The sequence below is a fragment of the Hypanus sabinus genome, unplaced genomic scaffold (assembly GCF_030144855.1).
Source record: "Hypanus sabinus isolate sHypSab1 unplaced genomic scaffold, sHypSab1.hap1 scaffold_192, whole genome shotgun sequence".
NCBI lineage: Eukaryota > Metazoa > Chordata > Chondrichthyes > Myliobatiformes > Dasyatidae > Hypanus > Hypanus sabinus.
This window is the reverse complement of record NW_026780014.1, coordinates 368,679-440,767: the sequence shown is the minus strand read 5'-3', so window position 1 is coordinate 440,767 and position 72,089 is coordinate 368,679. Positions and strand designations below refer to the sequence as shown.

The 72,089-nt window shown below is 45.0% G+C and overlaps 2 protein-coding genes and 1 long non-coding RNA gene across 3 annotated transcripts; all 3 read right to left on the bottom strand.

Moving 5' to 3' along the window:
- Positions 1-5,076: 5,076 nt before the first annotated feature.
- Positions 5,077-6,169, bottom strand: LOC132387500 (uncharacterized). The gene is made up of 3 exons (XR_009509903.1): positions 6,007-6,169; positions 5,363-5,533; positions 5,077-5,207 (listed from the first exon to the last, which is right to left on the bottom strand). It is a non-coding gene; the product is annotated as an uncharacterized LOC132387500 (long non-coding RNA).
- Positions 6,170-39,811: 33,642 nt separating this feature from the next.
- On the bottom strand, positions 39,812-41,772 carry LOC132387498 (zinc finger protein 239-like; the record flags this gene model as incomplete). The annotated part of the gene is made up of 3 exons (XM_059959871.1): positions 41,753-41,772; positions 40,492-40,786; positions 39,812-40,336 (listed from the first exon to the last, which is right to left on the bottom strand). Coding segments are annotated over exons 1-3 (840 nt in total), but the record flags the coding sequence as incomplete, so codon positions are not given.
- An 11,321-nt stretch (positions 41,773-53,093) lies between these two features.
- On the bottom strand, positions 53,094-60,887 carry LOC132387497 (zinc finger protein 420-like). Its single transcript, XM_059959870.1, has 3 exons — positions 60,767-60,887; positions 57,409-57,539; positions 53,094-53,559 (listed from the first exon to the last, which is right to left on the bottom strand). Exons 1-3 carry the CDS (start codon positions 60,885-60,887, stop codon positions 53,161-53,163), a joined length of 651 nt encoding a protein of 216 aa, XP_059815853.1. The 3' UTR covers positions 53,094-53,160.
- Positions 60,888-72,089: the final 11,202 nt, after the last annotated feature.

Below are 72,089 nucleotides of genomic sequence, written 5' to 3'. Positions count from 1 at the left end.
GTGTGGAGGGAGATTCACCCTGTGTCGGACCCCGGGAGTGTGTGATGGGACGGTGCGGAAGGAGATTCACTCTGTGGCTGACCCCGGGAGTGTGAGATGGGACGGTGTGGAGGGAGATTCACACTGTGTCTGACCCCGGGAGTGTGAGATGGGACGGTGTGGAGGGAGATTCACTCTGTGTCTGACCTCGGGAGTGTGAGATGGGACGGTGTGGAGGGAGATTCACTCTGTGTCGGACACAGGGAGTGTGTGATGGGACGGTGTGGAGGGAGATTCACTCTGTGTCTGACCTCGGGAGTGTGAGATGGGACGGTGTGGAGGGAGATTCACTCTGTGTCGGACACAGGGAGTGTGTGATGGGACGGTGCGGAGGGAGATTCACTCTGTGTCTGACCCCGGCAGTGTGAGATGGGACGGTGTGGAGGGAGATTCTCTCTGTGTCTGACCCCGGGAGTGTGTGATGGGACGGTGTGGAGGGAGCTTCACTCTGTGTCTGACCCCGGCAGTGTGAGATGGGACAGTGTGGAGGGAGATTCACTCTGCGTCTGATCCCGGGAATGTGAGATGGGACGGTGTGGAGGGAGATTCACTCTGTGTCTGACCCCGGGAGTGTGTGATGGGACGTTGTGGAGGGAGATTCACTCTGTGTCGGACCCCGGGAGTGTGTGATGGGACGGTGCGGAAGGAGATTCACTCTGTGTCTGACCCCGGGAGCGTGTGATGGGACGGTGTGGAGGGAGATTCACTCTGTGTTTGACCCCGGGAGTGTGAGGTGGGACGGTGCGGAGGGAGATTCTCTTTGTGCCTGACCCCGGGAGTGTGTGATGGGACGGTGTGGAGGGCGATTCACTCTGTGTCTGACCCTGGGAGTGTGTGATGGGAAGGTGTGGAGGGAGCTTCACTCTGTGTCTGACCCTGGGAGTGTGTGATGGGACGGTGTGGAGGGAGATTCACTCTGTGTCTGACCCCGGGATTGTGTGATGGGTAATGTGGACGGAGATTCACGCTGTGTCTGATCCTGGGAGTGTGAGATGGGACGGTGTGGAGGGAGATTCACTATGTGTCTGACCCTTGGAGTGTGTGATGGGACGGTGTGGAGGGAGATACACCCTGTGTCTGACCCTGGGAGTGTGTGATGGTACGGTGTGGAGGGAGATTCACTCTGTGTCTGACCCCGGGAGTGTGAGATGGGACGGTGTGGAGGGAGATTCACTCTGTGTCTGACACCGGGAGTGTGAGATGGGTGATGTGGAGGGAGATTCACTCTGTGTCTGACACCGGGAGTGTGAGATGGGACGGTGTGGAGGGAGATTCACTCTGTGTCTGACCTCGGGAGTGTGAGATGGGACGGTGTGGAGGGAGATTCACTCTGTGTCGGACACCGGGAGTGTGTGATGGGACGGTGGGGAGGACGATTCACTCTGTGTCTGACCCCGGGAGTGTGTGATGGGACGGTGTGAGGGAGATTCTCTCTGTGTCTGACCCCGGGAGTGTGTGATGGGACGGTGTGGAGGGAGCTTCACTCTGTGTCTGACCCCGGCAGTGTGAGATGGGACTGTGTGGAGGGAGATTCACTCTGTGTCTGACCCCGGGAGTGTGTGATGGGACTGTGTGGAGGGAGATTCACTCTGTGTCGGACCCCGGGAGTGTGTGATGGGACGGTGCGGAAGGAGATTCACTCTGTGTCTGACCCCGGGAGCGTGTGATGGGACGGTGTGGAGGGAGATTCACTCTGTGTCTGACCCCGGGAGTGTGAGATGGGACGGTGCGAAGGGAGATTCACTCTGTGTCTGACCCCGGGAGTGTGTGATGGGACGGTGGGGAGGGCGATTCACTCTGTGTCTGACCCTGGAGTGTGTGATGGGACGGTGTGGAGGGAGATTCACTCTGTGTCTGACCCCGGGAGTGTGTGATGGGTAACGTGGACGGAGATTCACGCTGTGTCTGATCCTGGGAGTGTGAGATGGGACGGTGTGGAGGGAGATTCACTCTGTGTCTGACCCTTGGAGTGTGTGATGGGACGGTGTGGAGGGAGATTCACCCTGTGTCTGACCCTGGGAGTGTGTGATGGTACGGTGTGGAGGGAGATTCACTCTGTGTCTGACCCTGGGAGTGTGAGGTGGGACGGTGTGGATAGAGTTTCACGCTGTGTCTGACCGTGAGAGTGTGTGATAGGACGGTGTGGAGGGAGATTCACTCTGTGTCTGACCCTGGGAGTGTGTGATGGGACGGTGTGGAGGGAGATTCACTCTGTGTGTGACCCCGGGAGTGTGTGATGGGACGGTGTGGAGGGAGATTCACGCTGTGTCTGATCCTGGGATTGTGAGATGGGACGGTGTGGTGGGAGATTCACTCTGTGTCTGACCCTGGGAGTGTGAGATGGGACGGTGTGGAGGGAGATTCACTCTGTGTCTGACCACGGGAGTGTGTGATGGGACGGTGTGGAGGGAGATTCACTCTGTGTCTGACCCCGGGAGTGTGTTTGGATGATGTGGAGGGAGATTCACTCTGTGTCTGACCCTGGGAGTGTGAGATGGGACGGTGTGGATGGAGATTCACATTGTGTCTGACCCCGGGAGTGTGTTTGGATGATGTGGAGGGAGATTCACTCTGTGTCTGACCCCAGGAGTGCGTTTGGATGATGTGGAGGGAGATTCACTCTGTGTCTGACCCCAGGAGTGCGTTTGGATGATGTGGAGGGAGATTCACTCTGTGTCTGACCCTGGGAGTGTGAGATGGGACGGTGTGGATGGAGATTCACATTGTGTCTGACCCCGGGAGTGTGTTTGGATGATGTGGAGGGAGATTCACTCTGTGTCTGACCTCAGGAGTGCGTTTGGATGATGTGGAGGGAGATTCACTCTGTGTCTGACCCCAGGAGTGCGTTTGGATGATGTGGAGGGAGATTCACTCTGTGTCTGACCCTGGGAGTGTGAGATGGGACGGTGTGGAGGGAGATTCACTGTGTGTCTGACCCCGGGAGTGTGTGATGGGTGATGTGGAGCGAGCCTCACGCTGTGACTGACCCTTTGAGTGTGTGATGGGTGATCTGTAGGGAGCCTCACTCTGTGTCTGACACAGGAATTTTGCGATGGGACAGTCTGGAGGGAGATTTTCTCAATGTCTGACCTGCGATTGTGTTATTATACAGTGCGGAGGGAATTCTCTCAGTGTCTGACCCCGGTAGTCGGTGATTTCATGGTGTGGACAGAGTTTCTCTCAATGTCTGACCCTGTGAGTGTGTAATGGGACGAGGTGTAGGTAGGTTCACTCTGTGTCTTACACCGGTAGTGTGCGATGCGATGGTGCAGAGAGAACCGCTCTGTCTTAGAACCCTGGAATGTGTGATGGGATGGTGGAGAGGGAGATTTACTGTGTTTCTGACCCCCACGTGTATGTAATGGGACGATATAAAAGGAGCTTCACTCAATGTCTGACCCTGGAGGGTTCTGATGGAACGATGTGGAGTAAACCACACTCTCTGTCTGACACAGAGATTGTGTGATGGTACGATGCGGAGGGAGCTTCACTCTGCGTCTGACCCAGAGACTGTGTGATGCGATATTGAAGAGGGATCTTCACTGTTTATCTGTTCCGTGGAGAGTGTGATGGGGCCCTGCGGAGGGGCATACACTCTGTGTCTGACCCTCCGCTATTTCTGATAGTACTCTGTATATGAGCTTCCTGTCTCTTGTCGATTTTGTCTGCAAAGACAGGAGAGTGCTCAGGAAGGTTGGGGTCCGGAATGTGGGCGTATCTCGGGTGCGAGGAAGCGGTGGTCAGCCTTGATGGGGATGGGGTCTGAAGAGATCCTGGGGACTGGACAACCTCAGCCTGGAACTGAGGCGCAGCTGTACCACTTCATTGTGTGTGTGTGTGTGTGTGTGTGTGTGTGTGTGTGTGTGTGTGTGTGTGTGTGTGTGTGTGTGTGTGTGTGTGTGTGTGTGTGTGTGTGTGTGTGGTTCCCTGTGCTACAGCTCCAAGGTGAACGCAATGAGACTTTCGTTTGTAATCTGTTTCAACTCAAGAACTCTTTTGGTATATCTCACACTGCAGAGACGTGTTTTCTCCCCATGTCTGTCCCCAGGAGTGTGTGATGGACGGTGTGGAAGGAGCTTCACTCTGAGTCTGACCACAGGAGTGTGTGATGGGACAGTGTAGAGGGAGATTCACTTTGTATCTGACCGTGGGAGTGTGTGATGGGACGGTGTGGAGGGAGCTTCACTCTGTGTCTGTCTCCGGCAGTGTGTGATGGGATGATGTTGAGGGAGATTCACTTTGTGTCTGACCACCGGAGTGTGTGATGGGACGATGCGGTTGGAACTTCACCCTGTGCTGAATGCCGGTATTCCATCCCGCATCCTATTCGAACTTGGGACCTCAGTGAAATCACGTCTGACATTACACTAGATGTTAACTGTCTGTGGGCGCCTCGTCTCTGAGACGCTGCTGTACCAGTGTGAGGAGCTCAGAACCATTATTGCAGTTCACCGAGGGCGGGGGCAGCAGTAAACCCAGGTCACTGTTTCTCCTCTAGTGAGATTCAGGTCCGACACCAACGCAGGAAGTTACAGCGGTTTATTGATTTCATCATGACAAATGTAAATTAAGGAATGTTTGAACTAGATAGGACGCGGAATCACGTCACTGCGGCACCGCCTCTGAGATCACAGAGAGCTCGGCTGAAGGCAGGATCTGTTAGAACAGTTAGAAATTAAACGTGTATTGCAGGAAATCGGCCAACATGTCCTCATCCAGCGAGCAGGGATGTTCACACATTCAGATCTTCACAACTCCACTCTCAGTCCTGGTCTGGGTTCCTGCAGGGATCTCAGTTCCCTCTCTCCTGTTGGACTGAACCGATTCCAGTGCAACCTGAAACAGATGGGAGAATAAAGATGAAATAAACTGATTACACAACAGTGTCAGTAATAGGGGACCGGGGTTAATGTTTCAACAACACTCACAGATAAATATCACCAGAAAACCCACGGATCCGCTGATAATTCATCACATTGAACATTAACACAAACACTCACCAGATCCGCTCCAGACCCGGGAGGGTCAGTATGAGGCGGCGGAGAGCGGGGACAGATCGGTCTGTCAGTGAGTTTAATCCCAGGTCCAGCTCCGTCAGTGATGGGTTTGTAATGAGAGCAGAGGCGAGATCCTCGGCGCCAGAATCCCTGAGACCGACATTGTACAGCCTGGAGATGTGAGAGAGTGAGGGTGAAGGACACAGAGAGACAGGAGATGGTACAAATCCCCAGTGTTTATCAGTAACACAATTACTGATCACATTAATGTTCAGTGTCAGACACCCAGTGACTGTAAACACAATCTCCCACAGTCTGGTACTTACAGCAGTTTCTGTATTTTACACTCCGGGTTCCTCAGAGCCGCGGAAACCAGTTTCACTCCTGAATCTCCCAGTTTATGTTCACTCAGATCCAGCTCCGTCAGTGATGGGTTTGTTCTGAGAGCGGAGACGAGATCCTCGACACCAGAATCTGTGAGACTGATATCTCTCAGCCTGCAGATGACAGAGAGTGAGGGTGAAGTACACAGTGAGATACGAGACGGTACAAATCCCCAGTGTTTATCAGTAACACAATTACTGATCACATTAATGTTCAATGTCAGACACTCAGTGACTGTAAACACAATCTCCCACAGTCTGGTACTTACCCCAGTTTCTGTATTTTACACTCTGGGTTCCTCAGAGCCACAGACAGCAGTTTCACTCCTGAATCTCCCAGTTTATTACGATCCATGTTCAGATCCATCAGTGATCGGTTTATTCCGAGAGCGGAGGCAAGATTTCCGGCGCCAGAAACTGTGAGATCGACATTGTCCAACCTGGAGATGAGAGAAGGTGAAGGACACCGAGAGAGGAGGTCGTACAAATTCCCAGAGTTTACCTGTATCTCAATTACTGATCACATTAATGTTCAATGTCAGACACCCAGTGACTGTAAACACAATCTCCCACAGACTGGTACTTACCCCAGTTTCTGTATTTTACACTCCGGGTTCCTCAGAGCCGCAGAAACCAGTTTCACTCCTGAATCTCCCAGTTCATTCCCCGCAAGTCTAAACACAAACAGACAGATTGCTGAACAAATTGATGAATTGATGAGGGTCTGAGGGAATTACTCTCAATCAGGTATTTCAGGAACCACTATACCCTTCAGTAAATCACTGATCGGTGTTCCCATGACTGTCAACGTCCCTCTCTGCCCAGCTCCAGGGTATTCACCGAATATCAGTAATTTAATCTGTTGGTGTAACCCTGTAAACTACACATACTCTGTCTCATTTCTGACAGTCAGAAAAGTGTTATTGGCCTGAAAGCATCAGAAGGGGCAGGGATGAATGATGGAAGAAAGTCCCACAGTGAGGAAAATTTATGATTGGGAGACTGTCGATGGGAATGGTTGAAGAGCCCGCACCTGAGGAAAACTCGATGGGAAGAGAGATCCCACAGGAGGAAGGAGGATGGGAAAATTTAACCCTATAAGACGAGAGGATGCAGAAAAAATACGGCACGGAAGAGGTGGGTTTGAACTGAGACCCACAGTCGGGAGAGGAGATGTGCCCATGTGGTCTGGGTATCTGGTAGTGAGCACAGTCACACAGGTGGACTGATGGTGATAGTCACACAAGGGGACGGGCAGGGGAGGACAATCTCACAATGGCATTTCTTTCCTTCTCACTGGGAGAGTCTGCTGACGGTCTCTTGTCCCTCAACGGGAAGGGGGTGTGAAGCTCTGACCCACCTGATGCAGTCAGTGTCGGTCTGGGTGTCAGTAACAGTGAGAAGGAATATTGTCAATGGACGTGTCACAGGCTGAGAAAAACACGACCATTCCTGTGATTTATTATGATTAAACCAAAGGCCGGTGTTCTCTGATCTGACAAAGTCTCTAACAAGGAATCATAGAAACCTCCTGTACTTGGGGAATTAGTGGCCAATCACCAGGGCGTTTGTCACAATTCTTCAGAACCTCATTTACTATAGTTTTAACTAAATCCCTTTACATTGAAACAACACAATAGAACAGTTTCACAGTTCAGAGTGAGAAATACATCAAGTTACCTCAACTCCTGGCACTTGTGCAGCCCGGGTCCCAGCCGCTGGATTCCTTCAGTCTGAATGAAGCAGTACTCCAGGTCGAGGTGTTTTATTGTATCACGGAGTCCGATGACATGTGACAGGACCACACAGTCAATCGGGGTCAGTGTCATTCCACTGAATGAAAGTGTTTCCATAGATTCCAGTGCGGCCTGAGCCAGTCCACGATTCTGAGACTCAAACAGATAGTGTAATGTGTTCAGGAGGCTCCTTTTACCAGCTTCACTCCCCGTCTTTCCACTCTGACGTTTAACCTCCTCCATCACCCAGTCAATCACCCAGCAGGTTGTTTGATGAGGAAATGGACCCAGAAACTCTTCCAGGCCCCGAGCTGTCATTGGGGAGGAGAGACCAGCAACAAATCGGAGAAATACCTCAAATCGCCCATCTGTCGTGTTGTGGGCTTCATTGAGAATCTCAGGATATCCCCGGGATGTGGATTCAGGAATTAGACAATAGACAATAGGTGCAGAAGTAGACCATTCGGCCCCTCGAGTCTGCACTGCCATTCTGAGATCATGGCTGATTATTCACTATCAATACCCAGTCTCTGCCTTGTCCCCATATCCCTTGATTCCCCTATCCATCAGATATCTATCTGGCTCCTTCTTGAAAGCATCCAGAGAATTGGCCTCCACCGTCTTCCGAGGCAGTGCATTCCACACCTCCACAACTCTCTGGGAGAAGAAGCTCTTCCTCAACTCTGTTTTAAATAACTGACCTCTTATTCTCAATCGATGCCCTCTGGTACTGGACTCTCCCAACATCTGGAACATATTTCCTGCCTCAATCTTATCAAATCCTTTAATTATCTTAAACGTTTCAATCAGATCCCCTCTCAATCTCCTCAATTCCAGCGTGTACAAGCCCAATCTCTCCAATCTCTCTGCGTAAGACAGCCCTGCCATCCCAGGAATCAACCTAGTGAATCTACGCTGCACTTCCTCAATTGCCAGAATGTCCTTCCTTAAACCTGGAGACCAAAACTGTACACAATATTCCAGGTGTGGTCTCACCAGGGCCCTGAACAAATGCAAAAGGACATCTTGCTCTTGTACCCAATTCCTCTTGTAACAAAGGCCAACATTCCATTTGCCCTCTTCACTGCCTGTTGCACTTGCTCATTCACCTTCATTGACTGGTGAACTAGGACTCCCAGGTCTCTTTGCATTTCTCCCTTACCTAACTCTACACCGTTCAGACAATACTCTACCCTCTTGTTCCTGCTTCCAAATTGGATAACTTCACATTTATTCGCATTGAATGACAACTGCCAAGTATCTGCCCACTCACCCAGCCTATCCAAGTCTCCCTGTATTCTCCTAACGTCCTCTTCGCATGTCACATTGCCACCCAGTTTAGTATCGTCAGCAAACTTGCTGATATAGTTTTCAATGCCCTCTTCTAAATCGTTGTCATAAATCGTAAAGAGCTGTGGTCCCAATACAGAGCCTTGTGGTACACCACTAGTCACCTCCAGCCAGTCCGAGAAACACCCATTCACTGCTACTTTTTGCTTTCTATCTGCCATCCAGTTTTCTATCCATGTTGAAACCCTGCCCCCAATGCCATGAGCTCTGATTTTACTCACCAATCTCCTATGTGGCACCTTATCGAATGCCTTCTGAAAATCTAGGTACACAACATCCACTGGCTTACCCTCGTCTAACATCCTTGTTACACCCTCAAAAAACTCCAACAGATTAGTCAAGCATGATTTGCCCTTGGTAAATCCATGCTGGCTCGGCCTGATCCTATTACTGCCATCAAGATGTGCCACTATTTCGTCCTTACTAATGGACTCAAGCATCTTCCCCATGACTGACGTTAGGCTAACAGGGCGATAGTTCTCCGTTTTCTCCTTCCCTCCCTTCTTGAAAAGTGGGATAACATTAGCCACTCTCCAATCTTCAGGAACTGATCCTGAATCTAAGGAACATTGGAAAATGATTACCAATGCATCCGCAATTTCCTGAGCCACCTCTTTTAGAACCCTCGGATGCAGACCATCTGGACCCGGGGATTTATTAGCCTTCAGTGCTACCAGTCTACTCATCACAGTTTCTTCCCTAATGTCAATCTGTCTCAGTTCCTCTGATATCTTATGACCCTGGCCAATCCATACATCTGGGAGATTGCTTGTGTCCTCCCTGGTGAAGACAGATCTAAAGTACGCATTAAATTCTGTTGCAATTTCCCTGTTTCCCATAACAGTTTCTCCCAATTCATTCTTCAAGGGTCCAACATTGTTCTTAACTATCTTCTTTCTCTTCACATAGCTAAAAAAGCTTTTGCTATCCCCTTTCATATTCCTGGCTAGACTGAGCTCATACCTGATTTTTTCTCTCCGTATTGCTTTTTTAGTTAAGATCTGCTGTTCCTTAAAACTTTTCCAATCATCTGTATTCCCACTCATCTTAGCCCTGTCATACTTCTTTTTCTTTAATGCTGTACAATCTCTGACTTACTTTGTCAACCACTGTGGCCCCTTCCCCCTCTTTGAATCCTTCCTTCTCATTGGAATGAACTGCTTTTGCATCTTTTGTATTATCCCCAACAATATCTGCCACTGCTGATCCACTGTCTTTCCTGCCAGTGCATCCGCCCATTTAACTTTGGCCAGCTCTTCCCTCATGGCTCCGTAGTCTGCTTTATTTAATTGCAACACTGACACCTCTGATCTGCCCCTATTCCTCTCAAATTGTAGATAAAAACTTATCATGTTATGATCACTACTTCCTAATGGCTCCTTTACTTCAAGATCACTTATCAATTCCTGTTCATTACACATCACCAAGTCCAAAATAGCCTCGTTCCTGGTTGGCTCAAGCACAAGCTGTTCCAAAAATACATCCCTTAGACACTCCACAAACTCCCTATCCTGGGGTCCAGCACCAACCTGATTCTCCCAGTTCACCTGCATGTTGAAATCTCCCATAACGACTGCATTACCTTTAGCACATGCCAATGTTAACTCCCTAATCAACTTGTACCCAATATCCACGCTACTGTTTGGGGGCCTGTACACAACACCCATTAGGGACTTTTTACCCTTACTGTTCCTCAGCTCAATCCACACAGACTCTACTTCCCCTGTTCCCAGGTCACCTCTTGCTAAGGACCTCTCATTCCTCGCCAACAGGGCCACCCCACCCCCTCTTCCCATATTTCTGTCTCTACGATAGCACGTATACCCTGGTACACTCAATTCCCAGGTCTGATCCCCTTGCAGCCATGTCTCCGTTATCCCAACAGTGTCGTAGTTCCCCATTTTCATCTGAGCTTCAAGCTCATCTGTCTTATTTCTGACACTACGCGCATTCAAGTATAGAATTCCTAGCCCATTCCTCCTCTCTTTGCTTAAAACACGACTGTACCTAACCCAGCTCCTTGAACTTCCATCGGGCTAATTGCACCTTGGATTTTGATGACCTTCTCAAGATCACCCAAACCTTCTACACATTTAACCCCATGCTCCTTCTGACCAACCCTCTGGATCTGGATCCCTGCCCCCTGCACATCTAGTTTAAACCCCCCCGAGCAGCACTGGCAAACACTCCTGCAAGAATGTTGGTACACCTCCGGTTCAGATGTAGACCGTCCCTTCGAAACAGATCCCAATGTCCCTGGAACAAAGACCATTTATCCAAAACCCTGAACCCTTCCTTCCTGCACCATGCTCTCAGCCTCGTATTAATGTGCATAATCATTCTATTCTTCGCCTCACTCGCACGTGGCACATGTAGCAATCCCGAGATTGTCACCCTGGAGGTCCTGCCTTTCAGCTTCACCCTGAACTCCCTAAGCAGGATCCCCTCACTCACCTTACCTACATCGTTGGTCCCTACATGGACCACTACATCTGGGTTCATGCCCTCGTTCTCAAGAATAGCCTGCACCCGATCTGAGATGTCCTGGACCCTGGCACCAGGGAGGCAACATACCATCCGAGACTCCCGATCTGCCCCACAAAATCTCCTATCTGCCCCCCTGACTATGGAATCCCCTAAAACTATCGCTCTCTTCTCTTCCCTCCTCCCCTTTCTAGTTGAGGGTTCAACCTCTGTGCCAGAGGCAGGACCACTACAACTCATTCCTGGTAGGTCATCCCCATCAACAGTATCCAGTACGGTATACTTATTGTTAATGGGAATGGCCGCAGGGGTGCTCTGCTCTCTCTGCATGCTTCCCCTGCCTCTCTGGACCGTCACCCATCTGCCTACTTCTTGGTTTTTTGGTGTGACTACCTCCTGATAACTATTATCTATCTCTGCCTCTGCCTCCCGAATGATCCGTAGTTCATCCAGCTCCAGCTCCAACTCACTAACTCGGGCTGATAGGAGCTGCAGCTGGACGCACCTCTTGCAGGTGTGGTCATCAGGGACAACTGTGTTGACCCTGACTTCCCACATCCTGCATACGGAGTACAGCACTGCTCTGACTGTCTCCCCCATTCCTGAAATGAATTAATAGAATAAGTCTAAAAAGCACCTAGCGACCTTACCTTCTTCCCCTCAGCGAGCAATCACACAGGCTTACCGAAGTCCCCTTACGCCGAAGCCCACTTAGCCAAAGCCCAGGACTCTGCTTCCACGGACTCCGCTGCCCGCTCTGAAAAGAAGTCCTGCCTTTTAAAGTGCGGGCTCGAAGCTGACGTCACTCGCGCCTGCGCAGTTCCCCCTCCTCCACAGGTATTGACCAGGTCGGCTTAAATCCTACCTGCACGGTCGAATTCTTTGAGCTCCCAGCTGAATCACAAGCTGTAACTTGCTCCCGATTCAAAAAATTGTGTGACTGCAGCTACAAACTCTTGGATGGTGAGGTGTGGGAATGTTGTACACCACGCTCCGGGCAGAATCCTTTCTCTCCAAGAGCTCCATCAGGAACCCGGACAGGAACTGGGAAGGCTGCAGATTGTACTTGATCAAATCTCCATCTGTAAACACAATCTTCTTCTCGGACACTCCTCTGAAGGCCATCTGACCAACCCTGTGTAACACATCACGGGGGTTCTCAATCTCACGGCCGTGGTTTTTCAGGGTTTTGTAAATATAGTAGGAGTACAGTTGGGTGATGGTCTTGGGAACTCGCTGCGGGTCCCTGACTCTTTGTGTGAAGAAGGGGGCCAGTGCCAGAGCGAGGATCCAGCAGTAGGAGGGGTTGTAGCTCATGGTGTACAGGATCGCGTTCTGCTTCACGTGTTTGAAAACAGCTCCCGCCACCGTCTGATCTTCAAAATGCCTGATGAAATATTCCTTCCTTTCCTCACCAACCAATCCCAGGATTTCAGCCCAGACACTGATCTCTGCCTTTTCCAATAAATGTAACGCAGTGGGGCGGGTGGTCACCAGCACTGAACACCCTGGGAGCAGCTTTCCCTGGATTAAACTGTACACAATGTCAGACACTTCACACCACCACTGGGCACTGGTGCTTGGGTTCTGTGTCTCTCCGACTGTCAGCAAAATCGATTCTGTACTTGAATTCATTCAAACCATCGAATGTAAACAGCAATCCCTTTGGGTTCTTCCAGACCTATCTCAGGATATTCCCGAAGTAAGGATACTGATCCAGAATCAGTTCCCTCAGGTTTATTCGACAGTTAATACTGTTTAAATCCCGGAATTTGAAACTGAAGACAAACTGGAATTGTTGGTATATTTCCCCCGTGGCCTAGTCATAAACAATCTCTTGTACCATTGTAGTTTTCCCGATCCCCGGGACCCCGGCCACTGCTGCCGAACTCACAGTTTTGGATTTACTCCGGGAAAAGCTGCTCTGGAGTAACTGATCAGTCCGGATTTTTTCCAGCTCTCTGCGGAGATGTTTCTGTCTCCACTCCTCGTGGTCTCAGCCTCTTGCCAGCAGCTCATGTTCCACCAGTCTCCGATCTCGAACAGTAGAAATGACCGTGAGCTCAGCGCATCGATCAACCAGCTGGAAAACCTTCACCTTCTCCCTCATCAGTATCGTGTTCACTCTCAGTGTTTCAGTTTGTGCCCGCAGAGTCTCCTGGTGTTTCTGTTGAACATCTTCCATGGGAACAGAGAACACAGTCAAAATGTTAAATAGCTCAACTGACAAAGAAGATTATAACTGCATATCAACATTCAGTGTTTGAGATTACATGAATTAATTCAGTGCTTCCATGGATATTAGGACATAAAATAAAATTCTGTTCACAGACACTGGAATTGACAGCGATGGATGTCCCAGAAAATGTCCAATACTCATATTCAGGTACTAGTTATTTGTGAAAGTGAACATTCCCCTGATATCCTATTCCAATCCTGAGTGCAGTCCCATTACAACAACATTTCACTATATTTAAAGCACTGTTTACTTCATTAACAGACGATGTTTATGTTGATCTGATGTTGAACTATGGAGAGCAGGACACTGTGCATTTTGGCAAAGCTGCACACTGGGGAGTCCATTGCTCTTACATCACAACGGGAGCAGAATATGCGGGAAATACTCAAGTCGGGCAGCGGCTGGGGGAGAAACACAGTGAAATTGCGGATAGATAACCCATCAGAATGACAAGAAAGAAAATGGGTAGTTTTCAATCGCGGTGATGGAGGATTGGTGGAAAGATTAAATCTCTGTTATTGGAAGAAGCCAGAAGCGTCTGTCTCAGTGATGTACATTCTTTATGTGGGAGAGGGTGGTGAAGTCTTGGCAACTGCTACTCATCAGTCTTGCTGTGGCGGTGTGGGGCGCTGTCTTATGAGACATCCGTCTGTAAAGTCGACCATGGATGTCCTGACCCTTTCATTTCCATTCAGCAATGTCTACCCATTATCATATTTGCATATGCTTGTATGGAGTGCTGAATCCTCCTTGTGTTGATGAAAAAATATCCTTAGAGATAATTGTGCATTAAAGAAAAGGCAAGATGAAGGTACACAACACAGCAATCCTCATAGAGGGATCAGAAGTGGAAAGAGTGAGCAATTTCAAATTGCTGGCTGTCAATATCTCTGAGGATCAAACCTGGAGCCAATATATCAATACAGCTACAAAGAAGACACAACAGTGGCTGTCAGGAATTTCCAAAATCACTCGAATATTTCTACAGGTGTAACTTGCAGAGCATTGGAACTGGCTGCATCACCGTCTGGTTCATGGGGACCACTGCACAGGATCGAAGTAAGTCACACACTCAACGATTCAGGAACAACTTCACTTCTGCCAGCCAGTTTCCGAATGGACATTCAACCCCTCGATAGTGCCTCACAAATCACTTTTTTTATTTCCATTTCTGTACAACGTATTTAATTTAACATTTCATGTAATCACGCCGTCATGCATAACTACATGCGCAACTTACAGGCCCTGAAGCCATTTTGCTGCTCAGCCAGCTCCACTGGACAGGTCACCTTCCTCGCATGGACAATTCCACGTTACCGAAAGCAGTATCTACGGAGAACTCACTCAGGGCAAGAGAGATGGTGGTGCCCAACGCAAGAGATACAAGGACCAAATTAAGCAACAGCTCCCTCAGGCAAATATGGAGGTTGTCCACGGAAAAACCAAGAATTCAGAGGAACCCAGAAGAGCGACTGCTGGAAAGAGGAGATGCAAGAAGGATCCAACTACCGAAATGCTCGTCTCCTAGCGACATCTGTGTTCCAACTGCTCCCGGGTGTGCAGATCCAGCATTGGCCCCCATAGTCAGCAACGATCGTGCCGTCATCCAGTACACATCCAGCACACATACACACACACACACACACACACACACACACACACACACACACACACACACACACACACACACACACACACACACACACACACACACACACACACACACACACACACACACACACACACACACACACACACACTATTATCACAGAGGGAGATGTTTTCCAACAGAAACCGGTCAGGACTGCCCAAGCCAGAAACTTTTGATCAGCAGTTCCATGCGAACAGCATGTATTGCATGACTGACAGCTTACATTGCCGGTAATCAGCAGGAGCTCAAGAAATGCAGCTCCGATTTGTGGATTATCATCCAGACAGCGAAACGTCAATACCGAGACAGGGTTGAGGCACAACTCTCCACCAACAACACACACAGCTTAGAGCAAGGTCTGTACACCATCGTGGACTTCAACGCCAAGCGCAGTGGTACTGCCAGCATCGCCGTCTCTCTCCCAGATGAGCCAAATCTTTTATACGCTCGGTTCGATATCGCCAATACTGAGCCCACGAGGAGAGCTGACAAAGCGACCTGCACATTGGTCATCTCTGAGGCTGAAGCTCGCAGGTGTTTCCAACGAGTGGACAGTTGCAAGCCTGCGGGACTGGACGACATCCCAGGGCGGGTACTCAAGATGTGCACGGCGCAAATGGCAGGTGAGTTTACGGATATTTTTAATCTCTCCCTCTCCAAGTGTAGAGTGCCGTCCTGCTTCAAAACATCCACCATTGTCCCTGTACCTAAAACTACGAAGGCAACATGCCTGAACGTCTGGCGTCCTCTCGCTCTCACCTCAATAATAAGCAAATGCTTTGAGAGGCGGGTCAAGGACTACATCTGCCGCATGCTGCCACCCACACTGGACCAACTACAATTCACCCACAGCCACAACCGATTGACAGACGACACAATAGTCACTGTCCTGCACACCTCCGTAAACATCTGGAGAAGAGGGATGCTTATGTGAGAATGATGTTATTAGACTACAGTTCAGCATTACTCTACAGGGAACTCTCTCTGGGCAAGAGAGATAGTGGTGCCCACGCAAGATGGACAAGGACCAAATTAAGCAGCAGCTCTCTCAGGCAAATTTGGAGGTCAACGAGCGGCAGCCGCTGATCCAGGGAAAAGCCAAGAATTTTGAGGAACCCAGAAGAGCGACTGCTGAAAAGAAGAGAAGATGCAAGAAGGATCCAACTACCCAAACGCCAGCATCCCAGCTGTCCCTCTGTCCCAACTGCTCCCGGGTCTGCAGACCCAGAATATATCAACCTATTGGGGAAGAGAAAAGGATTTCGGGTATGCTTTGCATCATGGTCATTAATGCTTGCTGGAACCCTGGAATGTCCAAGCCCTTCAATCCTTTTGTTCCCCAGATCTGGAGTACCTGTGCTGCTGTGTGGACCTTTCTGGTTGCCGAGGGAGTATTATTATCACAGAGGGGGGGATGATTCCTCCCAGAAACCGGTCAGGACTGCCCACAACTTAAAGATTTCTCAAAAGAAAATGAAATGTTGGTTTGATAAGTGGGCTTGCGAAAGAAATTACCAGGTGGGGGATAAGGTGCTTATGCTTACCTTATCTCCAATGTTGACAAATCCAGTTCAGGCAAAACTCAATGAACCGTATGAAATAGTCTCTCAGATTAATAATGTGAATTATGTTATCAAAACACCCGACCGATGTAAGCTAACACAGGTAGTACAGATAAATATAATAAAGCATTATTTTGACAAGCAAGCACCGTCTGTGAGTGTTGTTGTCAAAACAAATGAATCTGACAACCCTGAGAATGAAGCAATTGACTTGTCTGAGACTTTTCACAAGCCAAACATTGTCCCAGTTAGGCTAATGAACTCGGTTGTCCCAGAAAACATTGATAGCAGGTTGGCTCACCTGCAGCCAAAGCAACAACGACTGCTGAAGGAATTAATTCTACAGTTTAAAGATTTATTTCCCGATGTTCCCAAGCAAACCACGTCGCAATACATGATGTAGATATTGGTTAAACCGATTAAACAACACCCATATCGCATGAACGTAGAAAAATGTAAATAGGCTGAGCAAAAAATTGAACATCTGCTGGAAAATGGTATTATTTGTCCTTCAGCATCAGATTGGAGCTCACCCTGCTTTATTGTGCCCAAACCTGATGGTAGTGTTAGATTTTGCACTGATTATAGGAAGGCAAATGCAGCAACGAAAACAGATGCCTATCCTATCCGTAGGATGGATGGTTGCATCAATAAGGTTGGAAAAGCTGAATTTCTTACAAAGATTGATCTGTTGACAGGGTATTGGTGTGTCCATTGACGGACAGAGGTAGAAAAAATCCTGCATTTGTGATAACAAATGGGTTGTATGAATATAATATCTTGCTGTTTGGAATGAAAACTGGTCCAGGAATATTCCAGAGAATGAATGATCCTGTAATTCGAAGGTTGGAACTCACAGATGCCTATATTGATGACTTAGTCACAGGGAGTGACACTTGTGAAGAGCATATCTCTGCAGTAGAAAATATGTTTGACAGGTTTTCCCAGGCCAGCCTTACAGTTAAATTGGCTAAGAGTGAATTTTGCCATGCCACTGTGACCTGTCTTGGCTATGTTGTAGGTCAAAGCAAGTTGGCTCCTGTTGGGGCAAAAGTCCAGACAATTTCTCAAGTTCCTATTCTGACTGCAAAGAAGGCTCTTGGAAGGTTTCTGGGAATGGATGGATATTATCGTAAGTTCTGTAAGAACTTTGCTGCTATCGCTCTTCCTCTGACTAACCTGAAGAAGGGTGACAAATTTGTTTGGAACGAGTCTTGTCAGCAGGCATTTGATCGATTGCAAGTTATTATGTGAGATTAGGCCAATCAATGTAGTGCTGTCAGCAAATTTAATTAGCAGATTGGAGCTGTGGGTGGCAACACAAGTCATGGGTGCACAGAGAGGAAAGGAGACGGCCAAAGAGACAACCCTGTGGTTGTGTGTGCTGAGGGTCAGAGGAGATGGAGCCCACTCTTACCACCTGCCAGCGATCTGAAAGGAAGTCCAGGATCCAGCTACACAAGGCAGGGTGAAGGCCGATGTCTCTGAGCTTCTTGTCGATACTTCACGCCTTTGTATGGCTACTGCTCTGCCCATGACTGCAAGGAACTGCAGAGAACTTTTGAAAGCAGAGAACATCAGAGAAACAAGCCTCCACTCCATGGACTCTCCCTACACTTCCCCTGCCTCGGAAAAGCAGGTCTTGTACTCAAAGAACCTCATAACCTGGACATTCTGCAGATCTGCAGAAAAACACGAACAGGAAACGGGATCAGATCACGGGTGGAGGTACTCCCAACTGAAACGCAGACTATGCTCCTCTCACCTCACACACTGCCCGACCCATCCGCAGCATTCCCCACATTATTCCATATTTACACCAGATACATGTCTACGTTTCCACACCATATCTACCCCGATCCCTTTCCCTCCACCCCCAGGTCAGAGTCACGGGCTCGATTCCCATCCCGGTCCGAAACATAATTCAAGCCCAAACAGAAAGTGTTCACGTTTCATTTAAATCAGTTCTGTGTTTATAAACACTAATTCTATTCACATTCCTCCGGCTTCAGTGGACACGAACACTGAAACAGCAGGAGGTGGCCATTCGGCCCGTCTAACCATCAACAAGATGGCGGCTGCTCTCCCATCTCAGCCACGTATCTGTGCGATCCTTATTTCCTCTATCACTTCGGTCTCCACACATCTGCCGGCCTCTTTTCTACGTGAGGACGATCACTGAGTCTTCACCGCCCTCTGTGGAGGGGATTTACAGATATTCACTACCCTCGGAATGGAGACTTTTCCTCTCATCTCAGTCCCGGACAGTCCACCCACTTTTTCAGTGACTGGGATCCCTGGTTCAACCAGTAATGATGTTGTGCATTTAAATGTATTCACCTCTCACTCCTCGACTCTCTAAATGACATTTAGAATTATCACATTTGATCTTTCTTCAAGTTATGACCCCACCACTCCAGCGATCAGTCAGGTGAATCTTCATTGCATTCTGTATAACAAATACTCCCTAATCTCTTTGTTCACCCTCTATGGAATTAATTTCCATCTTCTGCAGCCCCGTGTTGCCACAACTACTCACCTCCCACCCTTGTCACTATTTCCACCTTCCACCTCCCCCTCAGCTGATGCCACCTCTCACTCCCCAGCTCTTGCCCCATCCCCACCCCTCACCTCTTTTCTCTGACTATTTCCCGTCCACACTCAGTCCAGAGGGAGGGTCTGGGCCCGAAATGTTGACGGTCTATTTCCCTCCACAGATGCTGCCCGACCCACTGAGTTCCTCCGGCAGTTTGTTCTTTGGTCTGTCTAACCCGTGTTAGCATGGGGAGCGGGATTTTACACCATATTGCAGGGTTAGGGTTAATGGACTTTTCGGTGAGACAACAACATTAATCACTGGTTTCATCGCTGAATCCAGTGTTGTGGGATGTAAAGTCCCCTGTTATGTGTCCGGCTGTGCCGTGTTGTTGGTGGAGTGGGCAACGTGGTGTTTGTCTCGATTCGGGTCACAACACCAGAATTACCAACGGGGTCCACACACGGTGTATTTGACAACAGAAAACCTCTCGTCCCTGCAGTCTTTGTCTCCTGGTAAACTCAACACCCTGACAGTGTGGACCATAGATACCCCTTCCTCTCAGATTCAGGGAGTCATTCAGACAACTGATCGTTGAGAGGAATTATATTTATTGGTGATTCAAGTTCGCCCAGATACGTTTGGACGGATTTGATGTGGAGTTCGGGGTGTCACAGTGAAAGGGCCGGACGGCCGACCTCTCCCCGTTGTCCAAACATCCTTCCAGGTGAGGCGACACTTCACCTGTGAATCTTCTGGGGTCGCCTATTGTGTCCGCTGCTCCCGATGCGGCCGCCTCTACACTGGTGACACCGGCTCCTCCACAATAGTGTGTTTTTAAAGGGTGTCGATATTTTCCTTCCATTTTGTGCGGGAGGGTGGGTTTTGGGGGTTGATGATCGGGATGCCGTCCTTTTTGATTCAGGGGGTGGGGAGGGAGTTTCATTTTTTTTTCTCTCTGAACGACTTTCATGTTTTCTTTGTTTGGTTCTCTGGAGAAGAAAAAAAAACTCAGCGTTATTTATGAATACCTGCTTTGATAATAAATTAACCTATCAACTATCCACTCCGAGAGGGACTTACTTAGTTAGTCACTCAGACAGGAACAGTCTGTGAATGCTCCCACTCAATTCACCAATTCCCCTTACACCACAGATACATCTGTCCAGATACACCCCACGCAAGACAGGCTGGAGCCAAAAATATTTACTACATGACAGACCCTAAAGACAAATTACAAAATAGTGTTAATGGCTTACACAGGGAGAACAGACAGAAGCTGTCCTATCTCTACACATGAGTGCACAAGGAGATAAGCATCCTGAAACCCTAGCTAGCTACCCTCAAGAAGTAATATGGCTCAGCTTGGCTTAGCACATTGGTTCATCATCAGAAGTTTCTTTCAGAAAAACAGGCTGCTATTTTTAATGCAGTGTTAACCCTTTTACATACTTTATCATTCCCTCCTTTACATCATTACATGATCAACAAAGCAGTAACTTTTTACAGAGAAAGCAACCAAGTGCAGCATTGACTTCTCAGTGGGTAAAAACGGAATACATCAGTAATTATAACAATGATATGTACAACCATTTGGACATAATGCAATATAAAGCCCCACATATTACCGACAGGTCTTCAAAGATCACCATTTCGACCCTTCGGTGAACCCGTGTAAATCCTGCCCTACTCTCCTGATGCTGTCAGTCTCCTTGGCAGTGTGCTCGGAGAGGGATGTAACGTTAGTAGACTCATCAGGGATATAGGTGCAGCATTCTGTGTCAATAATAGCACAGGTTCCCTCTTTCTCAGCTGGGATAATATCTGAAGCCGTACGATTCTGTACGACTGTTTGCCGGATTGCAATCATTTCAGTGGATATTTCTGTTACTTGGGCCTGTGTTTCTGTCAGGGCCCCTGCAGTATTGTGGCCAGCTCTTCAAAAGCTTGTAGCCAAATTCAATATCAGTCGTGAATTCCTGGCTACTCCATAGGAGAAAAAAGCGATCATCCAAAATTGCTCAGTCTCAGTTATTCCTCTCGGCTGCTGGGCACCTGCAGTTCTGGCCAGGATGCATGTTTCCCAGTTTAGGAAGTTCAGTTTCGTGGGGGCCTGCGATACTATCCCACAAAACACCCACAGCCACAGTCATCCCTGACTAGACCACAGTTCCTCACTCTCCTCACCAGATGTTATTTGAGGAAGCCCAGGCTGAGAGTTCCTCACTCTAGTTGAGCAGGATTACAGACATTGGAATCATAGTTTTACCCAGCAGGCCCCTAGTTCTACCTGTTTGGCAAGGTGTGACAGAGAGACAGAAAGGTGTTAACATGTGGGCCCCCAGAAAGACATAATCACGAACACCTCTTTACATTCCCGTAACAGTTTAAATGAAGCAGCAGCGATAGACAACACATGGAGTGTGGTTTTGATGTTAAAACCACTGTCTTTATTCGTAAGTACTTATAATATAACAAATTAAGCAAAATAGTCAACAGTTAAAAGTGTTATGAGTACACATATGTGTAAATATAACTCCCAAACCACTGATCTCAGGGAATACCAAGCTTAAAATCTTGAGATGGAGAAGTATGAAATTCAGTTCATCCACAGGATCAATGAAGAGAGAGAGATATTTGTAATCCAATGAGAATGTCCAGAGAAGGTAATTACATTGTATTCCACAAATTCCACAGCGGTAAAACAAGATAACAGTCGCTGTAGGTCTTATCCGTCGTTGTTCTAAATCCACATACGAATTATCTCCAAAAGTAGCTTATCACAGGAGTACTGTCTTCAGAAGGAACTACCACCCAAGCAAGGGTTGACACACAGGTAGATTCCGCAAGGTACTCCCAATCCAGATCCAACACACAAAGTATCATCGACAGTGATTTCCACAGAATATCCCTTCTCACAAGTGGTTACCGCATAACACAACCAAATCCGGCAAAGGGTTAACAAAAGTGGTAGCCACGAGATACTCCAACAAAATCTCCATTTGGATTATACGAATAATCACCAACAGTGATTGGTCACAGGGGTACCTCTTTAAGTGAATTACCACCCCCAGGCAAGGGTTAGCACAAGTGGCCCTCACAGGGTACTCCGAAACCAACAGATCCACTCCAACGGATCAAACAAAGTGACAATCACACATTCGGTATAGGCTGGATCAATAATCAACCCAACTTGTGGGCACAGGAGAGTCCAATCAGTGACCTTTGGCCACTAGGCCATTTGTTTCAAAGCTTCCATCTTCTTTCTTTCTCTCTGGCTGACTGTGCTTGTGACTGTCCTTGCTTAAATAAAACAAACTGTGAGCTGTGTAAACACAAGCTGCGAGCAAGTGTAAACACGCTGCATTGTCAAATAGTTCCGCCCCTCCCCCCCGCCTCTCTCAGTAAGAATCAAACAGGAGCCGGAAAAGCCAGGCTTGTATACACAGGAATTTAGAAGGAGAATTTAGAATTTAGCATTTTTTTCCTCGTATTCCCTTTTTAGTTATCTTCTGTTGCTCTATAAATGTTTCCCAAACTTCTGGCTTCCCTTTCATCTTTCCTATGTTATACATCTTTTTGATTTTTATACTGTCCTTGACTTCCCTTGTCATCCACGGTCGCCCCTTACTCCCCTGAGCTGGCTTTTACCACTGGGATTGGGTGGGACTACAACCAGAGGCCATGGTTTAAGGGTGAAAGGTGAAACGTTAAGGGGAACATCTGGGGAAACTTCTTGACACAGACGATCATCCGGGTGCGGAACGAGCAGCCAGCACAAGTGGTGCATGCGAGCATGTTTTCAACATTTAAGAGGTTCGTGTAGGTATCTGGATGGTAGTGGTGTGGGAGTGGGCAGTTTAATTAGTTCAGTACAAACCAGATGGCCCAAATGGCCTGTTTCTGCATTGTAATTTTCCACAGGAACCTGAAGTAATACTAATATTCACTCTATCCATTTAACAGCTGTGCAGACCAACCATTCACCTCAGCAGGGATTTTTTATATGGCGTTAAAATTGTGGAACTTTAAGTTAAAAATACGTGAAAGAAAATCCCAGATGCACGTCAATAAAGACAATTTGCATGACAGTGTTTCAGTTACTGTAGGGCCAGGACCCATGCAGCTCAGCAGGAACTGGGAATAATACCAATGGAGAGAGTTAAACTGAGCCAGGGTACAAATTGTAGATGGCAGAAATGCCCCATTCTTATAGAAACAGGAAGAGCATCGGAGAGCTGATGGTCATTCCAGATACTAGCACTCTGCCCAGTCAGGAGATGATTTCTCCGTCCAACTTGGGTTCAACCTCATTGTAACAGTGAGGAACAGCCAGATCAAAACTTGGCAACTCAAACAATCTCATCTGAAATGTTGTCCTACGGCCATTGATGGACTTTGTAAATTATTTCAGAGGTTAAAACGAGAAGGAATTTGTCTCCAAGAATCTCAAACACAGCGCGCCAGTTTTGTTGTCTCTGTCTAGATATTTAAGAAGTGGAGCGAGGGATTCAATCGACTATCTTTCCTACTCAGACTGTGGGGAGGGATTTATTCGGTCATCTGACCAACTGGCACGCCCGTTATTTTACAAAGGAGAAAGGCTGTTCACCTGCTCAGACAGTGGGAATAGATTCACTCGGTCATCTCAACTGAAGGTACATCAGCCGGTTCACAGTGGGCAAGGTCATTCACCTGTTCTGTGTGTGAGAAAGGATTCAATTGGTCTTCCCACCTGTGGACACACCAGTCAGTTCACACCAGGCGGAGGCTGGTGATCTGCTGAATTTCTGGGAAAGGATTCACTCAATCATCTGACGGAATGGCTCACCAGCGGGTTCACACTGGGGAGAGGCCGTTCATCTACTCAGAATGTGCGATACGATTCACTCGGTCATCCGACCTACAGAGACACCAGCGAGTTCACACTGGGGAGAAGCCCTTCATTTGTTCCGAATGTGGGAAGCGATTCACTCGATCTTCCAAACTACTTGTACACCAGCGAGTTCACACTGGAGAGAGGCCGTTCACCTGCTCAGTCTGTGGGAAGAGATTCGCTGACTCATCCACCCTACAGAGACACCAGCGAGTTCACACTGGGGAGAAGCCATTCACCTGCTCAATCTGTGGGAAGGGATTCAGTCAGTCATCCAACCTACGGAGTCACTTGCGAGTTCACAATGGAGAAAAGCCGTTCACTTGCTCAGAATGTGGGAAGGGATTCTCTCAGTTATCCAGCCTACAGTGACACCAGCGAGTTCACACTGGGGAGAAACCGTTCACCTGCTCAGAATGTGGGAAGGGATTCATTCAGTCATCCGACCTACAGAGACATCAGCGGGTTCACACTGGGGAGAAACCGTTCACCTGCTGAGAATGTGGGAAGGGATTCACTCAGTCATTAAAACTACTGGCACACCAGTCAGTTCACAATGGGGAGTGGCCATTGTTATGAATCTCTAGGTTTCGGTTGTTGTGGACTACCATTGTAAGAGAGAGAGAGATTAAGAAGGTGAATTAGTAGGATTTGCAGTTTGTTTACATCGCTCGCAGCTTGTTTAGTTTTAACCGAAGACAAAGACACTCAGAGTCAGTCAGAGAAGAAGGAGGAAAAATGGAAAGATCAAAACAAGGGAACTACTGGACAAGGGTCACTGGTCGCAACTTTCCTATGCCCATAAGGGTGGGTTAATTATCGATTCTACGTACATCAAATGTGTGGTTGTCACCTCGTTTGATACATAGGAGTGGTTCTGACTTGGGGTATCCTGTGAAGACCACTGATGTGTTAACCATTGCTGGGTGTGGTGTGGTAATTTACTTGAAGACGATACCCCTTGTGACAAGTCACTTTCCGTGATAATTCGTATGTGGATTTGGAAAGATGACGAATAAAATCTACAGCACCTGTTGTCTCGTTTTACCACCATGAAACCTGTGCAATTCGACATAATTGCCTTCTGTCAACATTTACGCTGGATTACAAGTATCTCTCTCATCACCTATTCCGTGGTTGAACTGAACTTTCATACTTTGCCATCTCAAGACTCCAAGACTTGTTTCTCCCGAAATCAATAGTCTGGGAGTTATATTTGCACACATATATACACATAACACATTTGTTTATCTTGTTTAAGTTGCTATATTATAAATAGATTCTAATAAAGATGGTTTTAATATTAAAAACAGACTCCAGGTGTAGTCTATTGCTGGTGTTCTTTTCTAAAGCGTTACAATTCATAACAGAATTTGGGCCTGCGTCTGGGATATAAACAGATTTGGGGACGTAGTTATTAATTATCGATTTCATTGGGGAAATTCCTTTTGATTTATTTGTGTGTGAAAAATCAGTAGCAATGGATATTGATAGATGTGTCGAAGTGCCAGGCATTGGAGGACGCCAGAAGGATTGAGTTGTTATGTATTGCTAAAAGGTTAAAACTTGCTAAGGGGAAATCGACAATAGGGAGTGCAGAGATGCAGAGTGTAATAGCTGAACATTATGTATCTGAGGGTATGTTTAAAGTGGAGGTGTTAGAGGTGTTTCCTGAACGTAATCCTAGTGTGCTTCAGATCCAGTGCAAGTGAAAAAATTAAATGTGGAGGCTGCGGAAAGGCAAGATGCAGAAAAACACAGAGGAGACAGAAAAGCAGATGGAGGAAGCAGAAAGGCAGAGGCTGCTCGAGCGGGAAAAGATAGAGAGATTGCAGCAAAGGGCTCGATTGCTAGACTCTGGTGATAAGTTTAAGGCTAGTCGGGAAGTTAAATTGGTACCTCCATTTGACGAAGCAGAGGTTGTTAAATACTTTCATCATTTTGAGATGGTTGCTCAGAGTTTAAAGTGGCTAAAAGAGGGTTGGCCTATTCTCTTACAAAGTGTAATTAAGGGGAAGGCTCAGCAAGCCTATTCTGCTTTGACAGTTGATGAAGCAGTTGATTATGACGTAGTGAAACAGGATGTGCTCAAAGCTTACCAGTTTTACACAGAATCATACAGGCAAAATATTAGAAATTTGAGGAAGACTGTGAACCAAACTTATATGGAACTTGCGTATGATAAGTTTGTCTGTTTTGACCGCTGGTGCACATATAAAAATATAAATGATGATTTTAACAGCTTACAAGAGTTGGTTTTAATTGAAGAATTCAGAGGGTGCGTGCCTGATGACATAAAGACGTATTTAGATGAAAAGGATGCTGCCATTTTGCAGGAGTCTGCTAGAATAGCAGATGAGTTTGTTTTTACTCATAAGGTTACGTTTATCCCGAATAAGAGCTTCCAAAGGAGTAGCAGGGATCACCAGGGTAAACCAGAAATTAAAGCTGGGACTACTGACAAGATTAAGGGAGAAGGGAAGCAGTTGAAGGAGAAATATTCTCATGTTAATTTTTACTATTGGAAGAAAGCTGGTCATATGATGGCTAATTGTTGCCTCCTGGGGAAGAAAAATGAACAGGAGGCAGTCCCAAATGCCTGTGTTCCGTATGTTGAAACACCTATAAACCCACAGGGTTCTGACCATTCTGTTGATGCTCAGATAGGAAAAAGGAAAAGGAGGCCGTCACAAATACCTGTGATCAGTCTGTTGAAGCTCCAGTAAACCCATAGGGTCCTGAACATTCTTTTGAGTCTCAGATAAGGATTTGAGAGGTCTGACCCAGTTAAGAAGAGATTCGATTATTTTATGTCAGATGGGATTGTATTATTAAAGGAAGGGCCAAACACGGTACCACTGAAAATTGTTTCAGGTACTGGGGCTTCTCAGTCACTTATATGAGACAGCGTTCTAAAGTCTGGTGATGAGACTGATAGAGGTGAGGTAAATCTTATTAAAGGCATTGGGAGCGGTGTGGTTTCTGTTCCTTGTACAAGGTAGCTTTACAGACAGGGCTGTTTCGGGACCTGTTGAGATCGGATTAAGCCCCAGTTTACCGGTGAGAGATGTTACTTTGCTGTTAGGAAATGACCTGACAGATGGTAAAGTTGTTCCTGCAGTGCTGATAACAACTAAGCCAAACACTGACGACTCACTGATGGATTTTAACATTTATCCTTCCTGTGCAGGAACTCAAAGTATGGCTAAAAAGTCTGCCGACGCAGACGGTTCTGTGCAGCATTAATCTCATTCCCATGATAGCCAAAATCGGGATTCAGGTTATGATGACTTGTCAGGGACTTTTCTGCCTTCAGTCTTTCAACAGGATTCAGGTAGTAAGTCTGATGAGAAAGATTCATCCCTGTCTAGGAACGTGTTTATAGCAGAACAGAACCGAGACCCTGAGATTGAAGCTTTAAAAGCAACAGCTCTCTCAGATGATTAGATTAAGAAAGTGCAAGTTGGGTATTATCCCAAGGATGGAGTGTTCATGAGGAAGTGGAGGCCACCTGCTATACCAGCGAGTGAGGAATGGGCAATTGTTCAACAAGTTGAATTTTCTAAAGTTTAAAGGGATGAAATTTTAACCTTGGCCCACAGTATGCCCTTAGGTGGCCATATTCGAGTGAATTAACTGTGACCAGGTTTACGAAATAATGGTACTGGCCTAATTTGAGGAAATATGTAATATTTTGCAAACCTGTCACTCTTGTCCAGATGTGGGTAAACCCCACCAGGTCACTACAGTGTCACCACTGTGTTCTGTATCTGCATTCAGTGATCCGTTTACTAAAGTTATAGTGGATTCTGTTGGCCCATTGCTAGAGCTTAAAGCTGGCCATCAGAATCTGCTAACTATTATGTGTACTGCATCCCCATTCCCAGAGGCAATACCTCTCAGAAATATTGAAGCTAAAACTGTGGCGAAGGCTCTTACCAAGTTGTGTGTTTTTTTTTTACTTTTTCTGGATTGCCTAAAGAAATCCAGTCTGATCAAGAAAGTAATTTTACACCTGGATCATTTCAGTAGGTAGTTTATGAACTAGGAGCTGAACAAATAACATCATCTGCGTACCACCTGGAATCACGGGGGCTGTAGAAAGTTTTCATTCTACAGTCAAAGCAATAATTAAGACATACGGTGTTGAAAATGGAAAGACTGGGATGAAGGAATACAATTGCTTTGTTTTCAGTAAGAGAGTCAGTACAGGATTACTGGGCTTTAGTCCATTTAAACTTGTATTTGGTTGTAGACTGAGGGGATCTTTGACCTTGTTAAAGGAACAGTGGATTGATGGGGATGTACATGTTAACTTGTTAGACTATGTTTTGAAGTTCAAAAATAAACTACACCAAGCACGTAGTCTAGTGAAACAAAACTTGAATATACTTCTCAAAACAAAATGAAGTCTTGGTTTGATAAACGGGCTTGTGAAAGGAAATACCAGGTGCGGGATATCTTATCTTATCTTACTTTATCTCCATTGTTGACGAATCCACTCCAGGTGAAATTCAATGGACCGTATGAAATAGGCTCTCAAATTAATGATGTGAATTATGTTATTAAAACACCCGACTGACGTAAACTGACACAGATTGTACACATAATTATGATAAAGCCTTATTTTGACAAACAGGCACCATCTGTGAGTGTTGTTGTCAAAACATATGAATCTGGCAACCCTGAGAATGAAACAATTGACTCGTCTGAGACTTTTCACAAGCCAAACATGGTCCCAGTTAGGCTAATGAACTCGGTTGTCCAGAAAACATTTATAACAGTTTGGCTCATCTGTAGCCAAAGCAACAACAACAGGTGAAAGAATTAATTCTGAAGTTTAAAGATTTATTTCCTGATGTTCCCAAGCAAACAATGTTCGTAGTGCATGACGTAGATATTGGTCAAGCCAAACCGATTAAACAACACCCATATCGCATGAACGTAGAAGAGTGTAAATTGTCTGAGCAAGAAACTGAAAACAAGCTGGAAAATGGTATTATTAGACCATCAGCATCAGATTGGAGCTCACCCTGCTTTATTGTGCCCAAACCTGATGTAGTGTTAGATTTTGCACTGATTATAGGAAGGTAAATGCAGTAACAAAAACAGATGCCTATCCTATCCCTAGGGTAGATGATTGAATCAATAAAGTTGGAAAAGCTGAATTTCCTATCGCTCTTACTATGACTGATCTCCTGAAGAAGGGTGAAACGCTTGCTTGGACCGAGCCTTGTCAGGAGGCATTTGATGGATTGAAAGCCATTTTTATGCCATTAGCCTCTGCTCAGGGCACCTGACTTTACAAAGCCGTTTTCTATAGCTGTGGATGCCAGTGATGAAGCTGCCGGGGCGGTGTTATTACAGAAAGATGATGATGATGTTGAACATCCTGTAGCTTACTTTTCGAGAAAATTCAATGAGCAGCAAATAAATTATTCCACCTTAGCGGGCTCACTTTTGACATTTAAGAAAAACTTGGGCAGATATATGGATGAGAGGGGCTTGGAGGGATAGGGCCCATGTGCAGGTGAGCGGAACTAGGCAGAGAAATGGTTCGGCCCAGCCGGGAAGGGACAAAAGGCCTGTTTCTATGCTGTAATGTTCTATGGTTCTTAGCAAAAGAGTTGTAGTCACTCATCTTGGCATTGCGGCATTTTGATGTCGATGTTTGTCCTGAGAAGAAACCTCTTGTAGTTTATACTGATCATAATCTGCTGGTGTTTTTGATTAAGGTAAAGGGCAAAACCAGATGATTGTTAAACTAGAGTCTGATTTTGCAAGAATATGGTATTGTGATAATGCATATGAAAAGCACGGACAATATCGTTGCCGATTGTCTTTCCAGATGCTGAGCTTACAGTTTTAATAGTGAAGCAGAATCTGATATTTGTATACGATTCTGCAACGCGTTGCATGGTATCTGTACATGCATTATTTTACATACAGTAGCTTGCAGTTAAATTGTTTTCTCTTTTAGAGCAAAAGAAATTACTTGGGGGGGGGGGGGGAGGGGAAGTGTTATGAATCCCGAAGTTTCGTTTGCTGTGGACTGTCACTTTAAGAGAGTGCCTGAGTGAGGTGGGAACTAACAATGACGTCAGCCGCTGTCTTTCTCGGCTGTCTTTTGATCTTTACAGAGAGAGAGTTCAAGGAGGCGAGACTGTCTGACTTGCAGCTTGTTTACATTAGTCCCAGTTTGTTTAGTTTTAAGCAAGGACACAGACACAGTCAGAATGAGACAAAGAAAGAGAACAAAAGGATTTAGACAAGGAAGCTCGTGGCCAAGGGTCACTGTTTGGAACTCTCCTGTTCCCACAGGGGTAGTTTGATTATCGATCCAGTGCACATCGAATGTGTGCCTGTCACCACGAACAATCCACAGGAGTGGATTTTGATTAGGGAATCCTGTGGAGAGCACTTACGTATTAACCTTTGCCTGGATATGTGGTGTGGAGCTTCGCTTGAGGACGATATCCCTGTGACAAACACGAGGACCTCTGAATTTCAAAGAGCAACACACACAAAATGCTGGTGAAACACAGCAGGACAGGCAGCATCTATAGGGGGAAGCGCTGTCGACGTTTCGTGCCGAGACCCTTCGTCAGGACTAACCGAAAGGAAAGATACTAAGAGATTTGAAAGTAGTGATTTGAAATACTAAGGTAGGAGGTGTTGTGGATAATGAGATGGATTTTCAAAGCTTGCAGGGAGATTTATGCCGGTTAGAAGAATGGGCTGAACGTTGGCAGATGGAGTTTAATGCTGAGAAGTGTGAGGTTCTACATTTTGGCAGGAATAATCCAAATAGAACATACAGGGTAAATGGTAGGGCATTGAGGAATGCAGTGGAACAGAGAGATCTAGGAATTACAGTGCATAGTTCACTGATGGTGGAGTCTCATGTAGATAGGGTGGTGAAGAAGGCTTTTAGAAGGCTGGCCTTTATAAATTAGAGCATTGAGTACAGAAGTTGGGATGTAATGTTAAAATTGTACAGGGCATTGGTAAGGCCAAATTTGGAATATTGTGTACAGTTCTGGTCACCGAATTATAGGAAGGATATCAATAAATTAGCGAGAGTGCAGAGACGATTTACTAGGATGTTACCTGGGTTTCAGCACTTAAGTTACAGAGAAAGGGTGAACAAGTTAGGGCTCTATTCATTGGAGCGTAGAAGGCTGAGGGGGGATGGGTATTTAAAATTTTGAGAGGAATATATAGAGTTGACGTGAACAGGCTGTTTCCATTGAGAGTAGGGGAGATTCAAACTAGAGGACATGATTTGAGAGTTAGGGGGCAGAAGTTTAAGGGAAACACGAGTAGGTATTTCTTTACTCAAAGAGTGATAGCTGTGTGGAATGAGCATCCTGTAGAAGTAGTAGAGGCCAGTTCAGTTGTGTCATTTAAGGTAAAATTGGATAGGTATATGGACAGGAAAGGAGTGGAGGGTTATGGGCTGAGTGCGGGTAGGTGGGACTAGGTGAGATTAAGGGTTCGGCACGGACTAGGAGGGCCAAGATGGCCTGTTTCCGTGCTGTGATTGTTATATGGTTATATGGTTATAGTGAGGGGAGGGGGAAATGCGAAATGATAGGAGAAGACCGGAGGTGGTGGGATTAAGCTAAAAGCTGGAAAGGTGATTGGTGAAAGTGATACAGAGCTGGAGAAGGGAAAGGATCATGGGACGGGCGGCGTCGGGAGAAAGAAAGGGGGGGGCAGATGAGGAACAGGTAATCAACTAAATATGTCAGCGATTGGGGTAAGAAGGGGAGTAGGAGCATTAACGGAAGTTAGACATTTTAATTACACGTCCCATTCCCATTCTGATATTCTATGACCTCCTCTATTGTCAAAATGAATCCAAACACAGTTTGAAGGAACAACACCTTATATGCCGGCTGGGTAGCCTCCAAAATGATGCCATGAACTTTGACTTCTCTAACTTCCGTTAATATCCCTCCTCCCCTTCTTACCCCATCCCTGACATATTTAGTTGTTTGCATGTACTCCATCTCCCTCTGGTACACAAGTCAGTTCACACCAGGGAGAGGCCGTTCTCCTGCTCCGTGTGCGGGAAGGAATTCACTTGGTCATCTCAACTGAAGGAATATCAGAGTGTTCACACTGGGGAAAAGCCGTTCACCTTCTCAGACTGTGGAAAGGGGTTCACTCGGTCATCCCACCTACTGGTACACAAGTCACTTCACACCAGGGAGAGGGCGTTCTCCTGCTCCGTGTGCAGGAAGGAATTCACTTGGTCATCTCAACTACGGAGACACCAGCGAATTCACACTGGGTAGAGTCTGATCACCTGCTCGGACTTTCGGAAGAGGTTCTGTCAGCCAAATCAACCAGATGTGCATCACTGACTTGACACTGGGGAGAGGCGGTTCACCTACTGTGAATGTGGGAAGCGATTCGCTTATTCATCTAAATTATGTAACTCTCGCTTCGGCTAGCAGCTTAAAATAAGAGGTGAAAGCGCTCCCTCCCTACTCCCCACCCGGCCAAACTTAAGAAATCTCATTTGGGTGGATGCTGCGTGATGTGTTCCCTGTTACAAATCAGTACTATACCCCGAAATAACAAACGGTACGCAATATGTGATTAAACAATTGAGCTTTATCACTCTGACTTTGACTGAGGCAAAGATGTACAGTGTATCGGTAAAGTTTCCTGCAACATTTGACTTCATTGTAAAGTATTATCTTGCACCTTCTATCTCACTGAGTTTTCCAAGAATCAGTTTCTGTTCGCTACAACGACAAGAGGTTTAATTGAATGCAGCACCTGGGGGGTAAGAGTTATAAGCTACGATCATAGGCTATGGCAGGATAGATTCTAGCATTTTGTTAAGAACAGTAAGACTTTAGAAACGAACCAGCAGGAACAGACTGCACCTGGAGTCTGGTTTTAGAAACATAGAAAATAGGTGTAGGAGTAGACCATTCGGCCCTTCGAGCCTGCTCCGCCATTCAGTATGATCATGGCTGATCATCCAACTCAGAACCCTGTACCTGCTTTCTCTCCATACCCCGATCCCTTTAGCCACAAGGGCCATATCCAACTTCCTCAAATATAGCCAATGAACCGGCCTCAAATGTTTCCTGTCGAAGAGAATTCCACAGATTCACCACTCTCTGTGTGAAGAAGTTTTTCCTCATCTCGGTCCTAAAACTGTGACCCCTCATTCTGGACTTCCCCAACATCGGAAACAATCTTCCTGCATTTAGCCTGTCCATTCCATATAACCGTATAACAATCACAGCACGGAAACAGGCTATCTCGGCCCTCCTATACCGTGCCGAGCTCTTAATCTCACCTAGTCCCACCTACCCGCACTCAGCCCATAACCTTCCACTCCTTTCCTGTCCATATACCTATCCAATTTTACCTAAAATGACACAAGTGAACAGGCCTCTACTACTTCTACAGGAAGCTCATTCCACACAGCTATCACTCTCTGAGTAAAGAAATACCCTCTCGTGTTTCCCTTAAACTTCTGCCCCCTAACTCAAATCATGTCGTCTCCTTTGATTCTCCCCTACTCTCAATGGAAACAGCCTATTCACGTCAACTCTATCTATCCCTTTCAAAATTTTAAATCCCTCTATCAAATCCCCGCTCAACCGTCTGCGCTCCAATGAATAGAGACTCAACTTGTTCAAACTTTCTCTGTAATTTAAGTGCTGAAATCCAGTTAACATCCTAGTAAATAGTCTCCGCACTCTCTCTAATTTATTGATATCTTTCCTATAATTCCTTTAGAATTTTATATGTTTCAATAAGATTCCCCCTCAATCTTCTAAATTCCGGTGAATATAAGCCCAGTCGATCCAGTCTTTCTTTATATGAAAGTCCTGCCATCCCAGTAATCAAGCTGGTGAACCTTCTCTGTACTCCCTCTATGGCAAGAATATCTTTCCTCAGATTAGGGGACCAAAACTGCACACAATACTCTAGGTGCGGTCTCACCAAGGCCTTGTACAACTGCAGTAGAACCTCCCTGCTCCTGAACTCAAATCCTCTTGCTTTGAATGCCAACATACAATTTGCCTTTATCACCGCCTGCTGTACCTGCATGCCCAACTTCAATGACTGGTGTACAATGACACCCAGGTCTCGTTGTACCTCCCCTTTTCCTAATCGGCCACCGTTCAGATAATAATCTGTTTTCCTGTTCTTGCAACCGAAGTGGATAACCTCAGATTTATCCACATTCAATTGCATCTGCCATGAATTTACCCACTCACCTAACCTATCCAAGTCGCCCTGCATCCTCCTACCATCCTCCTCACAGCTAACACAGCCGCCCAGCTTCGTGTCATCTGCAAACTTGGAGTTGCTGCATTTAATTTCCTCGTCTAAATCATTAATATATATTGTAAACAACTGGTTTCCCAGCACTGAGCCTTGCGGTACACCACTAGTCACTGCCTGCCATTCTGAAAAGGTCTCATTTACTCCCACTCTTTGCTTCCTGTCTGCCAACCAATTCTCCATCCACATCAGTACCATACCCCCAATACCGTGTGTTTTAAGTTTGTACACTAATCTCCTTGTGGGACCTTGTCAAAAGCCTTTTGAAAATCTAAATATACCACATCATCTGGCTCTGTCCTATCCACTCTACGTTGAATCTTCAAAAAATTCTATAAGATTCGTCAGACATGATTTTCCTTTCACAAATCCATGCTGACTTTATCCGGTGATTTCACCTCTCTCCAAGTGTGCTGTTATCACATCTTTGAAAACCGACTCTTGCATTTTTCCCAATACTGACGTCAGACTAACCTGTCTATAATTCCCCGATTTTTCTCTCCCTCCTTTTTTAAAAAGTGGGGTTACATTAGCCACCCTCGAATCTTCAGGAACTAATCCAGAAACTAAGGAGTTTTGTAAAATTATCACTACTGCATTCACTGTTTTATTCCTTAATTCCTATTTCCTTAAGCGCTCTGGGATGCAGACCATCTGGCCCTGGGGATTTATCTGCCTTTAATCCCTTCAATTTACCTAACACCACTGCCCTACTAAAATGTATTTCTCCCAGTTCCTCCGTCTCACTAGAACCTCGGTCCCCTACTATTTCCGGAAGATTATTTATGTCCACCTTAGTGAAGACAGAACAAAAGTAGTTATTCAATTTTTCTGCCATGTCTTTGTTCCCTATGATCAATTCACCTGTTTCTGACTGTAAAGGACCTACATTTGTCTTGGCCAATCTTTTTCTTTTCACATATCTGTAAAAGCTTTTGCAGTCAGTTCTTATGTTCCCTGCCAGCTTTCTCTCATAATCTTTTGTCCCTTTCCTAATTAAGCACTTTGTCCTCCTCTGCTGGTCTCTGAATTTCACCCAGTCCTCAGGTGTGTCGCATTTTTTTTTGCTAATTTATATGCTTCTGCTTTGGACTTGATACTATCCCTAATTTTCCTTGACAGCCACGGGTGCACTACATTCCCTGGTTTATTCTTTTGCCAAATTGGGAAGAACAATTGTTGTAGTACATCCCTGCGATCTTTAAATGCTTGCCATTGCATATCCACCGTCAACCCTTTAAGTATCATTTGCCAGTCTATCTTAGCTAATTCACGTCTCATACCTACAAAGTTTCCCTTCTTTAAGTTCGGATTTTTTGTTTCTGAATTAACTATGTCAATCTCCAGCTTAATGAAGAATTCCACCATATTATGGTCACTCTTTCCCAAGGGGCCTCGCACGACAAAATTGCTAACTAAGCCTTCCTCATTGCTCAATACCCAATCTAGAATGGTCTGCTCTTTAGTTGGTTCCTCGACATGTTAGTTCAGAAAACCATCCCGCATTCATTACAAGAAATCCTCTTCCCCAGCACCCTTACCAATTTGGTTCACCGAATCTATATGTAGGTTGAAGTCACCCATTATAACTACTGTTCCTTTATTGCACGCATTTCTAATTTCCTGTTTATTGCCATCCCCAACTTCACTACTACTGTTAGGTTTGTTTGTACACAACTCCCAACAGCGTTTTCTGTCCCTTAGTGTTATGCAGCTCTACCCATATCGATTCCACATCCTCCAGGCTAATGTCCTTCCTTTCTATTGCGTTAATCTCCTCTCTAACCAGCAATACTACCCCACCTCCTTTTATTTCCTGTCTATCCCTCCTGAATATTGAATACCCGTGGATGTTGACCTCCCTCCTTGGTCACCCTGGAGCCATGTCTCTGTGATCCCAACTATATCGTATTCATTAATAACTATCTGCACATTCAATTCTTCCACCTTGTTACGAATGCTCCTCTCATTGACATACAAAGTCTTCAGGCTTGTTTTCACAACACTCTTAGCCCTTATACAATTATGTTGTAAAGTGGCTCTTTTTGCTTTTTGCCCTGGATTTGCCTGCCTGCCATTTTTACTTTTCACTTTACTACTTTTTGCTTCTACCCTCATTTTACACACCCCTGTCTCTCTGCACTTGTTCCCTCCCCCCTGCCACGTTAGTCTAAATCCTCCTGAACAGCAGTAGCAAACCCCTAGGACATTGGTTCCAGACCAGCCCAGGTGCAGACCATCCTGTTTATACCGGTCCCACCTCTCCCAGAAATGGTTCCAATGCCCCGGAAATTTGAATCCCTCCCCCTTGCACCATTTTTCAAGACACCTATTCATCTGAAATATCCTCCTATTTATGCTCTGAATAGCACGTTTTTTTATGTTAAAACCAGTATCTTCATTAGTATCTACTGACAATATAGTAACTTAAGCAAGATATGGTGTATACGTATGTATGAATATAACTCCCAAACTATTGAGCTCGGCGGTGGTGGGGGGGGGGGGGGGGGTGGGAGGGGAACAAGGCTTAGAGTCCTGAGATGGTAAAGTATGAAAGTATAGTTCATTCACGGAATAAGGGATGGGAGAGAGATATTTGTAATCTAGGGCAAATGCAGAGAGAAGGCAATTACGTTGAACTCCATAGGTTCCACGGTGGTAAAATGAGATAACAGTCGCCGTAGATTTTACCCGTCGCCGTTCCAAATCCATATACGAATTATCACCGAAAGTAACTTGTCACAGGGATCAACAACACACACAAAATGCTCGTGGAACACAGCAGGCCAGGCAACATCTATAGGGAGAAGCACTGTCGACGTTTCGGGCCGAAACCCTTCGTCAGGACTAACCGAAAGGAAAGATAGAAAGAGATTTGAAAGTAGTGGGGGAAGGGGGAAATGCGAAATTATACCAGAAGACCGGAGGGGGTGGGATGAAGCTAAGAGCTGGAAAGGTGATTGGCGAAAGTGATACAGAGATGGAGAAGGGAAAGGATCACGGAACGGGAGGCCTCGGGAGTAAGAAAGGAAGTGGGGAACACCAGAGGGTGATGGAGAACAGGCAAACAACTAAATATGTCAGGGATGGGGTAAGAAGGGGAGAAGAGGCATTAACGGAAGTTAGAGAAGTCAATGTTCATGCCATCAGGTTGGAGGCTACCCAACTGGTTTATAAGTTGTTTTTCCTCCAACCTGAGTATGGATCCATTTTGACAATAGAGGAGGCCATGGATAGACATGTCAGAATGGGAATGGGACGTGTAATTAAAATGTCGAACTTCCGTTAATACCTCCTCCCGTTCTTACCTCATCCCTGACATATTTAGTTGTTTGCCGGTTCTCCATCTCCACCCCTCCTTTCTTTCTCCCGAGGCTTCCCGTCCTATGAACCTTTCCCTTCTCCAGGGCTGTAACCCTTTCGCCAATCACCTTTCCTGCTCTTAGCTTCATCCCACCCCCTCCGGTCCTCCCCTATCATTTCGCATTTCCCCCTTCCCCACTACTTACAAATCTCTTACTATCTTTCCTTTCGGTTAGTCCTAACGAAGGGTCTCGGCCCGAAACGTCGACAGTGCTTCTCCCTATAGATGCTGCCTGACCTGCTGTGTTCCACCAGCATTTTGTTTGTGTTGTTGTTTGAATTTTAGATTTCCTGGGGGATATCGTCTTCAAGTGAATCGCCACACCACATACCCAGGCAAGGGTTAACACTTAAGTGGTCTCCACAGGATTCCACAAACAAAATCCACTCCTGTGGATTATTCGTGGTGACAGGCACACATTCGATGTGCACTGAATCGATAATCAAAGTACCCTTGTGGGCACAGGAGAGTTCCAAACAGTGACCCTTGGCCACCAGTTTCCTTGTCTAAATCCTTTTGTTCTCTTGCTTCTGACTGTGTCTGTGTCCTCGCTTAAAACTAAACAAACTGCGAGTAATGTGAACAAGCTGCAATGCAGACAGTTCCGTCTCCTTGAGCTCTCTCTCACTCTGTAAAAATCAAAAATGAGCTGTTAATGTCAGCTGCTCACGTCATTGTTAATTCCCACCTCCTCAGGCACTCTCTTAAAGTGACAGTCCACAGCAAACGAAACTTAAAGATTCATAACACTTACCCTCCCCCCAAAACATTTCTTTTTGCTCTAAAAGAGAAAAAAAATTAACTGCAAGCTACAGTATGTAAAATAATGCATGTATGGTTATCATGTAACACATTGCAGAATCGTATACAAATATTAGATTGTGCTTCACTATTAAAACTGTAAGCTCAGCATCTGGAAAAACAATCGGCATTGGTGTTGTCCGTGCTTTTCATATGCATTATCACAATACCATATTCTTGCAAAATCAGTCTCTAGTTTAACAATCATCTTTATTTGCCCTTTACTTGAATCAAAAACACCAACACATTATGATCAGTATAAACTACAAGAGGTTTCTTCTCAGGACAAACATCGACATCAAAATGCCACAAAGCCCAGCTGAGTGACAACAAGTCTTTCTCTAAGAACCATAGAACATTACAGCACAGAAACAGGCCTTTTGGCCCTTCTTGGCTGCGCCGAACCATTTTTCTGCCAGCTCCCACTGGGCCATATCCCTCCAAGCCCCTCCCATCCATATATCTGTCCAAGTTTTTCTTAAATGTTAAAAGTGAGCCCGCTAAGGTGGAATAATTTATTTGCTGCTCATTGAATTTTCTCTAAAAGTAAGCTACAGGCTGTTCAACATCATCATCATCTTTCTGTAATAACACTGCCCCGGCAGCTTCATCACTGGCACCCACAGCTGCAGAAAATGGCTTTGTAATGGCTTTGCCCTGAGCACAGGCTAATGACACAAAAATCGCTTTCAATCCATCAAATGCCTCCTGACAAGGCTCGGTCCAAACAAACTTTTCACCTTTCTTCTGGAGATTAGTCAGAGGAAGAGCATTATCAGTAAAGTTCTTGCTGAACTTTATCCAACCATTCCCAGAAACCTTCTAAGAGCCTTCTTACCAGTCAGAATAGGAACTTCATCATTGCAACGTAAATGTTGAGAGAAGGCAATTATGTCGAATTCCACAGGTTTCATGGCGGTAAAACGAGACAACAGTTGCTGTAGATTTTATCCGTCATCATTCCAAATCCACATACGAATTATCACCGAAAGTGACTTGTCACAAGGGGTATCATCTTCAAGTGAATTACCCCACCACATCCAGCAAGGGTTAACACATCAGTGGTCTTCACAGGATACCCCAAATCAGATCCACCCCTACGGATCAAAAGAGGTGACATCCTCACATTCGAGGTACGATGATTCGATAATTAACCCACCCTGGTGGGACTAGAAAAGTTGCAATCAGCGACCCTTGGCCACTAGTTCCCTGGTTTTGATCCTTCCATTTTCCCTCCTTCGTCTCCGTCTAACTCTGAGTGTCTGTGTCCTCGGTTAAAACTAAACAAGCTGCAAGTCAGACTGATTTACCTTTTTAATTTCTCTCTCTGAAAATGGCAGTCTACAGCAAACGAAATCTAGAGATTCATAACAACGGCAACTCCCGATTGTGAACTGACTGGCGTGCCATTACTTGGGATGACTGAGTGAATCCCTTTCCACATTCTGAGCAAGTGAACGGCTTCTCCCCAGTGTGAACTCGCTGGTGTCTCCGTAGGATGGATGACTGAGTGAATCCGTTCCCACAGACTGAGCAGTTGAACGGCTTCTCCCAGGTGTGAGCTCGCGAGTGCCTCCGTAGGTTGGCTAAGTGAGCGAATCTCTTCCCACATTCTGAACAGGTGAATGGCTTCTCCCCGCTGTGAAATCGCTGATGACTCCGTAGGTGGGAAGACTGAGTGAATCCGTTCCCACAGACTGAGCAAGTGAATGGCTTCTTCCCAGTGTGAACTCGCTGATGACTCCGTAGGGTGGATAGGTGAGTGAATCGCTTCCCACATTCTGAGCAGGTGAACGGCTTCTCCCCAGTGTGAACTCGCTGGTGTCTCTGTAGGGTGGATGACTGACTGAATCCTTTCCCACAGTCTGAGCAGTTGAACGACTTCTCCCCAGTGTGAACTCGCTGGTATCTCTGTAGGTTGGATAGGTGAGTGAATCCCTCCCCACATTCTGAACAGGTGAATGGCTTGTCCCCGGTGTGAACTCGCTGATGTATCTGCAGGTTGGATGACTGTCTGAATCCCTTCCCACAGACTGAGCAGGTGACAGCCTCTCTCCAGTGTGAACTCGCTGGTGTCTCTGTAGGTTGTTTGACTGAGAGAATCTCTCCCCACAGACTGAACAGTTGAACGGCTTCTCACCAGTGTGAACTCGCAAGTGACTCCGTAGGTTGGATAAGTGAGCGAATCCCTTCCCGCATTCTGAACAGGGGAACGGCTTCTCCCCGGTGTGAACTCGCTGATGACTCTGTAGGTTGGATGACTGAGTGAATCCCTTCCCACAGACTGAGCAGTTGAACGGCTTCTCCCCGGTGTGAATTCGATGATGTCTCTGTAGGTCGGATGACCGAGTGAATCGTTTCGCACATTCTGAGCAGGTGAATGGCCTCTCCGCAGAGTGAACCCGCTGTTGAGCCATTACGTCAGATGATTGAGTGAATCCTTTCCTACAAATACAGCCGTTTACCAGCTTCTGCCCAGTGTAAACTGACGGGTGTGTCCGCAGGTGGGAAAACCAATTGTATCCTTTCTCACACACACAGAACAGGTGAATGGCCTTGCCCAGTGTGAACTTTCTGATGTACCTTCAGTTGAGATGACTGAGTGAATCTATTCCCACTGTCTGAGCAGGTGAACGGCCTTTCTCCTTTATAAGATGACGGGCGTGCCAGTTGGTTAGATAACCGAATAAATCCCTCCCCACAGTCTGAATAGGAAGGATGGTCGATTTTACCCTCGCTCCACTCCTTAAATCTCTGGACAGAGACAGCAAAACTGGCGTGCTGTGATTGAGATTCCTGGAGACAAATTCCTTCTCGTTTTAACCTGTGAAATGATTTACAAAGTCCATCAATGGCTGCTGGACAACATTTCAGATGAGATTGCTTGAGTCGCCAAGTTTTGCTCAGGCTATTCCTTACTGTTACAATGCGGTTCAGCCCAAGTTGGACGGATAAAACATCTCCTGACTAGTGCTGGAACCTGGAATGACCATCGATTCCCTGATGCTCTTCCTGTTTCTATAACAATGGGGCATTTCTGTCATTTGCAATTTGTACCCTGGCTCAGTTTGACTCTCTCCATTGGTATTATTCCCTCTTCCTGCTGAGCTGCATGGCCGCCTGGCCCCACAGTAACTGAAACACTCTCACGCAAATTGTCTTTCTTAACCTGCATCTGGGATTTTCTTTTACGTATTGTTATCTTAAAGTTTCACAATTTTAACGGCCTATAAAAATTCCCTGCTGAGGTGAATGGTTGGTCTGCACAGCTGTTAGAAGGACTTAGAGTGAATATTAGAATTACTTCAGGTAATTACAATACAGAAACAGGCCATTTGGGCCTTCTGGTTTGTACTGAACTAATTAATCTGCCCACTCCCACACCACTACCATCCAGATACCTACACGAACCTCTTAAAAGTTGAAAACATGCTCGCATGCAACCACTTGTGCTGGCTGCTCGTTCCGCACCCGGATGACCGTCTGCGTCAAGAAGTTTCCCCCGATGTTCCCCTTAACGTTTCACCTTTCACCCTTAACCCATGGCCCCTGGTTTTAGTCCCACCCAATCCCAGTGGTAAAAGCCAGCTCAGGGGAGTAGGGGGCGACCATGGCTGACAAGGGAAGTCAAGGACAGTACAAAAATCAAAAAGATGTATAACACAGGAAAGATGAGAGGGAAGCCAGAAGATTGGGAAACATTTATAGAGCAATAGAAGATAACTAAAAAGGGAATACGAGGAGAAAATACTAAATTCTAAATTCTCCTACTAAATTCCTGTGTATACAAGCCTGGCTTTCCCGTCTCCTGTTTGATTCTTACTGAGAGAGAGAGGGGCGGAACTATTTGACTATGCAGCGTGTTTACACTTGCTTGCAGCTTGTGTTTACATAGCTCACAGTTTGTTTTATTTAAGCAAGGACAGTCACAAACATAGTCAGCCAGAGAGAAAGAAAGAAGCTGGAAGCTTCGAAACAAATGGACTAGTGGCAAAAGGTCACTGATTGGACTCTCCTGTGCCCACAAGGTGGGTTGATTATTGATCCAGCCTATACCGAATGTGTAATTGTCACTTTGTTTGATCCATTGGAGTGGATCTGTTGGTTTGGGAGTGTTCTGTGAGGACCACTTGTGCTAGCCCTTGCCTGGGTGTGGTAATTCACTTGTAGAGGTACCCCTGTGACCAATCACTGTTGGTGATAATTCGTATAATGCAGATGGGGATTTTGTTGGAGTATCTCGTGGCTACCACTTTTGTTAACCCTTTGCCGGATTCGGATTCGGTTGTGTTATGCGGTAACCACTTGTGAGAAGGGATATTCTGTGGAATTCACTGTCGATAATACTTTATGTGTTGGATCTGGATTGGGAGTACCTTGTGGAATCTACCTTTGTGTTAACCCTTGCCTGGGTGGCAGTTCCTTCTGAAGACAGTACCCCTGAGCTCAGTGGTTTGGGAGTTATCTTTACACATATGTGTACTCATAACACTTTTAGCTGTTGATTATTTTGCTTAATTTGTTATATTATAAGTAGAGACGAATAATGACAGTGGTTTAAACATCAAAACCACACTCCAGGTGTGGTCTATTGCTGCTGGTTCGTTTAAACCGTTTCGGGAATGTAACTGTGGTGTTCGTGTTTATGTCTTTCTGGGGGCCCCCATGTTAACACCTTTCTGTCTCTCTGTCACACCTTGCCGAACAGCTAGAACTAGGGGCCTGCTGGGTAAAACTATGATTCCAATGTCTGTAATCCTGCCCAACCGGAGTGAGGAACTCTTAGCCTGGGCTTCCTCAAATTAAACCGAGGGAAGAGAGTGAGGAACTGTGGTCCAGTCAGAGATTACTGTGGCTGTCGGTGTTTTGAGGTATGGTATCTCAGGCCCCCACCAAACTGAGCTTCCTGTACTGGGAAACATGCATCCTGGCCAGAACCGCAGGTGCCCAGCAGCCGAGAGGAATAACTGAGACTGAGCGATTTTGGATGATCACTTTTCTCTGCTTTGGAGTAGCCAGGAATTCACGAGAGATAATCAGTTTGGCTACAAGCACTTCAGGAGCTGGCCACAATACTGCAGGTGCCCTGACAGAAACACAGGCCCAAGTAACAGAAACATCCACTGAAATGATTGCAATCCGGCAAACAGTCATACAGAATCGAAGAGCTTTAGATTTTATCCCAGCTGAGAAAGGGGGAACCTGTGCTATTATTGACACAGAATGCTGCACCTATATCCCTGATGAGGCTACGAACGTTACGTCCCTCTCCCAGCACACTTCCAAGGAGACCGACGGCATCAAGAGAGCAGGGCAGGATTTACAGGGGTTCACCCAAGGGTCGAAATGGTGATCTTCGAAGACCTGTCGGTAATATGTGGGGCATGATGTTGCATTATGGCGAAATGGTTGTACATATCATTGTTATAATTACTGATGAATGCCGTTTTTACCCACTGAGAAGTTAATGCTGTACTTGGTTGCTTTCTCTGTAGAAGAAAGCATGTTGTTAGTCATGTAATGATCTAAAGGAGGGAATGATAAAGTATGTAAAAAGGTTAACACTTCGTTAAACAATAGCAGCATGTTTTTCTGATAGAAACTGCTGATGAGCAACAGATGTACTAAGCTGTGCTGAGCCATATTTCTTCTTGAGGGTAGCTAGCAAGGGTTTCAGGATGATTATCTCCTTGTGCACTCATGTGTAGAGATAGGACAGCTTCTGTCTGTTCTGTGTGTGTAAGCCATTATGACCATTTTGTAATTTGACTTTAGGGTCTGTCATGTAGTAAGTATTTTTGGCTCCAGCCTGTCTTGTGTGGGGAGTATCTGGACAGATATATCTTTGGTGGAAGGGGAATTGCTGAATTGGGTGGGAGCATTCACAGACTGTTCCTATCTGAGCGACTAACTAAGTAAGTCCCGCTCGGAGTGGATAGTTCAAAGGTTCATTTATTATCAAAGCAGGTATTCATTAATAACCCTGAGTTTTTTTTTTCTTCTCCAGAGAACCAAACAAAGAAAACATGAAAGTCGTTCAGAGAGAAAAAAAATGAATCTCCCTCCACACCCCCTGAATCAAAAAGGACGGCATCACGATCATCAACCCCCAAAACCCACACTCCCGCACAAAATGGAAGGAAAATATCGACACCCGTTAAAAAACACCCCTGCCCCGCACAACTGCGGAGGAGCCGGTGTCACCAGTATCGAGGCGGCCGCATCGGGAGCAGCGGACACAATGGGCGACCCCGGAAGATTCACAGGTGAAGTGTCGCCTCAGCTGGAAGGATGATTCGACAACGGAGAGAGATCGGCCGTCCGGCCCTTTCACTGTGACACCCCGAACTCCACATCAAATCCGTCCAAACGAATCTGGGCGAACTTTAACGACCAATAAATATAATTCCTCTCAGCGATCAGCTGTCTGAGTGATTCCCTGACTCTGAGAGGAAGGGGTATCTACGGTCCACACTGTCAGGGTGTTGAGTTTACCAGGAGACAAAGGCTGCAGGGACGGGAGATTTTCTGTTGACTAATACACTGTGTGTGGACCCCGCTGGCAATCCTGGTGTTATGACCTGAATCGAGAGAAATACCACGCTGCCCACTCCACCAACAACACGGCACAGCCGGACACATAACAGGGGACTTTACATCTCACAACACTGGATTCAGCGATGAAACCCATGATTAATGTTGTTGTCTCACCGAAAAGTCCTTTAACCCTAACCCTGCAATATGGTGTTAAATCCCGCTCCCCATACTAACACGGGTGATACAGACCAAAGAACAAATTGCCGGAGGAACTCAGTGGGTCAGGGAGCATCTGTGGAGGGAAATGGACCGTCAACATTTCGGGCCGAGACCCTCCCTCTGGACTGAGTGTGGACCGGAAATAATCAGAGAAAAGAGGTGAGTGGTAGGGATGGGGCAAAATCTGGGGATGTAGAGGTGGATCCAGGTGAGGGGGGTGGTGGCAGGTGAAAATTGTGACAAGGGTGGGAGGTGAGTGGTTGGGGCAACACGGGGCTGCAGAAGATGGAAATTAATTCTATAGAGCATGAACCAAGAGGTTAGAGAGTATTTGTTATAGAGAGTGCAATGACTGATCCCTGGAGAGGTGGGGTCATAACTTGAAGAAAGATCAAATGTGATAACTCTAAATGTCATTTGGAGAATCGAGGACTGTGAGGTGAACACATTGAAATGCACAACATCATTACCGGTTGAACCAGGGATCCCAGTCTCTGAAAAAGGGGTCGACTGTCCGGGACTGTGATGAGGGGAAATGTCTCCATTCCGAGGGTCGTGAATATCTGTAAATCCCCTCCACAGAGGGCGGTGAAGCCTCAGTGATCGTCCTCACGTGGAAAACAGGCCGGCAGATGTGTGGAGACCGAAGGGATAGATGAAATGAGAATCGGACAGAAGCGTGGCTGAGATGGGAGAGCAGCCGCCATCTTGTTGATGGTTAGAGGGGCCGAATTGCCACCTCCTGCTGTTTCTCACTTGATGTTTCAGTGTTCCTGACCACTGAAGCCGGGAGAATGTGAATATAAATTAGTGTTTATAAACACAGAACTGATTTAAATGAAACGTGAACACTGCCTTTTTGGTCTTGAATTATGTTTCGGACCCGGGTGGGAATCGAGCCTGTGACTCTGTGACCTGGGGGTGGGGGGAAAGGGATCGGTGTAGATATGGTGTGGAAAAATAGACATGTGTCTGTGTAAATATGGAATAATTATGGGGAACGCGGCGGATGGGTCGGGCAGCGTGTGAGGGGCGAGGAGCAGAGTCACCGGGACAGGTGGGAGTCCCTCCACCCGTCACCTGATCCCATTTCCTGTTCATGTTTTTCTGCAGATCTGCAGCATCTGCGGGTCACTGCTGAACGTGTACGTGTAGCTTCACCTTTTGCCCCTTCAGACAAAGCAATGAGATCCGGATCTGTCACGTCCTCTCGTTGTGGGTGGACAATGATTTTTTTTTCCCCCTGCAATATTTTCTGCATGTTTCATTCACTGTTTCAACGTGCTGAAGTGCGGCCGATCTTTCTGGGTGTCTGACCCGTTTATGTGAGAATTTATCCATTTGTATTTATCTGAGCTTCTCATAAATGTGTAAAGTTTAATTCAGCTTCAGATGAGAATTTCTAAAGCAACAACCCAGTCAGTCAAATAGTTCCACACAATTAAAATAGTTTATTACATTTTTATTTTTTCTATTTTTGTACTATATTACTATAGTTATTTTAAATCACAATTGTTTAAATCTTTTGTTAAGAATTAGGTTCCACTGCTACCGCAGAGACAACGAATTTCATAGCATATGCCGGTGCTATTAAACCTGATTCCGATATTGATATGGGAGACCCACCACCAGTCACCTGATCCCAGTTACCGCAGATCGTAATGTGAGATTGAAGCATTTTACATATACTTGCTTTCCACAGAGATGACAACAGTTCAGTTTCCTTCTGCGGTTCCGGAGCAGAAGCTCAGTCTGCCTGGTATTTCCACACAATTCAAGTGGGGAATTTGTTTATTATCATCACGTACTGAGATACAGTGAAAATCTTGCCTGATGTACCATCCACACAGATCGATACATTACGACGGTACATCGAGATGACATACAAAAAAACAAATAACTGTAACAAAGCATTATGGCTGCAGAGAAAGTGCAGTGCAGATACACAGACGTTGCAGGGTCACGTCGAGTTACATTGTGAGGTCGAGTCCATTTTATCATCCATTTGGCTTATAACTGCACACAGGAAGCGGTCCTTCAGCCTGGTATTACGCACTTTAGGCTTTTGTATCTCTTCCCCGATGTGGGAGCGGGTTTGCAGCGAGAATGTCCAGGTTATGAGGTTATTTGAGTACATGGCCTGGTTCTCCGAGGCAGGGAAAGTGTAGGAAGAGTCCATGGAGGGGAGGCTTGTTTCCCTGATGTTCTCTGCTCTCCAATGTTCTCTGCAGTTTCGTGCAGTCATGGGCAGAGCAGTAGCCATACGAAGGCACAAGGAGCTCAGAGACCTCGGTCTTCACCCTGCCTGGTGTCGCTGACTCCTGGATTTCCTGTCAGATCGCCGGCAGGTGGTAAGAGCGGGCTCAATCTCCTCTGTCTCTCTGACCCTCAGCACACATAAACCACAGGGTTGTCTCTTTGGCCTTCTCCTTTACTCTCTGTGCATCCATGACTTGTGTTGCCACCCACAGCTCCAATCTGCTAATTAAATTTGCTGACAGTACTACATTGATTGGCCTAATCTCACATAATAACTTAAAATCGTTGAAATGCCTCCTGACAAGGCTCAGTCCAAACAAACTTTTCACCCTTCTTCAGATTGGTCAGAGGAAGAGCGAGAGCAGCAAAGTTCTTGCAGAACATCCGATAATATCCATCCATTTCCAGAAACCTTCTAAAAGCCTTCTTAGCAGTCAGAATAGGAATTTAAGAAATTGCCTGGACATTTACCCGAACAGGAGGCAACTTGCATTGACCTACAACATAGCCAAGGCAGGTCACAGTGGCATTGCCAAATTCACTCTTAGCTAAGTTAACTGTAAGGCTGGCCTGGGAATACCTGTCAGACAGTTTTTCTACTGCAGAGATACGCTCTTCCCAAGTGTCACTCCCTGTGACAATATAGGCATCTGTGTGTTCCAACCCTCGAATTACAAAATCAATCATTCTCTGGAATGTTCCTGGACCAGTTTTCATTCCAAACAGCAAGACATTATATTCAGACAACCCAGATGGTATCACAAGTGCAGAATCTTTCTATCTCTGTCCGTCAATGGAACACACCAATACCCTGTAAACAGATCAATCTTTGTAAGAAATCCAGCTTTTCCAACCTTATTGATGCAATCATCCATCATCGGGATAGAATAGGTATGAGTTTTTGTTATTGCATTTGCCTTCCTATAATCAGTGTAAAATCTAACACTACTATTAGGTTCAGGCTCAATAATGCAGGATGAGATCGAATCTGATGCTGAAGTACTAATAATACCATTTTCCAGCATATTTTCAATTTCTTGCTCAGTCTGTTTACACTTTTCTACGTTCAAGCGATATGGGTGTTGTTTAATCGGTTTAACCAATATCTACATCATGTACTGCGACCGTGGTTTTCTTGGGAACATCGGGAAATAAATTTTTAAACTGCAGCATTACTTGCTTCAGCTGTTGTTGTTGCTTTGGCTGCAGGTGAGCCAACCTGTTATTAAAGTTTTCTGGAACAACCGAGTTCATTAGCCTAACTGGGACAATGTTTAGCTTGTGAAAAGTCTCAGGCAAGTCAATTGCTTTATTCATAAGGTTGCCCGATTCATATGTTTTGACAACAACACTCACAGATGGTGCCTACTTGTCAAAATAAGGCTTTATTATATTTATCTGTACCACCTGTGTTAGTTTACATCGGTCGTGTGTTTTGATAACATAATTCTCATTATTAATTTGAGAGACTATTTCATACGGTCCATTGAGTTTTGCTTGAAGTGGATTTGTCAACATTGGAGATAAGGTAAGCACCTTATCCCCCACCTGGTATTTTCTTTCGCAAGCCCACTTATCAAACCAACACTTCATTTTGTTTGAGAAATCTTTAAGTTTTGTCTCGCTAGACTACAGGCCTCGAGTAGTTCATTATTGAACTTCAAAACTTAGTCGAACAAGTTATCATGCACATCCCCATCAATCCACTGTTCCTTTAACAATGTCAAACGTCCCCTCACTCTATGACCAAATACAAATTCAATTGGACTAAAGCCCTGTGATTCCTGTACCAACTCTCTTACTGCAAACAAAAGCAAATGTATTCCTTCATCTCAGTCTTTTCCATTTTCAACACAGTATGTCTTTTTTAGGCAAGTGAGTGTGTGAGTGCAATAATGTATTTTCAAGCCTTTACAATTCATGGAGTGAGAGAGAGACGTGTGGAACACATTATGTCTTAATCATTGTTTTGAGGGTAGAATGAAATCTTTCTAGAACCCATCGTAATTCTGGATGGTACGCAGACGATGTAATTTGTTTAGCTCCCAGTTCATAAAATACCTGCTGAAATAATCCAGATGTAAAATTGCTTCATTGATCAGACTGGATTTCTTCAGGCAAATCAAATAAAGTAAAAAAAAAACTTGTTAAGATCCTTCGCTACAGTTTTAACTTTAATATTTCTGAGAGGTATTTCCTCTGGGAATCTGAATGCAGTACACATAATAGTTAGCAGATACTGATGGCCAGCTTTAGTCTTTGGCAATGGGCTAACACAATCCACTATAAATTTTGAAAATGGTTCACCAAATGCAGTTATATATAGACTGCAGTGGGGCACAGTGGAGATCTGATTAGCTTTACCAACAACTTGACCAATGTGACAGTTTCTGCAAAAGGTCACACCATCTTTCCTGAGATTAGGCCAGTAGAATTATTTCATAATCCTGTTCACAGTTTTATTCACTCCAAAATGGCCACCTGAGGGCAAACTGTGGGCCAAAGATAAAATTCCAGTCCTATAAACATTAAGAACTACAGCTTGGTGAACAATTGCCCATTCCTCACTCGCTGGTACAGCAGGTGGCCTCCATTTCCTTATTATCATTCCATCCTTGACATAATACCCTACTTTCTTAATCTCATCATCTGAGAGAGCTGTTTCTTTTAAAGCTTCAAACTCGGGATTTTGGTTCTGTTCTGTAATAAACTCGTCTGCATCAGCAGACATTTTAGCCATACTTCGAGCTCCTGCGCAGGAAGGATAAATGTTAAAATCCATCTGTGGGTCATCAGTGGTTGGCTAGTTGTTAACTGCACTGCAAAACAACTTTACCATCTGCCAGGTCATTCACTACCAGCAAAGTAACATCTTCCACCAGTAAACTGGAGCATAATCCGATCTCAGCAGGTCCCGAAACCAACCCTGACAGTAAAGTTACCTTGAGCAATGGCATGGAAACCATGTCGCACCCGATCACTTTAATAAGATTTACCTCACCAGTATTAGTCTCATTACCAAAGCTTAGAACGCTGTTTGATATACGTGACTGAGAAGCCCCAGTAACTCAAAGAATTTTCACTGTTACCGGGTTGACCCTTCCTTTACTAATACAAACCCATCTGACATAAAATGATCGAATCCCTTCTTAACTCGGTCAGACCTCTCAGACCTTAACTGAGCCTGAAACAGAATGTTCAGAACCCTGAAGGTTGGTAGGTGCTACAACATACTGAACACAGGCATCTGGGACTGAATACTTTTCCTTTTTCTTCTTCAGGATGGAACAATTAGCCATAATATAACCAGCTTTCTTACAATAGAACAAGTGAGACAAGAATATATCTCCCTCAACTGCTTCCCTTCATCCTTACTCTTGTCACTATTACAGCTTTATTTTCTGGTTTAACTTGGTGATCCCTGCTACTCTTTTGGAAGCTTATTCGTGATAATCTTAACTTTATGATTAAAAACATTCTCATCTGCTACTCTATCAGTCTCCTGCAAAGTGGCAGCATCCTTTTCATCTAAATATGTCTTTATGTCATCAGGAATGCACCTTTTGAATTCTTCAATTAAAAGCAACACTTTCAAGCTGTTACAATCATCATTTATGTTTTTATATGTGCACCGGTGTTCAAATCACACAAACTTCTCATAAGCAAGTTCCATATAAGTCTGTTTCACAGATTTCTTCAAATTTCCAAACTTTTGTCTGCATGATTCTGGGACCAACTCATAAGCGTTGAGCACAGCCTGTTTCACTATGTCATAATCAGCTGCTTCATCAACTGTCAAAGCAGAATAGGCTTGCTGAGCCTTCCCCTTAATTACACTTCGTAAGAGAAAAGTCCAACCCTCTTTTGGCCACTTTAAACTTTGAGCAACCTTCTCAAAATGCTGAAAGTATATATCAACATCTGCCACGCCAAATGGATGTACCAATTTAACTTCCTGACTGGCATTAAACTTATCACTAGAGTCTAACGCTAGACCCCTTTGCTGCAATCTCTCTCTTTTCCAGCTCAAACAGCCTCTGTCTTTCTGCTTCGTCCCTCTGTTTTTCTGCCTCCCTAGCTTCAACTGCCTCTGCCTTCCGCAGCCTTTATCTGTAATTTTTCTCACTTGTACTGGAGCTCAAGCTCACGAGGTTTACTTTCAGGAAACACCTCCAACTCCTCCACTTTAAACACACCCTCAGATACATAACATTCAGCTACTATCCTCTGCATCTTTACCTTCCTTGTTGTCGAATTCACCTTAGCAAGGTGAACCAGCAGCAATAACCTACATCTGGAGTCTGTTTTTGAAGTTAAAACTATCTTTATTAGAATCTACTTATAATATAACAAGCAAGACAAACAAAAGTTAACATTGTTATATGAATATATATGTGTAAATATAACGCCAAAACTATTGGGCTCGGGAGAAACAAGGCTTAGAGTCTTGAGATGGCAACGTATGAAAGTTCAGTTCAACCATGGAATAGCTGATGAGAGAGATATTTGTAAACCAGTGTCAATGTTGAGAGAAGGCAATTATGTCGAATTCCACAAGTTTCATGGTGGTAAAACGAGATAACAGTTGCTGTAGATTTTAACTGTCTTCGTTCCAAATCCACATACGAATTATCACCGAAAGTGACGTCACAAAGGGTATCGTCTTCAAGTGAATTACCACACCACACTCAGGCAAGTGTTAACACATCAGTGGTCTTCACAGGATACCCCAATTCAGATCCACTCCTATGGATCAAACGAGGTGACCTCCACACATTCGATGTATGCTGAATTGATAATTTACCCACCCTTATGGGCATAGGAATGTTGCAATCAGCGACACTTGGCCACTAGTTCCTTGGTTTCGATCCTTCCATTTTTCCTCCTTCATCTCAGTCTGACTCTGAGTGCCTGTGTCCGTGGTTAAAACTAAACAAGCTGTGAGTCATGTAAACAAGCTGCAAGTCAGACTGATTCGCCTTCTTCATATCTCTCTCTCTCTCTCTCTCTCTCTCTCTCTCTCTCTCTCTCTCTCTCTCTCTCTCTCTCTCTCTAAATGTCAGTCCACAGCAAACAAAACCTAGGGAATCATAACAACAGCCACTCCCCATTATGAACTGACTGGTGTGCCAGTAATTGGGGTGTCTGAGTGAATCCTTTCACACATTCTGAACAGGTGAATGGGCTCTCTCCAGTGTGAACTCGCTGATGTCTCTGCAAATGGGATGACTGAGTGAATGTCTACCCACAGACTGAACAGGTGACTGGGCTCTCTCCAGTGTGAACTTGTTGATGTCTCTGTAGATAGGATGACAGAGTGAATGTCTTCCAACAGTCTGAGCAGGTGAACGGCCTGTCTTCGGCATGAACTTGCTGATGTACCTTCAGATGTGACGATTTACTGAATCCCTTCCCACAGTCTGAGCAGAGGAATGGCCTCTCCCCAGTGTGAACTGATTGGTGTTTCTGTAGGTGGGATGTGAGTGAGAATCCCTTCCCACATTCTGAGCAGGTGAACGGCCGCTCCCCAGTGTGAACTTGCTGGTGACTCTGTAGGGTGGATGAATGAGTGAATCTCGTCCCACATTCTGAGCAGGTGAATGGCCTGTCTCCAGTGTGAACTTGCTGATGACTCTGTTGGTGAGATGAATGAGTGAATAACTTCCTGCAGACTGAGCAACTGAATGGCCTCTCTCCAGTGTGAATTCGCTGATGACACTGCAGATTGGATGACTGAGTGAATCCCGTCCCAAAGACTGAGCAAGTGAACGGCTTTTCCCCAGTGCAAACTCACTGCTGTGCCATTAGGTCAGATGACTGAGTGCATCCTTTCCCAGAAATTCAGCAGATGACAGCCTCTGCCTGGTGTGAACTGAATATTGTGTCCACAGGTGGGAAGACTGACGGAATCCTTTCTCACACACAGAACAGCTGAATGGCCTTGCCCAGTGTGAACTTACCTTCAGTTGAGATGACCGAGTGAATCCACTCCCACTGTCTGAGCAGGTGAGCGGCCTTTTTCCTGTGTAAAATGACGGGCTTGTCAGTTGGTCAAATGCCCGAGTGAATCCCTCCCCACAGTCTGAGCAGGAAGGATGGTCGATTGAATCCCTCGCTCCACTTCTTAAATATCCAGACAGAGACAGCAAAACTGGCATGTCATGTTTGAGATTCCTGGAGACAAATTCCTTCCAATTTATAACCTGTAAATAGATTTACAAAATCCATCAATGGGTGTAGGACAACATTTCAAGAGAGATTACTTGAGTTCCTAAGGTTTGATCATCCAATTTACTGTCTCATCTTGAATGCTGAGTGACTGAACCTTCTTGGCCAACCTCCCATATGAGACTTTGTCAAGTGCCTTGCAAATGTCCATGCAGAGCACATCCACTGCCTTGTCCTCCCTATCTGTTTTGTTTCCTCATATGGATTACCATTCTGATCTTGCAGAGGATTATTTTTTTCCCATGTAATCTTTTTGTTCTTAACATATCTGCAGATTCCCTGAGGATTCTCCTTCACCTTGTCTGCTGGGGCAACCTCGTGCCTTCTTTTATTTATTTCATCAGTGTTCACTTGAATTTCCTGTATTTCATAAGGACCCCATTTGTTCCTATCTGCCTGTACCTGGTATGCACCTCATTTTTATTGACCTGGAAAGCCAAAGGGTAGAGCTGCATGCTGGGAGGTGGGGGTAAGGGGGGGGGGTGGTTAAACGAAAGTTGCAGTGGGAATGCGAGCCTGAATAACTGAACAGAGAGTGGAGTGTTTGTGGAGATAGTTGTTGTTCAGTCCTCAAAGTCAGGAATGAAAAAGTTGAGCATGATGCAGTGAATATGCTGAGCCCTGTATATTTCAATACAAGGAGCATTGCAGGAAAGGCGGGTGTGTTCAGGGCATGGATCAACACCTGGAATTAAGATACTAGGATCTGGCAACTGTGGATTGGGACAGTCTGTTTTTCTAAGCTCCATGTACCTATCTACGAGGCTGTTAAAAGACCCCATTGTATCTGCTTGGACCACCACTGCTGCCAGTGCATTTCACACACGCACCACTCTCTGTGTAAAAATCTTACCCCTGACATCCCTCAGTATCTATTTCCAAGCACCTTAAAACTACGCCCCCTCGTGTTAGCCATTTCAACCCTGGGGAAAAAAAAAAAAAAACTTCTGTTTATCTACATGCTCAATGCCCCTCATCATTTCACACACCTAAAAAAGGCTCTAAAATAAACAAGGAAATTATACATTGGATTGAGATTCTGTTAGAAGTATAGAAAATTATGGGGGTATAGATAGGGTAAATGCAAGCAGCTTTTTCCACTGAGGTTGGGTGGGACCACAACCAGAGGTCATGGGTAAATGGGGAAGATGAAAATTTAATGGGAACATTTGGAAAAGCTCTTCACTATAATGGCTGTGAGAGTGTGGAATGAGATGCCAGCACAAGTGGCGAATATGTGCTCGGTTTCACCACTTAAAGGAAGTTTGGATGGGAACCTGGATGGTGGGGGTATGGAGCGTGATGGTACCAGTGCAGGTATTTGCATTAGACAGCTTAAATGTTTTTTCAGCATTGACTGGATGGGCCAAATAGACCATTTCCATGCTGAACTTCTCCATGTTTCTGTGACAGAGAAGCTGGCCAATCTTGTTTGGAAGGGAAAGATAGGAGTGACAACGGAGCAACAATGGTTGGAGTTTCTGGGAGTAATTCGGGAGCTGAGTGATTCCCCAGAAGTGGAAATATTAGAACAACAGGAGGACACAACCGTGGCTAAAGTGAGAAGCCAAAGCCAACATAAAGCCAGAGAGAGGGCACATAATACAGCAAAAACTTTTAGAAACCAACAGCAGACAACTAAAAAACCTCAGATGAGCTCAGTGTGTGAAATCCTGGTATTGTAGTCATTTATGGGTCTTGGTAGCTCCCAACCGTCTGAGGGATTTAGAGGAACAAAACATCTGGGGCCTCGCTAGCTCTTGAAAACCAAGATTCCCTGCACCAGTTTTCTCTCAACTTTTATCTTGGCAGTCACATACAGACTCTACACCCTCAAAATTTCACTTCTGTAGGCCTACCACTTACTGAGATCTCCTTTGTTAGAAGATAGCCTGTCCCAAACCACACTTGTCAGATCCTTTCTGACACAATCAAAATTGACCGTTCTCCAATTTAGAGTCTCAACCCATTGTCCAGACCTTTCTTATACCATCTTTATTTTGAATCTCATGGCATTATGATCACTAAATTTTGTCACCAGCCTTGGATCATTTGCTAACAGCTTATTGCACACTTCTACGTCGGGAATTCTACGTACTGATTAAGGGCACATTTGACAAACATTACCACATCCAGTCCTTTTACAGTGTGGGAGTCCCAGTCAATATGTGTAAAGTTAAAATCACTTACTGAATCAACCTATGTTTATTGACATGGTCTGCAATCTCTCTACAGATTTGTTCCTCTGAATCCCTCAGACTGTTTGGTGTAAACAAGTCCCAATAATGTCTACAATATCATAATTCCCTGTCCTGAGCTCATCTGGCTTTCCTACGAGGCTTCTTGCATTGTGATATACACAGCTCAGCACATTCATCGCACCATGCTCCATGTGATTGCTGACTTTGTCTGAGGTCTGAACAAAACCTGACTGGTGTCAAGAAAACAAACTCTCGCTCACTGTCACAAAAACAAAGGAGCTGATTGTGGACGACAGAAGGAATGGAGTCAGGCTAACCCCCATTGACATTAATCAATCTGTGGTTAAGAAGGTGAAGAGCTTTAAGTTCCTTGGCATAAACACCACCGAGGATATCACATGGTGCCCTGACGAAGGGTCTCGGCCAGAAAAGTCGACATGCTTCTTCCTATAGATGCTACCTGGCTTGCTGTGTTCACCAGCATTTTATGTGTGCTTCTTTAATTTCCAGCATCTGCAGATTTCCACGTGTCTACGTACCAGCTGTGTTGTAAAAAAAAGCACAACAGCACCTCTGTCACCTCAGATGACTGAAGAAGTTTGGGTTGGGGCCCCAAATACCAAGAACATTCTACAGGAACACAATTGAGAGCACCCTGACTGGCTGCATCACTGCCTGGTACGGGAACTGTACTTCCCGTAATTGCAGGAACCTGCAGAGAGTTGTGCGGACAGCCCAGCACATCTGCAGATGTGAACTATTCAATCCATTTACAGAGACAGGTGTGTAAACATGCCCTAAGGATATTGGGGACCCAGTTCACCACAACCACAAACTGTTCCTGCTGCTACGATCCTGGGAACGTTACCACAGCGAAAGGAATAACAGACTCTGGCACGTTTGTTATGTGAAAGCTACTTGTTGCCCAGGACCAAGTTTTTTGATGTCATTAACTTCCCAGAGAGAATGGGTCAAAACATGTCGTCACGGGTAGAAAAGTCCAGAACAAAAGAAGGTAGAATCTATTATAAATATGAAGGGAAGGGTAATAGTCTGTCTCATTGGAGTCTGGCACATTTGGGATGTGAAAGTTACTTGTTGCCCAAGGGCAAAGGTTTTTGATGTCATTAACTTCCAGACAGAATGGGTCAAAACATGTCGTCACCGGTAGAAAAGTCCAGAACGAGAGGAGGTAGCTCAACAACACACAGAAAATGCTGGAGGAACTCAGCAGGCCAGGCAGCATCTATGGAAAAGAGTACTAATGCTGAATTCCTCCAGCATTCTGTGTGTGTTGCTTCGATTTCCAGCATCTGCAGAGTTTGTGATTGGAAGCGAAACAAAGGTGATTTTCTCAATGTGATGTAAAAAATTTTGTTCCCTTTCTCCGAGTTCCTAATCCTTGCATTTATATAGCTGGAGCTCAGCTCTGTCTGAGAGATCCATCGGTTCCCATTCCCTCATCAGCCAGAAGCTCCCCGGGACCCGTGTACGGATCGTGGGGCTGAGAGAGAGAGGGAGGTGAGCAGGGCCGTCCCGGGATTGCGGGGTACGGTGTGGGGAGCTCACAGCAGTTGCCCCTCAGTCGATGTTTAGGACAGTAGTCCGTAGATAACTGCTTACCTGCGTCCGATCCAGCTGCCGGGCTCCCGAGACCTTTTGTGAACTGCACGCATGCGTAAAATTCGCCACCGTCACAACCTTCACGCCTGCGCATATGACCGATGCTTCAGCGCCGGCGAATTTTTTTAATGCTGAGCATTATGGGTACGCACGGTGCCATTAAAAGTTTCTGCAAGCGCCAGTTCCATGTCCAAACCTCAGTTTTCATTTGTATATGGAAAACTCAGCAGCTGCTTTAACGCAGAAAGCGGCTCCCATACTCAATATCAAAGGGTATCTAATGCCAACGTTCAATCCTCTTACAAAGGCAGATATAAGACACAAAATATTCTGCAGTTGATGGAAATACAGAGACGCACACACACAAAATGTTGGAGGAAATTTGCCATTCAGGCAGCAACTAAGCAGAGGATTACAAAAACAGCAAAGGGAAAAACAGAGTTCTGAGAATACTCTACCGCCGACCAGAGGGTGCGACAAATCCCGTCCCACCATGGACGGCATCTGACGGCCCAGTACTGTCCGGAATGTCCTTTGGAATTCTGAGTAAAGGACAGGATCCAAAATACCCCTTCTTCCTCCGGACCATATCCCACCCGTACTGGTAAAATGATCCCCAGTGGTGAGGGGCGGAGGGAAAGGCATGTGTGGCTTCCGATTCGGGGCCAAGTAGGGACAACGTACAAGTTTAAATCCCGATACGTATAAGGCGGGATGAATTTTTAGAGAACGGGGAAGACGTGATGTGTATGTTGCCGGGGCAGTTTCCCTCATGACTTTAGAGAGACGGATAAAGCGAGGGGCTAGTTACCGCCATTCCAGTTTGAGCGGACGATCTTTATTTGAACAGAGACCCGCTTGTCAATATTGAAAGAGGGGCCAAGCCGTCTGTGTCTGAACTTCCATTCCGAGTCTGGGTGTTTGGAAGAGGTTAGAGGAGGAGTTGTGTCTGTGGGGGTTGAGAGATTCCGACGGTCAGTATCTGTAGCTACTTGGAGACACGCGTAGTCAGTGTGAGAGGGTCGTGCAAGAGGCGAGTTTTATTATTGGGAGTCACGACCTTCAGTATTTTATTTCATCTGCTGTATTTCCCATTAACCTTCCACTATGTCACTGTTATGTTCTCCCAGTTTTCCCGCTCTCCATTAGTGATTATAAAAATTTGCAAATGCTACTGACATCTGAGGAAGTCTAGTGTGAATCCTTCACCGGTCCGGAGAAGCAGCAACATTTCAGGGCTTGATTCTGCAGAGTCGCGCTCCCCGTTATTGCACGATATCAAATCTCCATGGCCACCCGATTACCCCGCAGCTTTTGGGAGTCAGTAACTGCCCCATTGCATCAGCTTACGCATCTTCTGCTTCACTGAAGGGTTCCCCCGTGTTAATAAGAAGCGATTATTTTTAACAACTTCATTCTAATATATCGCAATTGTCCCAGTGAATGCAAATTGAGCCCCTTCCCCGCATCTCCATCCTCTGTGTGGAATGTGTTTTGATTCCCGGTTAGATTTTTCGAGGCACATTCACTGTATTCTTCCTGTACCGACCGTCCACAGTCCTTACACCTACTGTGACTCTGCCTTCACAATTCTCATATCATCCTGGCAGACTCCCCACATCTTCTCTCTTCTAGGCATAATTTAAGTACCTTCTCCACATTTTCCACGTTCTTAGCATTTGAGTGTCCTACAAACTGCTATATCATCCTGGCAGATTCCATCACAGTCTCCCATCTTCCAAGGATGATCTAACCCCTCTCTCCAAATCACCCGTATCACTGATAGTGAACGCTTTTAGCAATTATGCCGCAATTTTACCATTTGAATGTCACGATAAGAAGACAACATCAATAATAAAAAATCAATACTGTAATTGAACTTTCTGAAGCAAAATTGCCGGGCACACATTACTCCTACCGAAGATATTAATTCTGAAGTTATACAACTTAACGTTATTGAAAGTATAAAACGTAAATTCTTTTAACTTGTTTCTCGTTTTCCTCATGTTCGGCATCATTGTTGTAAAGGGCCTGTGCTGCAAACCTGTTATAGCAAGGGTAACTTGTATTTACTGTATGAAAATAGTCTCAGGCCAATAGGAAATGTGTCCCGATATGTTATCAAATTAGAGCGAAGTTGGGCCAATGAAGAATTACATCTCCTCCGGGCTGTAGGATTCGACTCTTGCTGAAACTGGAAAGCTTCATCCGGACAGAGAAAAGGCAATTATACATACAGGTATAGCAGACAAACCGGAAGTTTAAATAAAGGGAGAATTCGGAACAAGAGGGAAGGAGAATGGACGTCGGGATTGGCAGACACGGCCAGGTCACTAGCAAGATTTAGAAAATGGACACTTCGACAATGGATCTGCGTGTTTTCAATCCCGGATATCAGGGGGATATAATGTGCAAGGTAAAATACATTTTACAGAACCGAAACGACAAGCAATCTAATCTGTAATAGAAAAATAAATGATTTTACTTCTGAAATAATGGAAAGGCAGAAATGCTGGGAACAGTAACTTTTTCAGGCAGTTCAATTCATTAATGTACTTGCAGAGCGGTATCTTATTTCGAAATTTGTAAATTATTTGACCCTTTCATCTGAGCGGTACAGACTAAAAATATTTCAAAACTAAAGTAGCCGGCGAGAGCAGAATGATTTTCACCTGCTCTCTGAATCTGGTCTGTGTCACTCCGTAGATAAATGTATTCGTGCAGCTGCTGAAATTCTGAATCACTGAACCCCAAACTGTACCTGAAAAAGCCGAATAGACGTTTCCAGGTCTGTGTAGAATCATCGCATGAGATGAAGACCAGAGTGGTTGTCGCCCAACAGAGAAGGAAACTCGCCGACAGGCTGAAGAGCAGAATGATGGATTGTCTCCGACTCTGCATCTCCGGATCCCGGTGTTTCCCGCAATTTCCCCGTCCCTTCAGCCCCCTGCGGACTCTGCTCGCCGCTAGTATCTGTCTGACGGTCAGAGCATTGAGGGTCAAAATGAGGAAGAAAGGAAGTAGCGGATTCAACAGACGGTCCGTTTGCTCGACCCATCTGGTAGAACAGGACTTCGATAACCACCACCATTAGATCCGCCGCAGCCATCGCCACCAGGTAACGCGTCACACATCTGGAGAGACCGCAGTTTCCTCGGCTGAGAATGATGATCGTCACAAGGTTAACTGCAGTGAAAAAATAGACCAAAAATAAGAATAAAGAAATTCAAACGCATTTTTGGCAGAAATACAGCCGTAAATTGTTCTCTTGAAATTAAATCTCTGCTGGACATTATCAGTGGAAGTAAAAAGATACTTTGTTAGTTTGAACACGTGACCGCAGCATAAAGCGTTTTACAGTAGCGCATGCTCACATTAATCTCTTCACGTTCACGGATGCAGCAGCGATGAGCAGAGTCCAAGAATGATGGAGCACAGAAACGGGTCCTTCGGCCCAATATCTCCATGCCGACCGACATGGCCACCTGATACAGTTGTTCGTGATTGGGTCACATTCGTCAAACTGTCCATGTGTACTTCAAATATTGTTAACGACTCTGTACGCCCATTTACTTTGTCAGGCTGTTCAATACACAGAGCAACTTCTACGTGAGGAAACGTCGCTCGTGATCCAGCTACATTTCTGCCCTCAATAAAATGCCACTCGGCCGAACCTCTCCCTGTAACTCAATCCCGCGAGTCCCTGCAAATCTTTGTAAATACTGACTGCACTCTTTTCAGCGGACTTCTGCCTTTCCTATAGCAGGGCGACCAAGACTGTTCACAGAACTCCAAGCGCGGTATCTCCAAGGAGAGGGGTAGTGTAATTGACTTCTTTCCGAAAGTCTGAGTTACTATTCGATTGCAAGGTCAGATTCTGGAAACAAGATCTTGCACCGCAGCAACCTTCCCTCTGTTTTATTTTACTGCTTCGGGGACAAACCATTGCTCTGAGCAGAACATTGTTACCCGGTCTTAAAAGTGCTCGGCACTTGTAATGTTGTTTAAATCTGTAATATGCAAGTCAAACGATGACAAAACATAACACACAAGACACGTAAACACTGTCAGGCAGTCACAATTGACAGGGAGGATGCAACAGTGAAATGTTCTGACGGGACGACGTTGGTGGTTTCTTAACAGTAAGACTTCTATTCTGTCTTTATTGTGACCATTTGTGACAGTGTTGTAACTTGAAAACAATGACAATGCACATATGTTGAAGCTGAAATTTTTCATTGTAAATGTGATACGTTTAGTGTTTAACACATTTATGGATTATATTCATTAATGCACTTAAATTCAGAGTATTTCATTATAATATTCCCAAAGATGTCGAAACATTTTGGCATAATTTCAAAATGATGTTAACATGGTATAAAGGAAATTCCAGCTGCTTGTCCACAAATGCCACGTTCGCGGGGGAATTTGAATCATGGCGAGGCTGTGGTATGGAATTGATGACGGGCGCAGTAAAAGAATTCCTGATCCTTCGAGCCGGAATCGAACCAGCGACCTAAGGATGACTCCATTTCCTCTACAGTTCTCCGCTCTACCAACTGATCTATCGAAGGAAAAGCGACACCAAGTTTCTCCACGTTGGCTCCTACCGACAATCATTATGCAGATTTCAGCCCGGCATCTGTCGACCGATGGCAAAAGCCTGCCTGTGGCAACTATGTCGTCCTTCCAGCACTGGGGGCCACAGGCCACGGGATGACGCCGATCACCGCGCTTCTGACAATTCTAGGGACACTACGATTCCAACACAGCTCTTTGATCGTCCTCGCCCGTTCAAATCAAAGGTTACTCAGCTTTCTCTTTTCACCCAGTAACCAGGGCAATGTCCTTCTAACCACTCACCTGATTTATGCCTGAATCGTCGCCTGCAGCTCATCCATTACGGAAACACCAGCTGCCAGCCGGCTTTCCCACCAATCTGCTTTCAACGCAGCAAACCTACGACATTTTCTTCCGGCCCTTTGACTGAGGCACTTTCCGCACAACCGCATCTTTTGTGCATTCCAAGTTCAGGGATTTGGTGCGACGAATCCTCTGAATACAAAATGTCAATGGAGAATGCGAGCATCGATCTCGCTACCTCTCGCATGCTAAGCGAGTGCTCTACCATTTGAGCTAATTCCCCAGCACATCGCGCTAATCTATAATTTGCACCATTGGACAAACATCATTGCATGCCTGCCACTGTTCACCGATGCACAATCAGCAGCTCACAGACAGGCACACACACTCACTCACTCACTCACTCAGCAGTAGCTGAGAGCGGCGTGAGGTCTCTGCTTCCGAATCAGTAATCGAAAGGTACTTACCCGGGAGACCGACAATTACAATTAAGGTGTAACAAATATCCCTGTCTGGAAACATTGTTAATCCAAGGCTGTTCTGTTCGGAATGTTGTCAATTTCTAAATTTCCCTCTATGGATAGCTGAGACCCCGTGAGTGGGGATAAAAGAAAGGTCTGGAGAGACACCCTAGTGGACACTGATTGACTGTCGGGAACCCACAGAAAGGTGGGGGCTTCGGAGACCGAACCAGGTGATCGGTCAGTAAAGCTCACAGTGCTACAGCAGGGCCGGTGGGGACTTGTCTGTGTGTCCACTCATGCCAGAGTGAAGAGTCCACCACAGAAGAACAGTCTAGCTGAAGGACGGAGGGGTTATAACTGAATGACCACAAAAACACGACGGATTAAGAAAGCCACAAAAGGTTTTCCTGCCACAGCTGTTGCTGTTACATCTCGCTCGCTCGCTCTCCGTCGTTCTCGCTCTCTCTCCAACGTTTTCAACACAAGTATAATCACCTCAGCATTTATGAACTGAACTCTATACTTTCCTATGACAATTCATTTACCCCTAGACATCGATAGAGCTTGTTTATTATTGCTTATTATTATTCCTACATTTTTAGGTTAATTACTGCTAACTTGTTTTATATGTATATTTGCATTTTTGATTCTGTATTGTGTCGTTTACTAATAAACACCTTTAGTTTGGTACCACCAGACTCCAACGGATTCTTCTCTCTCTGCTGATCAGACACCCAGTTACGGGGTATGTAACAAGTTCATCAAACAAACAGCTCCATAAGATGTATTTTAGACATTGTACATATATATCATATCACATATCATATCACAAAATATATATCACAAAATTTCCACAAAGTATTTATCTGGGATATACACTTATAAAAAACAGTGGAAACAAAAATACAAACAAACAAAAGGAAAGAACTACGTACAGGTAGGGAGTGATTTTTTTTACAACAGATTCATTGATCTGTGAGATTAAAATCAGGCCTATGAGGCATTATGTAGTTAAACCATTTTCCCCAGTATGAATCAAATTGTTCCAGCTTATGATTAACACAAGCTGTTATCTACTCCATTTTGCAAATGTCCATTGTAATTTCCATCCATGTATTTAAAGTTGGGCTTTCCTGTGATAACCATTTTCTAGAAAAAGTCTTTTTACCAGCCACCAACAGTATATTCAGTAAATATTTATCTCATTTCATCCATTCTTGAGGTATACATCCAAAATATATGGTCTTACTCTCCAAGGGTATTTTACATTTAAAGATGTCTTGTTAGGGCATTATGTATCCCCCTCCAATAGTTTTTGATAAAAAGGCAGTCCCAAAAAAATATGATAATGATTTGCATTTTGATTTCCACAATTTCTTCAGCAGGCAGGGAGGTTACCATCATAAGGGGATTTCTAAGAAGGTGTAATAAAATATCTTATTAAGTTTTTCCATCCGAACTCCCTCCATTTCTGTGAATTGGTGACCTGCCGTTGATATCTCCATATTGATGACCATCCTTCCTTAGATATAATTATCCCTCCTTCCTTCTCCCATTTTGACTTAATGTATGAAGTCGAATGTGTTTTACATTTGCCACTCCCTTATACATGCTTGAAATGATTCTACTACCATTATCTGAATTATATGCTTTTCTAAGGAGTTCTATCAAGCATGTATTTGCCTTGGTTACATTTTTAAGCGTCTTATTAACATATTGTCGCATTTGTAAATACCGATAAAAATCTTGTTTTTCTAATAAATGTTTCTCTTTAAGCATTTCAAAACTGAACAGTGTTCCGTCTTTCATTATGTTGCAAAGAACTGTTATTCCTTTAGCTGTCCAGTACTTAAATCTAGCATCCAATTTATTTGGTGTAAAATCAGAGTCATATGCACACCATTTAAGAATTGCAATATCTTCCTCTAGATTATATTCATTTATAGTAGTTTTCCATATTTTAAGAGTCACTTTCACCCATGGGTTATCAATAGTATTTATGTAACTTTGCAGGTCGTTATCAGCCTAAATTGCTTGTATGGGGATGGGAAGTACCTGCTCCTCAATGTTTTTCCAATGAGTGTCATATGCTGGGTTGCACCAACATATCACAGCTCTCAACTGTGCTGCAATATAATAATCTCTAAGAGAAGGTAGGCCCCATCCCCCCTTTTCCTTTGCTAATTGCAAAGTTTTGAGACGAACTCTAGGCATTTTACCTTGCCGAATATACCTTGATATACTGATTGAATTGATTTTGATTAATCTCTATTGGTGATGCATGAACGAGCTATAACAGTCTGGGCCGTATATTAATTTTAATAGACTCGAACTGAGACTGAAAACAGGAATCAGGCTCCATCATGACACATATTGCTTAATTTTTTTTATATAAAGGCTGATAACTACATTGTGATAATTTTGCCAAATCTTTTGGGATAATGATGCCCAAATATGTGAAAGACTGTGTGCCATGCCCAGGGGTATCAACTTTCAATTTCTATTGTGCGCTATAGTAATATGAAAGTAGCTGGGTTTTATCTATGTTGATCTTGTATTCTGATAATTGACCATATTGTTCAAAGGATTGCATCAATTTAGGTAAAGAGTATGTTGGTTGCCCTAGATAGATCACAATGTCATCCGCATAACAAGCCATTTTATGCTCAGTCCCTTTAATAATAATTCCCCTGATATCCTCATTTTGTCTGATGTATTGAGCTAATAGTTCCAAAGATAGTGCGAAGAGTAGTGGTGGCCATGCACAATTCTGTCTCATACCCCTTTCTAGGGTAAGACTATTTAATAAACATCCATTGACTTTAATCCTAGCAGCAGGATTGTCATATAGTGTCTGTATAGTTTTAATAATTGTGTCTTGGAAAACAAATCTATGTAAAGCTCTGCAGAGTAAATTCCAATTAACCGAATCAAGTGCTTTTTCAGCGTCCATGCTTACCACTATTGCATCGATATTATTTTGTGTATATGATCCAAAATGTGAAGTGTCCTTTGTATACTGTCTTGTGTCTGGCGTTGTCGTATAAAACCAGTCTGATCATTACCTATCAGTATGGGTAGAAATTCCTCTAATCATTTGGCCACGATGGAGGTAAATAACCTATAATCTACATTAAGAACGGATATTGTTCTAAATTACCCGCATTCCATTTTATCCTTGCCTTTTTTCGGTATAGCTGAGATTATCGCTTCCATCCAACTGGGTGGCATTTGTGCCTTTTTAAGGGGCCAGTTCAGTGTGGGGAGTAAAACAGGAATTAACTCATTTTTAAATTATTTGTACCACTCTGCCGTCTACCCATCGAATCATGCTGGCTTGCTTAATTTAAGCCGACTAATTGAAGCTTTTTAATCAACTTCAGTTATGTCATCAGTCATCCTTCTATTTTGTTCTTCGCTTAAAGTGGGTAACTCTAGAGAATTCAAGAAGGTGTCAATTTGGGTTATGCTTCCCCCTGGAACTTTGGAATATAGTGTTCTGTAAAACACTTCAGAAGTTTCTTGCATTTCACTTAGCTTATTTTTTTTTATCATTTTCGTTCTTGTGTCCCGAATTCTATGAATTGTATTTTCTGCTAATTTTTTTTTCAGTTTCCACGCCATTATAGATTTCAATCCACTTTCATAATGTCTCTGTTTCAGAACCATTTAATTTTTCCTGATTTCTTTCGTAGCCAAATTATTTATTTAATTCCTAATTCTTTTAATTTCCCCTAATGTATCCTGTGCCAAATTCAATTTGTGTTTTTTCTCTAGTTCTTTCAGCTTATTTTCTAAATCCCCTTATGTTTTATTCCTTTTTTTCTTATTTGAAGATATCGCTATAATTTTCCCTCTTAAGACCGCTTCAGATTATCGTATAAAATGGGAGGTGAAACCTTTCCATTATCATTAAATTCCAAGCAGAGACCAATTTCTTTTTTTAATTTGTTCCTTAAAGTACGGATCATTTAGTAGACTTGAATTTAGTTTCCAAATAGTATTCTTTGTTTGTAGGTCAAAATCAACATTATCACTTAAATGAGTTTCCTGTAAATATACCACATGGGTTTGTTCCATTTTTTCATTTTGGATAAAATTCTCTTAAGTTTGATTGTATTTAATAGCCCATTTACATTAAAATAAATGAATTTTACCTTGTCCTTATCCATCTGTATTTATCTGTCAATGTATCATTGAAATTAGAATAACACTTAATCGATCTACTCCCTGTACAAATAAGAACCAAGAAACGCAAATAATAACAAAAATGGCAACAGACGTGTGACTCCAAGGCTGAGGTCTCCAGTAGACGACCCTGCGTTGAGCTAGATGAAATGTCTAGCTGTGGGGATAACCCCTCCTACTTGTGAGTTGAGGGCCCCCATTGCAGTATTCTTAAATGCCAGTGAACAAATCCATTACACAGAAAATATTTCCCTGTTTACTCCTATCTCTCTATATACACACGCAAACATACGCACACACGCACACACACACACACACACACACACACACACACACACACATATATATTCTCATTTTGCTGGGGAAAAAGGAGTAAGTGAGCGAATAGAGAATAACAACTAAGTAATATAAACAACAACACACGCGAAATGCTGATGGAACACTGCAGGCCAGGCAGCATCTATAGGGAGAAGCGCTGTCGACGTTTCTGGCCTGCTGTGTTCCACCAGCATTTTGTGTGTGTTGTTGTTTGAATTTCCAGCATCTGCAGATTTCCTTGTGTTTGCTAAGTAATATAAAATCCACATTATAATGTATTTTTCGAGATAGGTATATCACCGTGTGCTTTTGCTCTTGTTTGTCTTTTCAGCATTTTTAAAGTTAGCCAAATCTTATGGCTCTTCTGAAAGGGGTGAGGATTGTCTTTGCGACACTCCCGGTCTCTTCCTGATATGTTTCTCTCGGCTTCCTCCCGTCTCCTGCCTTCTCGTTTCTCGCACTATTTCCCAAGCCGAGCGGGACATTTCCTCAGCCAGGCTTTCTTTCGTTTTGCTCATGCTGACGGGCAACCCACTGGCCTTCATGTCTGTAGTCGCCTCTTCCACTGTCTGGGACAACTGCATCCCATTGTCATAAAACACTCGATGTTTAGCAGCGTACGGAGTTTGAAATGTAATCTTATTTTTCTTTAATGCTCGTTTTACTTCGGAGTATTCTTTGCGTTTCTGGAGGACCGCGGGGTGTGTAATCTTGGTCGAAATATATTAATTTATACTCTAAAAACAATATCAATACCCGGAGACTTCTAACAAGACACGGAGGATTCTATCCACAGTCCATCGTCCAGCGACACTGGAATAAAGTACGACGGGGGCTAGGAAGGGTCAAGGCCAGAGTCCTGGATGAAATGAGAAACACCCATGAATATGTCAAGAAGATGGTCCCTATGGCACTTATGGGAATACGTCACAGAGCAGGAAGTGGATATGGAAACAGAAGAAGCTGAACCAGAGCCAGAGGACCAGAGGCCATGGAAGGACAAGCCACAGCACGTGTGATGTACCATTGCCGTATATCAGAGGTGGTTGTCACAAGAATGTCTTATCAATGGCGAAATGGCAGGGCTGACGGGCAGACAGAGGCGCTGCTCATGGCTGCACAGGAACAGGGGCTAAGCACAAGAGGTGTGTCGCACCTGAAGAACATGTGGATGGACAAACCTCTGGGAGTTCACAGCCTTTCACAGGCACTTCTGAGAAGCAATGCCTCTGGCAAAGATAGTTACACGTTCGACTGAGATCAATGAGGTACCAGCGGACGACAGGATTGCCGTTTCATCCGAAGGGCTCAAAGGAGGAGCTGGGGAACTGAGGGCCAGTGAGCCTCATATTACTGGTGAGAAATGCAGAGAAGGGATTCTGAAGAGCCGGATTGGGCGATAATGTTTCGCGAATTGAACTGAGTTTATAAGCATGTCAACAAAAAGTTAGAAGAATGTGTAGTGCTAGGCACTCACTACCGGAGCATTGATATTGACATCGTGATAGGTGGCACAATGTGCTAGATGGATGGGGGTTGTCCTTATTTAGGAGTACAGGACTGGGGCTAGTGATGCGTCGCAGCGATCAATGTTGGGTTTTTGATAAATCACTACACAGGTCCTTAATTATAGATCCGGCATCAACACCAGGGAAGCATGACTTGCATAAGGTTCCAGGGTCATAAAACAAAATCTAAAATACTGTCTGCGGGTTTTCTGGCGGCTTAAACGTATGACGCTGTTTCATATCATAACAGAGGAGGCTTAACTGCGAACTGCTCGAGTTTTGGAATTTGTGAATTGTATTGTCACGCTGCACGCAGGAAGATTCAACAAAACTAGAAATTTTATTAATCAAACTGAAAAAAGCGCCAAAAGCAGTAGCAATTACACATTCTTGTACAATTTGAAATAACTCGGCCGTAATTTCATTACGCAAGGACCAGGCCGACAGAGCCCCGAGGGTTTAGCCCTTCAACTTTAAATACACTCAAGGGTACGGAGGAATCCTTGTCCAGCTGATTAAACCCCCGATTCGTGAGCAGCTTACAGGTCACCATTGTGATAAGAGGCAAAAGTCCAAGGGTACTTAATTGGACGCCGGCAAAGTCTCAAGGAAATTTAATGGGAACTATCCGGGGGCAATGGCTGCTCACATGGGAGTGAGAGAAGACTCAACTATAACACATCAACACCAGAAACGCAACAATACTTTACAACTAACATTACTAAATCTCAGAGAACACGGACACACACCAAAAAAAATCAGTAAGGAAGGCTGAGAACTCCAGAATACTCCATCGGCGACCCGGGTTTGTGACAGAACCCGCCCAACTGTGACCGGCACCTGACGGCCTACCGAGATCTTGAATGTACAATGGAATTCTGAACTGAAGCCAAGATCCGAAATATTCCTGGTTCCTCCAGACCTTATCCGTCACAAACTACAAAGTATTGTAGGTGTCCCTTTAATTTCGTGAGTTAAACAGTCTATGGATTGTGTAAACTGTCTCACCGTCTGAACTCCTAGGTGGAGTGTGTGGCTTGGGATTCCGGGTCAAATTAATTGTTTCAATTTCGATGCAAGAAAGGTGGGATGAAATCTCATAGAACGGGGAAGCTGTCATCCGTATGCTAACGGGTTAATTTTCCTAATGTATTTGAGGAGACTGATAAAGCGAGTTGTTAGTTTACGTGATTCTCGTTTAGGTGGAAGATAATTATCTCAAAGCCAGTTCCACTGAGCAGAGCTGGGAGGTGAATCGAGCACCTCTGTCTGATACACTATCAGTGGGAAACCGTGTAGACGGAAACCCTGGCGCATGAGTTGTTCTGCGGTTTGTCCGGCTGATGGGAAATTCTTTAGAGCAATGAATCAGCAAGCCCTGGAAAACCTATGGAGCACAAGTGAAATAGTGGAAAGGGAAGTGACGGAGTCAGACTGGTAATAAAATCTTCAGAAAGGTTAGACCGGAGAGTGAAGGACAGGGTAGAGAAATGAGGGCTGCTCCGCACGACATTCCTGCGACCAGCAATATCAACCGACGTTGACTGGATGAGCGATAGCCCGGGTTGCCAAGAGGATAAGAGTGATGATCATTTACATCAGAGTGAGAACAAAGGTGAGCAAGGAAAAGGGTCAGTTTATGATGGTGAGAATCCCTGTCCGCCACGGAATTTACCCAGTGAACTGGACACAAGGATGTCATCCGCTCCATATTCTTTTCGCGGCGAATTATAGGATTCATCTCGAAAACATGGCTCCCTGTCTCTGCATAGCCTTTAAAGTCTCCTGGTGAACCTGACTCCATTACAGTATCGGGCTAGCGCCCTCCAATTCACAAGCAGTTATACTTTGTAAAACACATCGGGACGTTCAACTCACCGCCAACGCCCCTCCCGCATTCATCAGGCCCAGAAAGCAACAGATTTTGAAAGGTCCTCAAAGAGGAAGATAAATCCCCGTGAAATACAGAATATTAGATAGAACATTGGCGCTGATACAGGGTTTCGATTCGAAACGTCGACAATTACTTTAACCTACAGATCATGCTCAATTTGAGTCCTCCTTGAGGTTGTATGCTGCCATGGAAATCTTGACCTTGACCGAGGTATTGCGTCCGATAGCAGGCATAGTACCTCAGGAAATACTAGGAAGTTACCGGACTGTAACCTCCGTGGATTCCTGAGAAACGGAGTTCACTTAGTGCAGAGTCAGTCCAGGACTGTTCATACAAACGGAACAAGAAGTATTTGAACGGGTGTAAATCAGATGACGGACCGGAGCGCTGCTGAGTACATGGGAATGTGTGAAGTCAGTGGCAGCTGCTGGAAGAAATATCGTGTTCATTGGAAGGTGGAAGGTTTACGGTATCGTGGATAACATATGGGGAATTGGGCAACCGGTTGAGTTTGGTGGCGAGGTGTAGAGTCATTGGGAAAAGTCGGTATGAATGGGGTCAGTGGGATCTGTTGGGGCTGTGGTCCAGTGTGGAGGTATGGTTTCAAAGGAACTATGGCGAATGTGCTGTGTTGGAGGAAGCTGTTGGAGAGGAGGATTCAAAACGGAACATTTTGTCGAAGATTGGGTCAGTAGGAAATATATTTGGAGGTGTGCGGTTCGTAGAGGAGCTGGTGGAATATCGATCAATGGAGTGGCCGACGTGTAATTGCCCAATCAGGGGTTAATGTGGCGGTGTAACTGTTGGAATATTGTGGTCAGAGGGAAAATCTAATGGGGAGGAATAGAGCCATTGTCATACGTCGATCATGAAGAAGTGGGTTTTGAAGGTATTTTAAGGGAGGCGGTGTGATAATTGGGCTTGTTTAAAACTTTTGGAGTCCGGAAGTTCAATGGCAAGGACCCGTGGTAATGGAATGGACTCGGTTGCGTCTCACTGGGAAGAGATCTTGCAGTGACGTCTGGTCATTGGGAGTGGGTGGAGGGTGGGTGTGTTCAGTGTGAGAGCGTGGGTCAGTGATGGAGGCTTGTTGAAATTTCCGGATCAATGGGTTCCGGTAGGGTGCAAGGCGTTGAGGGATTGGAAGAGGCTTGTGGAGGAGATGTGGTGTCCGTATTGTTAGCTGATGCCGAGGTCTATGTGTCTAGTTGAAAACATAATTCGTCAGTGCAAGAATGTGGTGCAAGAGGCGTGGTTTCTTATCGGGATTCATTATAAAACACTGCTTAATCCTCAGTGTTCAATTTTAAATGCAATATTTCCTGTTACTCTATTACTCGTACTGCATCACTTGGTTATTCAACTCCAGACTTACTCAGCTCTATATTAATGTTAAGAACAACAATGTTCTGCTGCAACTGATCTCTGAGGAAATCGATTGTAACT

Coding starts and splice junctions, on each gene's coding strand:
- LOC132387497 (XM_059959870.1), bottom strand. CDS start 60,887: ATGTCGGTCGGCATGGAGATATTGGGCCGAAGGACCCGTTTCTGTGCT. Junction 57,540..60,766: donor TAATGTGAGCATGCGCTACT/GTAAAACGCTTT, acceptor CATAATGCTCAG/CATTAAAAAAATTCGCCGGC. Junction 53,560..57,408: donor GGCAGCTGGATCGGACGCAG/GTAAGCAGTTAT, acceptor ATCTATTTACAG/GTTATAAATTGGAAGGAATT.